The 72,089-nt window shown below is 38.5% G+C and overlaps 1 protein-coding gene across 1 annotated transcript; it reads right to left on the reverse strand.

The window, feature by feature from the left end:
- Positions 1-7,856: 7,856 nt before the first annotated feature.
- TRPC6 (transient receptor potential cation channel subfamily C member 6) lies at positions 7,857-43,597 on the reverse strand. The gene is made up of 11 exons (XM_031049590.2): positions 42,896-43,597; positions 35,396-35,581; positions 34,832-34,996; positions 30,077-30,290; positions 27,998-28,225; positions 25,806-26,070; positions 22,814-23,009; positions 21,005-21,208; positions 14,581-14,664; positions 11,087-11,162; positions 7,857-9,684 (listed from the first exon to the last, which is right to left on the reverse strand). Exons 1-11 carry the CDS (start codon positions 43,580-43,582, stop codon positions 9,533-9,535), a joined length of 2,457 nt encoding a protein of 818 aa, XP_030905450.1. The 5' UTR covers positions 43,583-43,597; the 3' UTR covers positions 7,857-9,532.
- Between the last annotated feature and the right edge of the window lie 28,492 nt (positions 43,598-72,089).

Consider the following 72,089-nt stretch of genomic DNA (forward strand, 5'->3'; position numbering starts at 1 on the left):
CTGTAGCTTTTGGGTGGTTTCACTGCAGTCATACTTTCATTTGATGGTCTGCTTTACAGGAAAAGTTGTATGCCCTAGGCACCATAAAAATAAAATAAGGCTGATTGTGGTGTGAATGTGTATGTATAATATATACATCTATATAGTATATACATGTGTCTATATGAATCTGTCTGTAACATGTATAAATTTATCTGTACATATGTGTGTCTGTATAAAACAGTGCGTGTGTTTGTGTCCGTGTGAGCATTGTTTCCCCAGCGCTGCTCAGTGAGATGAGGCCCAACAGGGCCGGGTTTGAAAGGGCTAACGCAGTCAGTGCATCACTTGCTTTTAGAGCAAAACCAGGGAACTACTGCCGCAGCGTGGTAGGTTGTGCTCTTGCAGGTGACTTGAAAATGCAGGTCTTGAATTCACTGAACTTTTTCCCAGTTTCATCCTTAAAGCTTTATGCTGTTGATATTAGGTTCATGCAGTATTTTGGTTTACTTTGTAGTTCAGTTTGCCTGAATCTCAAATAATAGGTTTGCTCTTAAGGTAAGTAGCTCCAACAGTGCCATGCTTTTTTTGTTTTTTAAGAAGTCACACACAAGAAAATACACTGTAAATTAATACAAACAGATCAATGCAAGTTGTTTAAAACATTTGTAGGAAGTGATGTCTGTGCTTGTGATTTTCTGTGGTTTTCTTAGTCAGCTTGTGCCAGAGAGACCTCACAGAATCGCTAGCTCTAATCACACTGAGTTTTCCCATAGTTTTTCACTCCATTGTAGAATAAGGGTGCCATAGGTCCATGTTACCCAAAGGATGAGCTGTGTAGCACTGCTGCTCTTAGATGGCTGTCATTTTAGCACCTGCATAACTGATATAAAGCCTTATTGTACACGATTTATAGGATTTTAGGTGGATTTATCTGTCCTGAGTGAGCTATATGGAGCCAAATGACAGCACTGTGGGCATTGCAACAGTGACCTCAAGCCACACAAACATCCTATTCCTATGTCAGGTCTGTATACACTTCAGCTAGGAATACTCTTGAACACACTTTGATGGTTCACATGGGCTGTGACTCCGTCTGTGGCTTTTTTTTTAACAAACACCTTCATTCAAATAAACTAGATGGGGTGCAAGTTTTAACTTGCTTAAGGCTTGTGTTCACACTTGGCAGGCAGGTTACATGCACATTCCCAACAAAATAGAGCTCATGGCTGTAGGAATAGAGAGTGAGCCACCAGACCATCAGGGTTGGATGTATTTTATTTATTCTGATGCCCAACCAGGACATCCATCACATTCACCTGTGCCACAGCCTGAGAGTACAGGTAAAATATGAACCAAGTGATAAGGTTTGAGTTTTATAGAGGTACAACCTGATGAAGGTGATTTATCTATATTAAGTTTTTTAGAGCCACTTGCAGTGCTAAGGATAAACTCTCCTAGCAGAAGCTGGGCTTTTAAGGGCCTGCTTATAATAATAAAAATCTTTTTACACTGTAAACAAGAAGAAATAAGAATGAGGACAGTGGTTCTGATTTACAGAATTGAGTTTGCTCAGACAAGTGGGTTTTTTGTCTTTTTTCTCTTTCTTATAGCAAGATTTCTGGACAGCTGATGTGCTTAATGCAATTAGCCATGACACTGATAAATCTACTGCACAAAGATAAGTAAGTTATATTATAATTGTTACTAAATCAATACGTCTATTTCCTAACAGTACTTGTTAATTCAAACCTCTGGCCACTGTATAATGAGTTTATGTTGGCAGGGACAAGGCACTGCTGTGGGATATTATTTTTTAAGCTCATTGCTACTTAGGAAAAGAGTAGATGAGGAAACATGGAAATACAGTTGAGAAATAAAATTGTTAAAATATTTGATTTATTGAAAAGAGAATGATTCCTCCTGTGTTTACATGCCCAGTTAAGACATTTAGAGGGATGGACTCAGTGGAAGATGCTGGTTATTGGGACTCACATAAAACAGTGTTAGTGTATCAAGAGGGAATCAAATTCTCATAAACTGGATAAAATAAGATTCTAGGCAATGTCAAATCCTCTCTTTGATCCAGAGAGTAATTGTATGTATTTTGGATAGCACTACAAAAAATATGTTTTTGCATCCCAGCTAAGTTAATGGTGAGTTGTTAATGGTTTCTTTGCCTGTTGTTCATGTGTGGACACCCACTGCCATACGTTTTTTGGCAAAAAAGGAATTATGCATCTAACTCTCCTGAGATGTCTGGTGGACCGTACACCTCAGAAGTTGTCAGAAGCTGTCTTTCAGTCACTACTACTAGAGTTATATTGGAACTGTGCCTTCACTTGAAGGCAGGATACACCTCTGAAGCACCATTCAGGCAACAGAAGCCTGAGCTGAGTGGATGCCCTGAAGAAGAAGGTGCTGGTGACTGGTGCTTGATTTCACTGACATTGATTACAAAGGGTTTATGACAATGGGTGGGACTTGCCTGAGCAGTGGAGAGAAAGAGGCATTTTGCAAGCACATTCTGTTGGCATATTTTAGACATTTAAAATTGTGCCTTAGAATTTTCTATGGGTTTTCATAAGAGAAGCCTAGATGGCTTGCTGAGTTATCTGTGTTGTGGATATCTGACCCAGAAGAGACAAAATCACCAGACATGTGGAACATTCATGGGTGGTTACAGGCAAGCTTCAGGCAGTAAAAGTACTTTAGGCTCTTTGGGAGTGATTTCATCTTTATTTCCTCTTGCTCTGATATTGAGAAATCTTTCTTGGTCATGCCAGGGCTTGGCTTTACCACTGTTGATACTACTGCAGTTAACAGCCTCCCGTAGGGTAGGTACTTCTCTCTGCAGCAGAGAGATGTCTCTGATGAACGGATGTGGCTTTATCAGGCAGCTTAGTTTCCCCAAATAAATTGCAAACCAAAGTGTAAGGTCCACTTCAGAGGGAAGAAACTCTAAGCATTAGTAAATTATGCTGGCAAATTCAGCACAAGGTCACTTCTAGGAGAAATATTTCCTTTTGAAAAACAGAACTACCACCTCAGAAGAGATTACACATGTTCTAGCGTAGCCCAAAGTAGCCTTACATCTTTTGCTACCAACATGGTTTTATAGCAACCTGATATAGTACCTTATTTTCTGTTTGCTAGAAAGGCTTGCTCATGATATACAGGTTTTTAAACAATTTACTGTGTCAGTGACTTTTCTCCATCTAGAAGTATGTCATGAGACATAATATACCAGGGGGAGATGGAACTGAGTAATTGGGCTACAAATAGGACTGGCTCAGTAAGTATTTTAAATTAAATCTTTAGAACTGCAGTTCTCAAGAATAATCCCATAGCAATGCCTTTTGCTATGAAGACACTCAACCCACAAAATCTTGTGTTTTTTTCCGTACTGAAGTGAATGGATTACACCACTGGAGTTCTTATATATCTTATTTAATCCTTTCTGGAAGCAAGGAAATTCTCCCTTTGAGAAAGGATTGAAGTTCTGTCTTTTATAAATTCCTCAAACTACTCACTTGACCGCTTTTACATCAGTATCATTCTCCTGTGGCATAAATGAAGAAGCTAAGGAACAGAGAGTTGAACGGCTTGACAAAGGTCATGGGAAAATAAATTTATTAGCAGAAATCCATTCACTAGCCAAGAGTCAAATCCATTAACTAGCCTGCAGTCAAAAGGTTTTTGGACTACTTGTTGTTTTACTTATGCCCTTTATGACAGAATGTGCAAACCTACCAGAATATACTCGTTGTTTATAAAGCACAATGAAATATCAAAGTGATATAAGTTTTCATACATAAAAATGCATACAAATATTGCTATTGATAATTTATCTGTTTAACTGTACTTTGCAGAATATATGATCTGATCTTTTTCAGTTACTTTGATTGGAGATCCACCACTGTCGTGGTTTGAGCTCAGTCATAACTCATCCACACAGTCCTCACTCACTTCCCACTCTCCACCCCACTTTCCTCCCCCACTCCTGGAGGGATAAGGAGGAGAATTGAAAGAATGATGTAACTCCCATGGGCTGAGACAAGAGGAGTCCAGTAACTAAGGTATAACACAAACCACTACTGCTACCACCAATAATATTAATGATAAGGGAAATAACAAGTGAAGAGAATACAACCACTCACCACCTGCTGACCGATACCCAACCTGACTGAGCAGTGATCTTGCCCTTCCAGGTAACTCCCAGTTACCTCCCTGGGCATGACATGCTGTGGTATGGAATACCTCTTTGGTTAGTTTGGATCAGATGTCCTGTCTCTACCTCCTCCAGGCTTCCCCTCCCCCCTGGCAGAGCACAAGATTCAGAAAGTCCTTGGTCAGACTAAACATTTGAGCAATAACTAAAAACATCGGTGTTATCAGCACTGTTCCCAGGCCGAAAGTCAAAAACTCAGTGCTGCACCAGCTACTAAGAAGGAGAAAAAATGGCTGATACTGCTGAACCCAGGACAATCACTTAAAGGAGCAAAGAGTAAATGTCAAAAAGCGGAACCACAAAATATTGAAAAGATTAAACCAAAACCAGATGCTACTAAAATACAACTGATTGGACACAGAAAACACTGGAAGACTGTGATCCCTACTACACTGTCACATGAAGGATGGTGACAAGACTATAAAGAGGAACAGGATACTTGTGTTTTACAGCAATGGAAAAAGAGAACAAATGAAATATTTTGAGCTACTCAAGGTCATACACACCAGGGAAGAGCAGTGTGTCGTATGGGATTCCCTGGCCTCCTAAGCGCATGGAGTTTAAGGTACTCTCCTCAGCCTCACCTAACTTCTCTTTTGATATGAACTCCTGAAGCACAAGTATTTTTCCAAACACAGACTTTTACATTTGAGTTCTATTTTCCACAGGCCAAATTAAAATTTAAGCAGGAACATAAATGCTTGGAAATATTATACACCAAGCACTTTCTAATGAATTAAAGAAGTGTTAAATACTTACATGAAAAATGAGCAATTTTCAACATAAAGACAATTCTCACTGTTCTGTAAATGAGCACAGTTGCACATTATGTGGCATATTAGTTATAATGTTCAGCTACAAATATCAGGCTTGAGGGAAATCTCTGAGAGGCAAATAAAAGATTTCATTGGTCAAAACTGCATTTTGGGACTCAGCAGTTACGAGAACATGTTCTTAGCAAATTAGATGATACAGCTGCCATAGCTGAAGTACTGCCAAGATCAAACTGTACTTTGTAAATTTTAAAGACATATATATATATATATGCTCACCAAGATATTAAGACATGGGATATGAAATTCATAAAGCTTCTGGTTGAGCAACAAGAATTTTGTTGCCATGTGCACAGTAAGTACAGTTTTTCTCATGTCTGAGGTAGATGCAGTAAATGGGTATTTCCATTTCTATCTACAAATAATTAGACTTAACGAAAAAGGACAAAACGTAATAATGTCCCAGAGTAAAGAAAAATTGTATTCATCCGCAGTTCCTAGGGGATGGGCTGGATTGTTCTTGAGGCAGATTAGATCCTGCCTCTCTCAACAGCTGGCCTCATTGGTTCAAGCACTTCCAAGTAAATGAGCATTTGGGATGGGTCATGGCTCCGAAGTGTACTGCACTGCTCATTTCTGCCAAGCTGGGATTTCTCACACTTCATTATATTTTATATAATTGCAACAGCAACAGTTGCAAAGGCTTTCTTAGAGTAATTGGAATGAAATGTTCCCTTCTACTGTACGCCTCACCTAGCATACTTGCCTACCATAACACGAAACAAAATCATGTCTTTGACCATTTTGATCCACTGAACATAAAGGAAGTCTAGATGATCTCTGATGCAGCAGTCCTTATGGCTAAAACCAGATGAACATGTAAATCCCACCTCTAAAACTAGTAAGATTCATTGGCTTGGCCTGGAAGTGCTGTAACATATGGTGAAATACAGGAGATTTTAATCTGGAATATCCAGATCTATATGTGAAACCCTGTAGCTCTTACTCAGAACCTGTTACTGTAAATCTTGAGTACCTTAAGCTTGCAGTCCTCCATGATGTATGAACTTTTCCCAATAGTTAGGGATACTCAGAAATTATAAAGAAACTGTAAAGGCAATACTTTTGCATAGTCGGTCTGGTTTTGATGTGTAAGCTGCTGCTGCAGAAACTGTGAATTGCTGAGCTCAAAAAATAACTATTTAAAGAAACCACTGACTAGGTAGCAAGACTATCTTGCTAACAGCTCACAAAAAAAAAACCCAAAACCAAAACAAAACCGACCCTGGAAACACTTCCTCATCAAAGTTGTGTCAATCTTGTCTTCCTAGAAACTAGGAGAACTATGCAGGATGCAAAATGTCTGTTACCTATTACAGATGTTCTGAAACATCTAACATCAGTCACCACTAGTCACAGCGGACAAAATATTTGACCTCAAGTCTAATCACATATGAAGAAACGTTCGTTCTTTCTGTGAAACCTTTTTTGTACTAGTGTTGCTAGCAAATTATTTCACCCTATTTGTCTCACTGCTGTCTTCCAAGCAAGAGCAAACAAAGGTTCAAAGTGAAGGACCAACGTGTTCATACAATGCATCACAAAGGTGTTTTTAGTCTGGTACCTTTAATTTTTTTTATCAGAATAATATATTTGATATTGTGCTCATTTTAAATACTACATTGCTTGTCACATTACATTTGGCAATAGACCTTTTCAAATATATTTAACAAATTTTTCCATGAGTAATAACTACATATAAAATATCTTCATTGAATTAAAAAATCCATATGTATTTTCTTCATGAAATACAATATATACATTGTGATCTTATAGTTTTAAGGTAAGTCAAAAATTTGGGCTTAAACAATTTCACAGTGTACATTTTACCTCTGTAGTTAAAGTTTTCACTTTAAAAGTGCTGGATCTTAAACTGTGTTTATGTGTTTCCTTACATTGGGTTTATGAGGGTTTTACCATCATCTAGCACAGGACCACATATCCAAACTGTACATTGCAATGACCAAAAATAAGGATTTTTTGATTACCCAAAGTGAACTTTAGACTGTCTTTGTTACCTGAAGTTCTGACCAACAGATCTTCTGAAGAGCTTGCCAAAAATGGGATATCTGCTTTGAGCAGTGTGATCTCTAACATGCTCATTCAATAGAGCCATAGTAAGTTCTTATGGCTTCAGAAAACCAGGCCCAAAATACTCAACCTGGAGCTCAAAATCAGTGGCCAGTCTTGGCCAAGGGAGATGGGCAGGAACCATGCAGGAGACGAATGGCAGTGAAGGTAGGGTCATGCTGCCTTCCAGCCCAAGATGACCCCAGCTGCCTTAATTTTCCACACAACATCTGGCACAGAACCCAGAGTGCTTCTGGCAAAGACCAGCCAGTTGGGTCATCTCAGAGTCTGCAGTACCCCCCGTAGATTACTGCAGGAAATGCTGCAGGGTATGAGGTAATGCTTTCTCATGATCAAAGGTGCTATGACATTGGCTATTCGGTAGCAGGTCAGCACACTGTGGTTTTTAGTACAAACTGCTCTACTACCTTTGAAAATCTCACTTCCCTTCTCCCTCAGAGGAAGAAGCCTTACAAGTTTCTAAACCCTGAGTTCATAACTCAGCCCACAGGACACGAATTGTTCCACATGCTCCACTTGTGGCTAAACTAATGGGCCAAGCAAAAGGCTGATCAGTTCCTCCATGACAAACCATGACACATCCCCTCAGGGCAGGCTGAACTGATCAGCAGCTTCCACTGCTCTCCAGGCAGGACAACCTCCCCCCCCCCCCCCCCTTCCACTTGTCTCCACATTATTTCAAAACCTGTTCTAATATAATCTTTTTTTTTTTTTAACCCGAAAATGCACAGTGATTTCACCAACATTTTTTTAAAAACAGACTATCAGTAAATTCATCTAGAAATCCATTAAAAAATAACCTCCAGCCTCAAAGAGAGAAGTGGAAGCATTCTGTTACATTCCACAATAAGCAAGTTTCACAAAGCTGATTTAAAAGCAATTACTGACAAGCCATTTTCAGCCTTGCTTCCTAAACATACAAGGCTTTTACAGGAGCATTATAAATCTTGAAGTTCTTGTTACAATTTCTCACAGCCCTTTCACTAATTTTAACCAAGCTTGAAGAGGAACAGAGATCCCCAATGTAATATATGCTTCTAACAGCAACAGAACTGCTGACTGTCAGAAGAGAGAAAACAAATTGCTCTATTAACTGAGGAGGAAAAATAGACGAAATTTAGCCAGATCTATCTGGAGAGACAGAAACTAGCTGACTGTCCTGCATGGACATATTAGCTGGCTAGTCATGCATCTACCAGCCAGGCATGGCATGGGCTACCTCTTCATCAGTTTAACAGAGATGGAAGTAGTATTGCAGTGGGTAGGGTGGAAGCATTGGAGGCTTCTGTTGATGACATGGAGGGAAGATTCTTCATAGAATGATTCTTAGGGAACACAGCACAAGAGCTGAGCTTTCTTCAAAGGAAAAAAGGACAAGGGATGCAAACCCAAAGATGATATTTCATAAACCTTTGCAATAACATGGTTTTGTTTGCTAACGATAGATCTGAACAAACTTCAAGTATTTAAACAATTTTAACTGTGGGAAAACATGGTCTCCAATGTAAGATGTTCCCATAATTCAGAGAGAGGGCCTGCATCTAATATTTTAGTATCTTCTACCTTAAATAAACCTCTTACTGGCTTTACATCCAAACCCTACCCTGCAGTTTGGGATTTTTAGTTCAACACATAAAAGCTGAAGAACCTGGAAATTCTGGAACAGATTAGAACTTCAAGGATTAATTATTTTTGATTAAATAATTTTTCTTTAGGCCTCAGCAATAGCTTTTCATAAACTTGGTGAAAAATATTTCTTTCCTGATGTCCTAACTCCCATTGGAACCTAGGTATCTTTCAGGATACTCCAGTGGTGACAAGGAAAAAGTGTTAACACAGTGTGTGAGTATTCTGCTACCTATCTCTTCAATGAAAAGTTCAAATAAATTCCTTTAATATCCTCTACATTTGTGAGAAAAGCAGATAGCTTTTTTTTTTTGCTAGTTGGGAATACTTGAAAAATTAAATAGCTTATTCTGATATAAACACGTAAAAGCCTGGAATTTTCCTTTTTTGCTTCACTAAAATATATGTAAGAACATCTATAAAAGGAAATTTGCAAAAATAATCAGTTAATGTAGGAAAAGTTAAGATTTTTGCTTGTAATCTTTCATGACTGGGCTTATCAAGATTCCACTGGAATTCTAAAAGATGTAAATGGAATATTAAAATTATCTCAAATTGACTATTCTTCAGCAGGTAAAGAATAAATATCTTCACTCAAGTGGTATCTCCTCCCTGCTGTACACCCAGGGGATTTGTCACTCTTTTTTCAATAAAGAACTGGAATGATTTAATTTCTGAATCTGTTGTAGAAATGTGAGCTAGACTTGAGTGAAACAGAAATATGGCTTGGAGTGAATTGTTAATGTTCTGTTGCATTTCTTCAACATTTAGGTTATCTCTTGCTTTCTTCTTCCTTAGAGTCAATTGACAGTTTTTCCCCAAGTTTCCTTATAAGTTCTGCCAGATCTTCAGAATTTTGAGATTTTTCCTCAAGGAGTTCATACCGAAGACTTGAGATGTCCTGTTTAATTTCCTTCAGTTCACCTGTAACAGACATTAGAAGACCACACAATTAAGAAACAAAGAAAAAAATTAGCATATTCAAATATCTTACAGATATCACAGAATCCCAAGGGTTGGAAGGGACCTCAAAAGATCATCTAGTCCAACCCCCCTGCAAGAGCAGGGTAACCTAGAGTACATCACATAGGGACTTGTCCAGGCGGGCCTTCAATATCTCCAGTGTAGGAGACTCCACAACCCCCCTGGGCAACCTGTTCCAGTGTTCTGTCACTCTTACAGAGCCTTCACTGGATTTCTTTGCTGAAACACAAAAAGCAGATTTCTGCTGCTCATTGGTGAACAGTGACTTAGGGATAGGAATATGAAAATGCAGTTCAGGAACCAAACCTGAAGGCAGAACTGTGGGAGATCACATGAGTTCACAAAACTCAAATGATAAGTTAAATGGAATCTGCAGTTCTGCTGCAAAAGAGATCATAGAATCACAGAATCATTTAGGTTGGAAAAGACTGAAGATTACCGAGTCCAACTGTTAACTTAGCAGTGCCAAATCCACCACTAAACCATGTCCCTAAGGGCCACATCTACACATCTTTTAATATGTCCAGGGGGTGGTGACTTTACCACATCTCTGAGCAGCCTGTTCCAATGCTTGACAACCCTTTCAGAGAAGAAATTTTTCCTAACCTACAATCTAAACCTCCCCTGGTGCAACTTGGGGCCATTTCCTCTTGTCGTATTGCTTGCTACTTGGGAGAAGAGGTTGACACCCCACCTCACTACAACCTCCTGTGAGGTAGTTGTAGAGAGAGATATAAGAATCAGCAATAAGAACACACAATGGGGAATATGTACAGAAGTGCCACAAACCAACTGCTGCATTAAATGCAGCTTCACCATGGGAAATGCATGGTCATTATTAGAAACAGCAACACTTTCCACAAGAAGTGGTTAGATCAGTAGTAGTCTCTGATGGGAGAGCAGAGACAGAAAGCTGCATCTCTTCCTTAACTTCATGTTAATTTTACATCTTGAACTTGCCAAGCAGACAGGCAAATTAAGTATTTTGGTAACATTTTTTCAAGTGGCATATGTAAACCCTTTAGTTTGTTTTGATTATCTGGCTAAGGATAAACATGCAATTAACCATAGAATCATAGAATAGTTAGGATTGGAAAGGACCTGAAGATCATCTAGTTCCAACCCCCCTGCCATGGGCAGGGACATCTCACACTAAACCATATCACCCAAGGCTTCATCCAACCTGGTCTTGAACACCGCCAGGGATGGAGCATTCACTACCTCCCTGGGCAACCCATTCCAGTGCCTCACCACCCTAACAGTAAAGAATTTCTTCCTTATATCCAGTCTAAACCCATGCTGTTTAAGTTTCAACCCGTTACCCCTTGTCCTATCAACTTACCTTCATTGACTTCATCACTTTCCTTATCTATCTGAGCTTTCAGTACATATCTTTTAATGAGACGCTTCATTATTTTCTGCAGAGAAGAAAGTTAGTTTTCTTAGTTGGACTTTCTAGTGACATTTTAAAATATGAGCTCCGTTACATTGTGTTACATTCAGACATTTCAGCAGAGGACTTGCCAGGTTAAAAGGAATATAATGTAAAAATATCTGCTTTTATCTATGGTACATATTTAAAGTTTATAAATCTGCACATATATTTACATGAAAGTTAGAAAACTAAACACATCTTACAAATATTATCATTCACGAAGCCTAACCTGATACTAAAGTCTATCAGAATGATTAAAAAAGACCGCTGCAGCTTTGATCTCCATGTAGGTGAAACCATCAAGCCTTTATTGCTACCAGAAAATGATTAGCAGTGCTAACTGCTAAACCCTTTTGCTATCAATTTATTTAATTTTTTTTTAGATTATATTTGATATGTTAACTTTTCCTAATGCTAGACTTGGAGAAAATGAGCCCCACAATTCTAAGTGTCATTTAAGCACCTCAGCTAGGACTCATTTAACCAAATACAGTTACTTTCTAATGTAAATATACATATCTGTGGTAGTCACCTTTAATTCCCTCTATCAACAGAAAAGCAAACCTGAGAGCACAGTTCATCTCAGACAACTAAAATCATAGAATCATAGAATCATAGAATAGTTAGAGTTGGAAAGGACCTTAGGATCATCTAGTTCCAACACCCCTGCCATGGGCAGGGACACCTCACACTAAGCCATGTCACCCAAGGCTTCATCCAATCTGACCTTGAACACCACCAGGGATGGAGCATTCACAATCTCCCTGGGCAACACATTCCAGTACCTCACCACCCTAACAGTAAAGAATTTCTTCCTTATATCCAAACTAAACTTCCCCTGTTTAAGTTTCAACACGTTACCCCTTGTCCTGTCACTACCCTCCCTGATCAATAGTCCCTCCCAGCATCCCTGTAGGCCCCCTTCAGATACTGGAAGGCTGCTATGAGGTCTCCACGCAGCCTTCTCTTCTCCAGCCTGAACAGCCCCAACTTTCTCAGCCTGTCTTCATACGGGAGGTGCTCCAGTCCCCTGATCATCCTCGTGGCCTCCTCTGAACTTGTTCCAACAGTTCCATGTCCTTTTTATGTTGAGGACACCAGAAACTGCACACAATACTCCAAGTGAGGTCTGACGAGAGCAGAGTAGAGGGGCAGGATCACCTCCTTTGACCTGCTGGTCATGCTCCTTTTGATGCAGCCCAGGATACAGTTGGCTTTCTGGCTGCAAGCACACACTGAAGCTGGCTCATGTTCATTTACTCATCAACCAACACCCCAAGTCCTTCTCCGCAGGGCTGCTCTGAATTTCCTTTTTGCCCAACCTGTAGCTGTGCCTGGGATTGCTCAGACCCAGGTGTAGGACCTTGCACTTGGCATGGTTAAACTTCATGAGGTTGGCATCAGCCCACCTCACAAGCATGTCAAGGTCCCTCTGGATGGCATTCCTTCCCTCCAGCGTATCAACCAAACCACACAGCTTGGTGTCATCGGCAAACTTGCTGAGGGCACACTCAATCCCTCTGTCTATGTCACCATCAAAGATGTTAATCAAGACCGATCCCAACACCAATCCCTCAGGGACACCACTCATTCCTGGCCTCTAGCCAGACACTGAGCCATTGACCACAACTCTTTGCATGTGGCCAACCAGCCAGTTCTTTATCCACCGAGTGGTCCACCTATCAAATTGATGTCTCTCCAATTTAGAGACAAGGATGTCATGTGGGACAGTGTCGAATGCTTTGCACAAGTCCAGGTAGATGACATCAACTGCTCTACCCCTGTCCATCACTTCAGTAGCCCCATCAGAGAAGGCCACCAAATTGTCCAGGCAGGATTTCCCCTTAGTGAAGCCATGCTGGCTGTCACCAAGCACCTTGCACTTTTTCATGTGACCTAGCATGCCTTCCAAGAGAATCTGCTCCCAGATTTTGCCAGGCACAGAGGTGAGACTGACTGATCTGTAATTCCCTGGGTCATCCATTTTTCCCTTCTTGAAAATGGGGGTTATATTTCCCTTTTTCCAGTCATCAGGAACTTCACCTGACTGCCATGATTTTTCAAATATGATGGCCAGTGGCTTTGCAACTTCATTTGCCAGCTCCTTCAGGACCCACAGATGGATTTCATCATGTCCCATGGACTTGCGTACATTCAGGTTCTTAAGATGGTCTCGAATCAAACAGATCACAATATTACAATGACTACCCTCTCTGCTAATAATAAGTGGAACCTAGGCCAGAAAATTCCAGTGTAAACTTCACTGTTTCAGGAAAAATGGATTCTGCCCATGATTCTCCCATTATTTCAAATTACTTGAGTAAGAACAAGGTATCTAATTACCTCTGAGGATCTGTCTTTCATGCATTTCTGTAGAATACTTTGGGTTTAGTATTTTCATATGATGCAATCCAGGACAACACAATACTTTTTGGTTTTCATTACAAGACACAAATGTACACAGGTTTATATGTCTGGTTTTGTCTCCACAGTAGCAGACCTGACCAGAGGTGGTTGTGGGGTGAATCATCCGTGATTAGTGATTCCAGACCATCACTACAGTCATGCTTGCAGGATCAGCAGCTGTACTGTTTATTCTAATAATTCAAGAATGTTTCCAATACAAAGCCACATATTCTCACATTTCAGGATACATTTGTAATCTTAACATCTGTCACTGCATAATGAAATTGGCTGTGAAAAAATCAGGGAGGTTTTAGAAAAGACTTGTGCAGAAACTGCACAATGTCAGAGTGGAGCCAAGCTACCCTGCCCAAAGGGAAAACTTTTTTGCCTTAAAGAACTTACTCTCTATACCCTTTTGCATTCAAATGATCTTGGCCCATGCAGGTCTTGCTTCTTCCTTTCCACCAGCTTTGCAGTAATACGGGAAGGAAAGGAGAAGCCTCTGGACCAGAACAGCTGAGCTTTATGTGGACTGTGCTGGGTCTCTTCATACTTAAATACACAGAGGTTTGCATTACAGTTATTTGGGAGACAAAGAATAAACAGACTGTACTGACAGCATAAAGGCTGAAAGGTATTTGCAGTGTGTGAAGTATTGGTGTATAAAGGTGTGACACAATAACCTAAGCAACTTCAGCAGATGGAGCAGGAAGATTCTGTGATTCATTTTGTTTTTTTTTAATTCACACTGTGCAGTTGAGGATTCAACCTGTCTCTAAAATTAAAAACATTTAAAAACATAAGCTACAAGTGAAGAAAAATATCCTGATTGTACTGCAAATGCCTAAATAATTGCATTTACTTATTATATATACAAGGTCTGTGGATTTATTCTTGATTTATATTATTAAACATAAATTCAACACTGTCCTCATGCTGTCAGTCTGCCAGTTCTATACTTGATCTCATTTCAAATAAAGTGTTTTTTTTTTTACCTGGTATTGCCTTGGAGGATTGTTTAAACTGTTTAAGTGAATTTCATCTGAGCTTCTTATACTTGATTGCTTCCTTTGACCAAGCTGAAATGGAAACATAATTTACAGTGCAAAATAAATAGAAGCACAATATGGTTAAATTACCTCATGTATATATCGTATGACAGAACACTAACTGTAAACTCAATTTGGGAAGTATTCAATTACTGTGGTAAAGTCCTCATGAAACAAACCCTTTCAGACTTTGATGCAAGAAAGTGAGAACTGGGAAGTTTTCTCCTTCTGCCTCTCACCTACTCCTAAACATGTTCAACAGATCAAAGCAGAGCAGACACCTCCTCACAGCCTTTCCCTCTGTGTAGGATGTGGACCCCCATCAGGAGGAGGGCAATACTGGTGCACCACTGCTTCATAGGCAATGGATGAAGGAGTCAGGGCATGGTGTGGGAGAAGTCAAGAAAGAAGGAGAGGTAGCTGCATTATTCTTTTCCCTTCTTTCATGCACTTGCCCACATCTAATGCCACCTACACAACCACAAAATGCACAAGGCGTTTGCTTTTCCACTCACTTGCACTAATGGCTGAATGTAATCTGTTATTCAGGTCACACCAGAGAGCACAAAATTATCAGCTGACATTTCTGAGCAGCATCTTCTTTACTAAACATACTGAAAGGGTATCACTGCCTGATAAAACACCAAGGATGTAAACTGCAGGCTTCATTACTGATTTACATCTTTGAGGACTAAAGCATCAGCTCTGGCTGAATGATCAGGCTGCAGTAAGAGTGAAAAGCAACCGTCAAAGTGAAATTAATATAACTTTAGATTGATAATGGGGCGAGTTCAATGGGTAGTAGTTTGAAGAATTAAAAAGAAAGTGAAATATAAAACATGATTGATCTGGATGAGGAATAAGCAGGACTTAGTCTGCAGCTGTGATACTATTCATGATCCTGTTACTTACAAGTTTACATTTAATGTACAACTGCATTTAATTTTATTATTTTTATTATTTCTTAATTTTAGGTGTGTTTTTTTTTATTATGTATTTTAAGTGTAATCTGTCATGGTGGTCACTGGTTTCAAATTTATGTTACATTGGTTCACTTCAAAAGTTAATCCAGTGCTTAACTAAAACCTGATTTTCACTAGAAACAGCAAAACCAGTAATACACGTTGAAATTAGTTGTGACAAAGAGCAAGCCTATAAAACCAGACACACGGTAACATTTTTATTTTAAATTATACACTTCAATATTCTGTATTTTTTTGAACAAAATAATTTACTTTTACTTAGCTACAGCACCTTGGAAGCTGGCACATAAATTAGAAGCGTTATCACTCCACTAAACCTGCTTATGTGTAGCAGTAACAGCACAGAACATCTGTTGTACTTTGCTGAATGACCACTTGGTGGCAGAGATTACCAAGATTTCATTATAACTTCCTTTTTGCACAAATCTCTTTAAGCTTCATGCCTGTGACTTTTTCCTCTCAGAATTACTACTAAATTCAGTCTGTCACATTGATGACTGAACTAGAATTCATTTTTTTAAGTTACTATTGAACGTTTTCACATGAATAACAGGAGGGGAAAAAAATGCAATTCAAATAAACCCTGGATTTATTCTGTCTAGAAAAAAACCCGAACAAAAATAACCCTCCTCCAAGAGTGGTGTGAAAGAAGCAATGCAGCACACAGGGATCATTGCTCTTAGAAAACACCTTCTTCTTTCAACTTTTTTTCTCTACCATTATTTAAAAATTAATGCAATCAAAGAGTAATGCAAGTACTGCAGCTGTTTTGTAAGCACTTTGTTAACATCTTAAATCCCAGTTTTCAGAAGCAGCTGGCAACTTGCAATGCAGGAGAAGGGCAGAAGGAAGGGACTCAGAATTTGCGCTCCCATAACCAGAGGTCACTTGTGAAAATTTCAGAAACTGTTTTATTGCCAGGTAAGTAAAAGTTAACATTTTTTATTGTTTGAATGAGGGTTTAAAATTATTTCAATAACCAGTTCTTCCTTATTTCTATTCTGAAGGACCATGTTTTAAGCAAATGTATTAGATACATCATCTATCAGGTTAGGAAGATGAACATGTTCTGCAACACTTAAACCATAAACTTTCTAATTCACAAGGCTGCTTTTCAATCTAGAATAAAACTCAAAGTAAGTTTCTTTAAAACTCCTTTTTCTTCATTTATTTCTCCCCTTTCTTGGGTTGAGCTTCTTGTTCACTTGTTTTTTAAAACATTAATTCTAGCCTGAAACAGAAGAAATCTGCAAGTTTTAACCAACAGCCTGAAAGAAAACATCTTCACAGCCTTTGTTATTGTATGTAAAATATGTCTCAAGAAATTGGTTTCTGGTGTGCTACACTTTGAACACAGCTATGTAAATCACCTGCTGTCTAGCACTGATGGCATCTGGCTTTGTTTTCTGCCAAAGGTAGTGAGGGCAGAGCTGGCTCTAGGGGCAGAACTTCTGCCCTTCACATCCTAATTCTTGTCTTTACACTCACCCTGGTGCTGCTGCTGCTTTTGCACTGAGAAGATGCAGGCTCTGCAGGAGAAAGGCCCACAGGCTGGGGGTGAATCAGTAAACTCAAGTGTCTGTTAACATTTCTGGGTATTGCAATCCAAAGTCTTCTATCAGTAAACTTTTAGTGTCCTCCCAAGTAGAATATGCACCAGAGCAGCTGTCTCCCTCCTTATGCACAGTTTGGCAAATGAAGTAGTCTGGGACAATAGCTTGCAGCAACCCTATGTTGGGAGGAAAACTACTTGAATAGGGGCAAGCCATTCCAGAGTTTGCCTTTGTGCCCAGATAAGCTGTCTCATTTAATTTACTAGCACAGACACAGCCAACAAATCTTGAGTCAGGTATTTCCAGATCTCTTCTTATCTTTGCACAGCTCATTGAGTTTATAGCAGCTCCTTGCAGAAGTAGCTCCTTACTCAGCACTCACAGCAGCACCAACCTGCTCAGCTCACCACAGGATGAGTCCAAAGTCAAAACCCCAAAAGCCTGAGAATGCCTTTGAAAAGATGACATAAAACAGACTCAACAATAGCGAATCATCAACAGTGAGTCAAAATGTGGCACAAAAACACTTCAGTTACTTTTCAGAAGTGCAAAGGATGGCAGCATCTGATAGATTCAGATAAAGTCAGTGCCACAGTATGTGGTGGTCCAAAAGGCAAGTAAAAGTGTAATCCTCTGGTAGCATCAAGTCACCCTGCTGGAAAAGCTGAGGAATGAATAGGTGTGGTTCAGCTGCTTTACTTATGGTTTTCAATGTAAAAGCGTTTTTTCTATTTTGTTTTCTTTTTGATTTACACTTTTATAGCTTCCTTAGCTAGAGAGTAAGCACATTTCACTTAGCATTAGCTATACCGCAATCTGCAGTGAGCAGAAAGCATTAATATATGAATTGTTAGGTTTGGATATCATTCTGGAAGGTAATGAAAAAATACAGCTTCTTCTTAGGGTGTAAGAACAGGATTTTAAGAGAATCTGTTTTACAGCCACATAAATTTCATATTAAAAAGTCATTAAAAAACAGCTTCTATCTTACTCAGTGCTTTCAAAGTCACAAACTAAGTGAATTAGGAAAAATTACCTTTGATTTTTGTTTCTTGCCAACACTCAATTTGAAGTTTATATGCAGCTCCTTAAAGTCATAATTTTTCAGTGATGTCTTTATCACTCATGGCAGTTGTGAAACTGATGTTCATCAAGTAGCTTGATGAAAAGTTTTGCAAATGTCAGTCATCAAAAACTTCAGCAAATGCAGTCTCACATCCATTGAGTGTTTAAATACATGAGGATTAAACTTCCCCCAAAAATTAAGTGAGATCTGTGAAATGCTAGAAAAATAACTGGTAGCACAAGAGACATCTGAGGTTAATAAGAATCTTGACTTTGGTGACAGTGTTTGTAGTACCTGTGTTTGTTTTTGTAGACTATTATGAACTTAACCAGAGGCAAAGGCTTGTTATAGGCACAGTATTTTTCCCCAGAATTGCAACCAATTTCTTTTCTTTATTCCTCAACTGATAACTGTGATGGTAAAAGTGCTCATCACATTGGTGACAGAGTGCTGACAGATGCATGTAAATTCTTTACTGGTCCCAGTCTAATAATGAATGATTATTGACTACAGACTCAAGGGCTTCCTTACCTTGAGAAGGACCTCTGCTTAGATTACTGCACATTTTAACAAAGATTCTTTCCATATTAAAATTCCCATAAATGACACATTTGTTCTGCCACCATGACAAATCTGTAATTTCTTTTTTTGTGTGTTATTATATGTTCAACTTCCTATTCACTACCTTTGATCAGTTGTCTTGCAAAGCTCTTCTTCCTTACCCTGTTACAACAGTGCTAGTCTACACTTCAAATACCACCTAACTACCATGTGTTATGTCCCATGTTCTCCTAAAGAAATTAATTTGATTCATACCAAGACACTGCAGGAAAAACCAGACTGACTACAAACTCTTTAAAAAAGCCCATGAGATACAGCAATGAATCAATTCAAGTGCTTTTACTGCACTTGTGTAAATAAAACATAACAGAATGCTTCACAATAAAAAGCAGCTGCATTCTCAGAGGAAGCAGCAAACGGGCTTGTATTGGGTTTGCATGGCTAGGTGTCAGTAGTGGGGGCAGCTATAGGGGCAGATTCTTCGAGAAGCTGCTAGAAGATTCCCCATATCCCACAGAGCCAACAGGAGCTGGCCCCAAGGCAGATGCACCACTGTCCAAAGTAACATACTTTAGAAGGGGAAAAAGTTACTGTGCAACAGCAGCCAGAGACATGAGGGAAGGACTCATAGTGGAGAAGTTCATGGAGGGCTGTCTCCTGTGGGAGGGACCACACCTTGGAGCAGGGAAAGAGAGTGAGGACATCTCCTGTAGAGGAAGGAGTGGCAGAGATAACGTGTGATGAGCTGACCACAGCTCCCACTACCCTGTCCCGCTGCACTGGCCGGGGAGGGAGGAGTTAGAGAATTCATCAGTGAAGTTGAGCCCAGGAAGAAGGGAGGGCTGAGGGAAAGTGTTTATAAGATTTGGTTTTATTTCTCATTACCCAACTCTAATTTGATGAGTCATACATTAAAACTGATTTCCCCAAGTTGATTCTGTTTTTCCCATGACGGTAATTGGTGAGTGATCTCTCCCTGTCCTCATCCTGTATGAGTCTTTTGTTACATTTGCCTCTCCCCTGTCCAGCTGAGGATGGCAGTCACAGATCAGCTTTGGTGAATTTCCTCCATTAAAGGAGGAATTTATAAACCCTGCCCAGGCATGTGAGGGTAGTGTGGGGAACAACAAAACTCCTCTTAAGCTGACATTTGCAAGGACAGCACAAAGAGCTTACACTGCTAGAATAGCAGCACAAGGCTGAGCAAGGAAAAAGTGGGCCCATTGCTCAGTGGGGCAGCGGATTTACTGACAGTGGATTCAGCCAGTGCTCAGGACTTGACCCATTCTTTGCCTCAGGCTTCACCAACAGTCTATCAGGTCTCTGCACTTGGTGGAGGTATTCAAGGAGAAGGAGAACAAGCAGCTGTGGAGGAGGGTCAAGTCAGGGGTTACTTGAGAGAACTTGACCCAGGCAAGTCCATTAGACTCAATGGGCTGCATCAATGGATGCTGAGACAGCAGATGAAGAGAATGGAGAGCAGCTTGACAGAAAATGAACTGAGAAGAGGAGCTGAGGGACAGATTGATAGGTGTTAAAAAACAGCAGCAAGTTCAGCAGAGGATCACAAAGCTGTTTGGGGCTGGAACACTTTTCCTGTGAAGAGACACAGAAATCTGGGCTTGTTCAGAAGTGGAGATGGATTCAGACACACCTAACATCATATAGCAGTGTGTATGGGAAGGTCACTGAGGAGATGGAATTGGGGTCTTCAAGTGCTGCAGGACAGAAGAGCGAAGACAGTGGACATATTCAACTGAGAGGTAAAAGCAGCAACTTACTCCCCATAAGGGACAGTCACAGGCTGCTCAGAGAGACTGAGCAGTCTCCATCCTTGGAGGTTTTCAAGATCTACCTGGATGAGACCCTAAGAAACCTGGCCTGACCTCAGAGTTGACCCTGCTGTGAGCAAGAAGTTGGACCAGAGACCTCCTCAAGTCCCTCCCGGCCTGAATTATTCTCTGATTCCATGACAAGAAGCAGGAAGAACTGTAAATTTACAATGGCATTTCTAAACTTTAGAACTAATTGGAGATGTAGACAAGTACTTATATAAAAACAAAGTAAGAATTTAAGCCTGTACATAGTGACTGACTTCAGTATGGACTGTGTGGGGAAAATCATGAGAACAGGTCAACAGCAAAAATGAACTTAAAACTTGTTTTATCTTTTAAAATTAGCAGCTAGTATACACATTATAAGATTACCTTGTTCATCTCTGCATCTTCCTGAAAGCTCTTCTTTTGGCACAGAAATGGTTTAGAAATACATTTTTTGATTCTGAGTAGGAGATAAAGCAAAGATTTGGGGCTTGGCACTAAGTTGAAGGGTACTGGAAGAGTTCTCCCTTCTTCAAAGTAAGAAAACCAAAGTTTAGCCCTTGCAAATTTCCATTCTACATCAGCATCATCCTGTAAAACAGAAACATGGCTGTTAATAAACTGTTAATGCCACCTTGACTATTGAAGATGCTCTAGCTAAACCTTATCTTGTGTTTTGAATGTAATTGGCTGAAATAAATTTCAAACAGATCAAGAACTTGTTTATAATCTGTGAAAAGTGAATTTCAGTGAATGGAACTGTTCTTATTAACCCATTAAAATTAAGCAATTACAGAAGAACAAAGTGGATTTGATTTAATCACTGATTACTCCAGAGTGAGTGCTAACAGTCTGCAATACAGGATTTACAGAGACAGACCTCTTTGTAAATACACTGATAAGAACAAAAGCTCTGACTTAAAAGCACACAGTACAATGCCCAAGTAAAAGCTTCATGGCAACACTCAAACTGCATGAAACAATGGGACCTCTGTAAATGGAAAAATCCTGTTAACATAACAAAAATGTACACCTCTCAATAAGACTGATATTTTACTGGTCTCTTCTGTAGCAATTAGTCTATAATCTGGTTTGTGAAGAAGACATAGTATTGGAACTTTAAATTAAAAATTTACTCTGTTAATTAAAACATGACAAAAAAGAGGTGATTCTCATCTAATTCCTTCTACTTGCTGGAATATATAATTAAATCAAATAGGCTATAACCACTGTGGTTTATGTTTAACGTTAATGACAGCCAAAACACTCACTTTATTCCTTCCTGTAAAGTTCAAGATGGCTTCCTGCAGAAAGGACTGACATCATGTTCAAGGACATGACACAATATTGCTGTAGCTTTTTTTAGAAGCTGTTTGTATCCAGTCACCACACTTTTGGAATAACAGCCTAATTTTTATTGCTCTGAACCTGATAGCTTGTTCTGTGGCCTCCTGAGTCAGAAGAATCTGAGCCTCCCTCAAGAATGTACGCTGTTCTTGCTCAAGTTGGACAACACCACTGCCACAAACTAGAGATCAGAACCTGGGATCAAAGTGGTGTCAAATCTGAGTGCTGCTTGTGTCACCGGGGACGGTTGGGATGGCCTAACTTTCTGGGTATCTTCTTCCTTTTTTTCTAAACAATGATAACAATTTAGCCCTTTGTTTTCCATGCATGCAAAGTTCATACTGATTTTCAGTAGCCCTGCTGATTACTCTGTAAAGTTTTGTTCACAGCAGAGGACTAGAGCAACAGTTGTTTAAATAAAAGAATAATACAATGTATTATAGACCTGCTTGCAAGGTCAACACATAGGAAGAACATTCCTGCAGCATAGGGGCATTACTCCCTCTCATTGTTATTACTTAGAAATCGTATTTATGTAATAACCACAAGTGAGGCAAATGAAAGATTCACAGTCACACAATGCAACCCTTCCTCTTCAGGAACATAACACAGTACAACAACACTTTCTTAGTCCAGTCTAGTTCTTAGTATTGCAAGCACATGCAGCTGGGTATTTCCAGGTATTTTATAATACAAATGTACTGAGGAATGGGTATTTTTCCCTATTATATAGGAGAAATAATATGTATTATTTTTCTTAAATAAAATGTCAACAAGAAAATTTTCAGATCTAGACAATTAGCTGTAACAGTAGATGTGGTGATATTTCATAATCAATGGAATTTTTACCTCAATTTCCTGGAATGAACTGTTGATCATTGCAATAAGCATGTTGAGTAAGACAATGACCATGGTAACATTATAGACTCCATAAAGGACATAACCAGTATTTTCAATAAATTTGTGTTTATAATTGATGACAACTGATTTAACTTCTGAGAGTCCAAATATAGCCCAGAACAATGTCTTGAAACTTTCTTCAACACTGAAAGGAGAAATTGAACACATGCATATGTTACTGAAGAAAAGCTGTATATTCTTACTGTTCAAATTGCCAGTTACCATTTTTACACAGTGTACAAACTGTTCCATTATAATGTAGACCTCTACCACAGTGATATTATACAGAAAAAGCAGACTATCTAATTTCATAGGTACAGGCTGTTTCATAATATAAGATTTCTAGTATTTAGGACTGACAATAAAACCATCTGATTCCATTTAGGAATTACATACACATTCTTAAAAGAATATTACAATGATTCACTTGTTAACTACTTTAATCTATATGCTATGCTCTTGATGGTAATGTGAATCTAAATAAAGATAATCAACCTGTAAATATGTTATTTTAATTGCACCATTAGTTCACTTAGAATTAATTATTTTCACCATTAATAGGACTGACATTCTGAAACTGTGAAGAAGACAGGATCTGACTGAAAATCAGCATTTTCCAAAAAATGGGTCTCACAGAGCTTAAACTTCCAGTTGAGTTTTCACTATATCACCAATCCAGGGCAAAGGCAATAAGCCATGGTGTAGGGGATACTGATATATATATATACTATATATATATATACACACATAAAGATAAATCCAAATCTCTGAGGTACTTTTTCCTATCTATCTCCACCTGTTTGAAGACATACTTCCTCTTGCTTTGATGAAGAGATCTCATATCCCCACCTCTAAAAATGCAGATGTAGCATTGCAAAGCAGATTTTGGATTTTATCATGTTATTGTTAAGAAAAAAAGTTACTCCCCCCCCCCCCCCCTAATTCTTAGTTGTGACTTTACTGTTTTGTAGTTTTAGGTACTTTATCTACTGTGTGAAGTAATAATACTGGAAAAAGAAACACTATTTTCCCTCTTAGCCAAGTTTGCTTCCTGGCTGAGTATACTTCGTAACAGCAATAGCTTGAAGATCATGACAGCCAGAAATGAAGCAGGCAAGAGCTGCAGAGCACACAGAAGACTGAGTTTCCATTGAAGTGATTTATCTTAAAATCACAGCTAGAAAGGAGAGGCATGACAAATGTATGCCAAATAACCCCTGAAAGACAGTCAATTCAGAATTTCTATTTTTAGGGTGGAGAGGAAAAAAAAGAGCAGCTAAGGAAATAGTCAAAAAAAAAAAAAAGGAATATATTTTCTCCTCCCAAGATGGACTTGGTTATTGCCATTGGAAACGATAGAGAGGCAGTCCTTAAAAAAGGAATTAGATTTAGGGTTTTTTTTAACCTGTAAGACTATGCAGAATTGTCTGAACTAAATTACAAATGTCTTCTCATGTGTATCACACTGCAGTGATTAGTCTGCTTCAACTATAGATGTCTGCAGCCCATGATGGAGGAACCAGCCTTGCTTCCATGTGCTGCAGGGAGCTGCTACGCTGCACTCTGACTCAAACTCCCTCACAGACAGAATGCTGTCCCACAAGTCCCTAGCCTGTCCTGAAATCCTTGAACAACCCTGGGAGCAAGCCCTGTGCATGGAGTGCTATTACAGATTGCAGTGCCAGATCATCTGACATATGCCCATCTTTGAAGGGGTCTGAGGTACTGTTGTATTTTTAGGAGCATCCTGAGCCTACTGCAGCTCAGGAGGCTTTGCCACAAGGGCGTGTTTCTGTCTCACTGTCCATCGGGATCCCCAGCTCCTTTTCTGCCAAACTGCTTTTCAGCTGGTCAGCCCCAGCTGATACATAGGTTTCTTCTTTCCAAGGGGCAGGATGTGGCATTTCCCCATGTTGAACTTCCCAACGTTCCTGCAGCTCACTTCTCAAGCCTTCAAGGTCCTTTCTGATTGGCATCACAACCAGCTGGTCTATCCACAACTAGCCTATAACTCTTGTTCATCCACACAGGCCTCCTGACACCTCTGCTTGATTTTCTGCCATTGAGATGGACCAATCTTAAGCACTGAAAAGACATTCTTGAAAATCAGTCATCTTCCCTGGTCTGCCCTTCTCTTCAGGGCCATATGCTATGAGATTCTTCCCTGAAAAATGCCGAAGTCTGCTCTCCTCAAGGCTGGGGTTGTGGTCCTGCTATTTGCCTTGTTCAATCTTCTCAAGGAACCTGAACTCTGCAATCTCAGGTTCGACCATCGGCTGCTCCCAACCTGCACATACCCAACCCATTCCTTCCTTCTTTGTAAAAGTCAGGTGTCTCAAAGCTCCTCTCCACATTAGCTTCTTGATTATGTGTCAGGAAGTTATTGTCAATGCCCTCCAGAGACCTCCTGAAATGCTTGTGCCCTGCTGTACTTTCCTTCCAGCAGGTATCAGGGTGGTTAAAAATCCCCAATGAAGACCAGATTCTGCAAGTGTGAGTCTTCTTCCAGTTGTCTGAAGAAGGCCTCATCTGCTTTGTCTTTCTGATCATGCATTCTGTAGCAAACATCCACTACAACATCACCCATGCTGTTCTGCCTTCTTGTCCTGACCTGTAAGCTCACACTGGCTCTTCATCTATCCCTAGGCAAACGTACAGGCATTCTGGCTGCTCTCTCACATAAAGGACAACTATATCACAGCTTCCCAGCCTGTCTTTCCCAATTTACTATGGTATTGTTTGAAATCAGAGCTTGAGTTTCTGATCCTAATATATCCTTTAAACACTAGAACAAGAGAGAAAATGACTATTTAATCCAAGACAAATGTTTAAGAGATGCAAATCTTATAAAACAATTACTAAACTTAATACATACAATGCAAGCAACTGTTTTTTCCATAAAACCAGCCACAATCATCACAGTTTAATCAGTTGTACTTACGTTGTGAATGCTTCATTTTGTTTTGCCCCCAGATAATAGGAATAGAGATTAAACATGCCTATCATGAAAGCCACAAACACCATGATAAATATCACCATGAATTTGAAGATGTCTTTCACAGTTCTGCCAAGTGATATCTGCAGTGGTCCAAAGCTTTCATTAGCTGGTAAGATGTAGGCTATTCTGGAGAAACTTAACACTACTGCAATTGCATACAGGCCTTCAGATATGATCTGAGGATCAGATGGATCCCAGTTTATTCTGGCTAGAAACAAAAGATGAGAATTTCTGTTAGCATTTGAAGATATCTGTACAGATCTATGGAAGCTCTTTTTGGAATCAGCAACTGACAAAACTGGAAGAAACCCTGGGTAATTCAAACAGTGCTAATCACTTATATTTAACCAACTGAATTGAGCCAGGTAGCACTAGAAACATTTCACAGCTCCACTGACTATTGATTAGATCTCCATTGCTTATAAATGTGGGCTGTAAGATCACCGAGGTAAATTTTTGGGAGTTGAATCCAAGCCTGCTAGAGAATTTAAGTAAAATTCACCTTACAGTGTCAATTGAATAAATTAAATTAGAAATATGATTTGGTTTAGCTACCCAAAACAAATTGCTTTGATGTGGGGATCTGGAGTCATTAAATGCTTTCCATAACTCTAAACCTGTGGGAACAATAATTTTTCTCTACTTTTTCTATTTATTTCATCCTTTCTACTCATAGTGAAACAGCTATGGCCCTTTCCTGGCACACACTGGACTCTCATTCCATCACCTGTTCTATCGTCATCTCTATCAATCTCTTCTGTTGAAGCTAATCCACTTGTGTGAATTACTTGAACACCCTTTAGATCGATCAGTGAATGTGACACTGGTCTTTGACAGGGAACACACTCAGCTGCAGAGGACAGAATTCAGGTTCAAACCTGTACTTAAAGAAATATTTATAGAAAAGTGTCAGAGGAAGAATTCTAAAGCAATATCCTCCAGAATACTTCCTTGCTGGAGATTAAGGCACTACCTGATGATGTGGGACACTTCAATTCACTACTGTGCTTCAGGCAAAGAGAAGAGGTTAAGCTGGGATGGGTTCTCTACTCCCAGAATGTTGCTATCCATGTTTACTCTACTGTAAAGCCAGGAAAATAAATGAATACTTTATACTACAATGGCTGCCGTTTGGAAAAATAGTAATTTGAGCTGCTAATTAACACATAACCATTTAATAAAAAGTCAGTTATTTTTACAGCTTTATAATACATTCATACCCAGTGATGCTGAGCATTAGTCAAAACGACCTTACATACATCAGAAAATTATATTCTTCAAGGAAATTACTGAAATGCCAATATTCATGTATCCTGACAAACTAATAAACTACTCTAGTTTTAGGCACAACAAGGCTCAGTTGGTGCATTTTCATTGCCTTATTAGCTGCTGTGTGTTTCTTGCAGGTATATGTATGTTTTGTTTATTGAGCTCCTCACTGGAAAGCCTATTACACACACTATATTCAAATAAGAAAATGTCTGTATGGCAAAAGACTGCACATTTTCACATAAGCAGGCACACCTGTGCTAGCTTTACCTCAGATTTCATGGGTAACTAAGATCAAAGATGGCAGTAAACAGAACTTAATTTTTCCTCATTTGGGCAAAATAGCTTCTAGACACTTCTCATATATTCTAAGCAAGTTTATTAACATTTTTATTTCTTATTGGTAAAGACAGTGGATTGAGAATTATTCAAATAATATAAAAGTCTCTGAGCAAAGGCAAGTATTGGTTATGTTGGCAAAACAGGTTTAAGAAGTTCTTGCATCTCATTGCTTAGTTCTGCCCTTGCACTATAGTACACCATATTTACAGTTGTACCAACACAAGTATCTGCAGGATAGCATTGTGTAACTGAACAGATCAAATGACCTGGGTTACAATAATATTTATAACAGGGGATGACGGTGGGGTTATTTCAATCTTAGATAACTTCAGCACCTGATGTCTAGAGCAGTCCTCAAAGAAATGTATGAGCTGTGAGAACTGTGATCAAATAATAGGGATGAGAAAGAGAAGAAGGGATGGGAATTATGAAGTAATTTATTGTAGAACTAAATTATTGGCAGAAAATCAATTCATCTTCATCAGTTCATCTAAGCAAATCTTAATCATGTACAATTAACTCACCTAAGGTGTAGTATTTTATGTTGGGCTCCAGTGTTGGACTTGTCAGATCTTTCATATTTGCATCAACGAAGTTCTGGGCTCTGGATGCATGCCAAAATGCCATAAACCTTGCTATGAATGATGCTGCAAAAATTGCTAACATACCAAAATCAAGCATATTCCATAACTCAAAAAGATATTCCTTTGGACCCTGAGACCATATTTCTTTACATTCAGACCATATCATGCCTGTATAAGACAGAACAGAGAAAACAGTGTGGTTTTTTATCTTCACATTTATTTGATATTTTATTTCTATAAGGTACGCTCCAAGTTGCAGTTAAATGCAAAACAACTTTAGTCAGTGGGAGTCTGAACACAGACTAAAATCCTTAAACCTGCCAATTCATATACATCCCAATGCTTCTTTCTCATGTGAGTAATAAAAACAATCTTTCATATTACTTTTTTCTTGTACAACTACAAAAGCTCTCAAAAAGAATAATGGGATATGAGTATTACCATCTGTTACAGAGACAAGAGGAGGGGGAAGAGCAGAAATGCTCTGATATGATCATATAGCAGTTCTAGAACTAATAGCAGAACTCACATTTCCTTATTTCCAGAATACCTTGAGTGCAATCTCTTTTACTGCAATTGCAAATACCTGTGAAAAACCATCATGAAAGTATGAATCAGACCTAATGCTTCTTCAACAATGAACAGGTATCTGATTCCTAATAATTTTCCTTTAATAGAATAGAATTTCCTTTAACAGAATACAGAGTACAGTATTAGTTTATGGCATCTTTTTTATTGAGCAAATCCTTGTCCTTTTCAAGATAAAATTTATTTAGTCATGAAACTACATTTATATGATTCTAAAGAGAGACAATAAAAAATGAATTGGAACAATGTCTCTATTTTTTGCACTTATCAAATTGTATGAAGGAACTTCTCATCATTTTCAGATAAGAACAGCAATAATGTTAATTACAGTAACTAAATTCAATGCTACATCTGTATGCATTGAACCATTTTTTTCATAAACCAACTTATGCACAACAGAGAAATAAATAAAAAGATTAAATTAGAAAACTAGAACTTCAAACTGGGAAATTATTATTTACTCTGTTATTATCAGATGAAAACATTGATATTTATAGACTATTTGGAAACCTAAGTGCCATGTTATTCCTATAAAACACAATGATATTATTTTATAGATAGCTTTATGATGAAATAAAGATTGCCAGTTTTCAAAGCTCTAAGAATCAGTTGGCGTAAAAATGGCTCCTATTTCAATTACAGAGAGCTCATAAAAGCAACATATTTTAATTCATAAGCTTTTGAATAGAAACAGATTTCATTTAGCTTGAATTTAACTCTTCCATGTTACTTTCTTAACTAAGAAGCAGATCCCAGATCCTTAAGACATGTGGTCCATTGATATAAATGATATTGGACTTGTAAATAAGAATGAGACAGGTAAAATATTTTTGAGGGTACATGCTTAGGGTCAAGTTCTGATGCTGAATAGTACTATATTACCAAATTGAACAGGTCAGCTCAGAGTACTATTCATAATATTAATTTCATCCCTATTTTGGGAAAAAAATCTACCACTGAATGTTCAGATGCTATATTCTTCTTCCCTTTTGTCAATAACACATCCAGCTACACACTATCAATTTTGCTGGCATACTTGCAAAATAAGAGAAAAAGAAAGAGACAAATGGACACAAAAAACTTGGCTCATGATGTGGAAATCCTTCCCCTTGGGGGCTGACACAGCCTGGCTAAAAACAAAACAGAAAACTCGTAGACACTTTCCTTTGATAGTCATAAAACTGAATATATTCATATTGAAACAATGTAGATTTCACCTAAGTCTCTAACCTGAATGGTTGTGATTAACTAGGCACATGTGAATCCCACTGACATCCAGTAAAAAAAATGAGGCCTGTGTAGGAATGCAGCCAGGTGAATAAACTCCCTTTGTTGCAATTTTTACACATAAAATTAATAGCAAAGGACTAAATTGGATCCAGCTTCATTGAAAACACAGCAAGACAAGTTTAAGTGAAAATTACTTTTTACCTATTACCCAAGAAATAATGAGCATCTCCATCCATGAGAAACACGATGTTTTCATCCTAAATAGCTGTTTTACATTGCCTGTTGTTTCATTCGGTCGAAGTTTGGTGCCATCAAATCTGTCAGCTGCATTCATGACAAGCAGACCAAGAAAAATGGTGAAAGAGGCTGCATGGGCTACAAACTTCATAAATGGTCCACGCATTATCCTCCCCAGCTGCAACAGAGGTTACGAAACACAAGGATATTGTGTTGCCTTCTTCAAAAATGTATAGAAAAGAACAGTAACACAGATAAATATGTATTTCAATAATATACAGGAATGAATATTTGAAAAAAGTTGTTTACAATGATGCCATACTGACAGTCACCTTTAAAAGTTTCTACTCATTTACTGTTTTCAGAGGGAAAATCTACCAGTTTCACCATACATGTTTTTTTAACTCAGTGTTTTGAAATAAATCCGTAATTATTTGGGGGCATCTATGTCTGTTATAGGTAATCAAGAGAAAAATGTATTATAGCTGTTGAATTTCTTACATGCCAGTCATCTTTATATGGCAACAAAGACAATGGAATTTTTATACTAAAAACATTAAATCATCGTGAGAAGTGAATTATGACTAAAGAATTCTGTTTCCTGACTGATGTGATACTCAGCACAATTATTGTGCAGTTTTCCCAACTTATTTTCCCTTTAAAATAAAATTCATGAGGCCTCAAAAGGTAATGTCTATAGTTCTGTATAGGGTCTTCATTTCCTTCCTGACTTTTAATGGATACATCCTCAAATTTGTCATGATGTCATGGATGAGAACAACTTTAAAATGGTTTAGAGTGATACTTAAAAAACTGAAGTTCTATAAAGCTCACACAAGGCTGAACTTCTAGCAATTATTTCTTTTGAGAGTGCCTGTATTACTAATAAAAGTCTCAGCTTGCTCACGTGGTTAGCAGCTGCAGAAAAATACTTTTCAATATTAGATTGAGACAGTATCTCTGCCAAAATTCCCTGGAAAGAATTGAAAGCAAGTGTCATGGATCTCAGCTGAAATATATAACAATCTGTGGTCTGGAAAAGGGAGGGGAAAGCAGAAAGATAAGTTATTTGTATTCATATTTTTGCTACACTTGTTTCAATATCATTGTCAGATTTTTTCTGACTTTACAGTCAGCTTTTACAGAAACACAGTATAAGAGGATGCAGCCAAGGATGGGGTTCTAAGGTCTCAAATACAGATAACAGTTAAGAGAACTAGACAAATGTAAAAAGAAGATACTGTTAAAGGAACACTGTCAAGGTTAGCAGGCACAAAATTTTATCTTCTTTCTCTATTTTATTATTTTGCAAACCTGTGCCATTCATTAGTTTTCTCACTCAATAAGAACTAATTTCTCTTTTGTTAGATAAAACATTCCATCAGCCTCATAAGATTAACTTCGACAACCAATTATTTTGCTTGAACCACAAAAAGAACACGTAACCATCATGGGGAAAGATTTTATTTCAAGCTAGGAAAGAACAGTCATAAACAACACACAATAAAGCAGAGCTGAAAAATTATAAAGTACCTTGACAGTGTCCTTTTAAATGCATTATTCTTGTGTTCACAAATGAAGATGGGTTAGGAGACAAGATGCCAGAAAGAGACATACCCAGAAAAGAAGAAAGATACTGAAGAAGGTAATGTTAATACATGCCTTGATCAAAAAATAGAAGATTTAAAAGACTGAACTACTAGTGCCCTCCCACCCCTCAGAAGAGACAAAAATAATTTTTTTACATACATGTACTAAAATCTCCCTGGAAGTAGGATTGACTATGGTTGAACTGATAACACAAATGCTGGAAGCTGTTATGACGTTGCCATGTAACAGTGATCCAATAAAATCTTTAATGACATTTAAAATTCCCAGTCTCCTTACAGAGAAGGATACATCAGAAAGTACGAATCAGGGAAATTAAAAACAACATGTAAAGACAAGGCCATAACCTTGCAAGTTTGGAATCTTCTATAAGCTAGAGTCCCTCCTTAATACACTTTCACTGTGCATTTTGACATAATAAATTTCCTCCCATTTCACAGACCAAGGCATGCAGATCAAGACATGGTCTTCTAAATGCTCAGAATCTCATTCAATAATTTAAGTGGGTTTTGGTTTTGTTTTGTTTGTTTTTTTCTGGTTTCTGATCCTTTGCGCTATAGTCTTTGGTTTGCTACAGAGTTTTGGAGAGTATTTTGTAGGCTGGTTTGGTTTAGGGCAAGATATACACTAGTTATATTGTGGATACTTCAACATGTATCTGCCTGTATGTAGGGTCACCTGAAATCACTGAGGACTGTTTATGTAACACACTTGTCACAAAGGAGAAAAGGCCTGATAACAAAAAAGAGAAAATACTTTTACTTTCTTAGGAAAAGCATTTCCTAGCTCCTCATATACTGGACATAACATTCAATTTCTTTTCCTCTACCACAATGTGAAAGAGAAATACGCATAACCCTCAGAACATGCTTCTAGAAAGCATGTAGGAATGTACCAAGTTATTTATTTAGAAACGCCAACCCAGGTGGCTGGGAACAGTGACTCAGTTTTAAATCAGATCCTTCATCTTCACCAGGGACTGAGTTATTTATGAATTCATAAAACTAAAATTCCAAACTCTATTATTAATTACAGCTGAACATCATAGATATTACAGATTCTTGGAGATAACTGAAAAGTGTTTTTACTCTTTCAAAATGTCATGTAACAAAATAGTATTCTAGAGGTTTGGGGTTAATTATGTCAGTTGTTACACTGAATTACCATTAGAAATGCAGAGCAAACAGGTCACAAAACTTTGAAGTGCCTCCATGTGGATTGCTGGCTGAAACCCAAAGAAGAAGCAATTTTAATTCCTTTCAGCATCCGACTCTAGTGAATTCCTGTCAAAGCAACAGGATTTTGTTCACATAGTTCTATGAATTTTATTTCAGATATGAAATTCTCAATTCAGTATCTGTGGTCCAAGCTCAAGTTACCATTTTCCTAAACATAAAACTGGTCACCTATATAGGTAACTGACAGAGATGCTGCAAATATCGTAAAGATATTTTTGCCTTTCTCAGAGCCATGGCATCAGAATATAAAGAAATGGGTCACAATAACTCCACTGCAAGCTGTAATTTTCCCCACAGATACTGTATTTTCACTCTTCTGTCACTGTGCCCTACAGTGCCGAACCTGGAAAAACAATGGGTACTTTATCTCAGTAGGAGAGGAGATTTATAAAATTCTATCTATTCACACACAGAATAGACTCTGCTGATACAGACCGTGTTCCATATTGGAGCCATCCTACCCTGAAATCAAAGAGTGAACATTTTTGTCTTCAAAAAAAGCAAAATTTGAGGTATGAGTGAAGCACAAGGTAAGAACTGGGAACTAGTGGAAAAAGGTGGCTTAGGTTTTGTATTTGCAAAACGTAATGAAACAAAAAGCATTCAACATATATATCACAATGAGACAATTAAATAGCGACAAAGGAAGTGGAACCTTAAAGGATGTCCTTTGAACCTTGACTTTAAAAAGGTACTCTGGAATAGCTTTCTTCAGAACGCACAATGGTTCAAAACTACTTTAAGATACTATAAATCATTGGGAAAAGGAAAATGACAAATAGAAAGTCACTGCTAGAACTGAAAAGCAATTACTGAAGCACGTTCAATCTCGAGGTATGTTGTAAGACAAAAGCATTCATAAAAATCCTAGTCACTATACACAGAAGTGAAAACTATATAACCAATTTTTATTGTCCAGACTGAAATAAATGAAAAGCATGTCAAAACAAAAAAGGCCCACCTTTCCCCTCTCAGAGAACAATAAAAAACAAACAAAACCAAAACAACACAAAGGCCTCAGTCCTCCCTTTCAACCTTCCTCTTCCCTCGGAATCACCGCATGTGTACAGGATTCAGCCTACTAAAACCATGGATGCTATACTGTAACCCATTGAATAAACCCTACATGATCCCTTTTGTTCTCTCTAGTATTTTCTCAAGGGAATTTTCCATCAGTGTCCATCTGAAATGGATTGTGACCAAATAAAACAGAGAATCAACATAAAGTTCAGAGAGGTCAGAGACTGTAATACATCTTCAGTGGAAAGGTTTTCCATACTTCATATACCATTCGAAACAGACACAGTGGTAGCATCCAAATACAGGCTGTGCATTCATTAGAAATGGAGGCAAGGGAGGCTGTTACTGCTTTAAAAACCTCCTGATTATAAGTATTAGCACTGTCTTGACAAGTCAGCAGTTAAATTGATGATGATTGTTCCAACTTCTGGCATTCACATTTCAGTGACTTTTATCTATTAATTTTTAACAATAAAAAATAAAATTGCCTTTGAGGTAACTGGAATCAACCCACAGCCTGAACTTAGCCTATCTCTGAATCAATGGGAAATGATCCTTTGCATCTGCCTGCTACAGCAACAATGAAATAAAGAATGGTTTCACTCTGTTTCTGAAGTACAATTTCTACAATGCAACTCTTGCTCAGCCATTGTAATTTAATTTAATATACACATCCTTTATCTGTCTTAATTACAATTGTCCTAACATGCACTCTTGAAGCCACTCCATTAAAATAACATGTTTCTACAGTATTAAGTAATTTATAACCATGCTTTAACTTTGCCAGACTGGAATCTACATACAGATGATACAGGGGTTAATAAAAGGCCATTACAAGATTTCACAGACTGACCTTACTGCAAGGAGCAATCCAGTAAGCCATGGAAAGGAAGGGCAGTCCTATCGCAACAGCAAGAACAACCAGGAACTTCACTGCCATGGTCTGCTGCCGTAGACCTGACAAATTCTCGTACCAGATTGAAAGAAGCTGTTGCTGGCAGTTTGGATGTGCTACAAACTGTAACAAAGAAAAGGAGCACAGAAAAAGTATTGATTTCCAAAAATCTTTTATTAAAATAACACCTATATGAAGTACATTAAGAATGCTGGAATAGCAACAACTCAGGCTCATAGTTAGAGGAGCACTAACAAGGTATAAGAAAAAGTTTTTTGATGAGCATAATCTCAGCATGCAGGCATGTGCTATCAGGAACAGTAAATCCTTTAATTAAATATCTATTATTTTAATGACCTTGTGTTCCATCACAAACTGTTACTTTCCATCTAAGGTTAATTAAACATAAACTTTATCTGGGCAAAATCTAGTGTTATAGGCTACCAAAACACAAACATTTAATAATAGCATAATTTAATATCACTATCATGATATGTATGTTTGGTCAACAAAATTGCTTACTTTTTTAACTTCGTACTTAATGGCGAGTTTTAAGCGGCTAAGGCTGGGGCGACCGTGTTCTCCATTATTATGGCTCATCTCTACATCACCATTCAAAATAGCTTCCACTTCTTCTGTATTTCTGCACAAATCAAGGAGTCCAACTACAAAATCCTTGCATTGCATAGACAATTTCTTGTAATCATTCTAGAAAAGAAAAGAAGAAAGAAAATAACTTCTTGTTTTGACCTAACATGAGAGAAATAGTTCTACATCCCAGCTACACATCTGTAAGCATCAGTAGTTTGTTTGCATCTGGTTATGTTTTGGGTTTTTTTGTCTGGTAGATTAACAGCACTTTGGTATCAGACATCTGCTCCCTTTGAACATTCAAAGAGTAGGATTTGCCTCACCTTGGTTACCTTAGACATCTACATTATCAACTTTTACAGACAATTTACTTCTCGAGACTTGCTTTAGAGCCAATTGCAAGTTAAAAAAAAACCCAAACAAACACTTTCAGAAATATAGTAGGACATCCTTTAATGACTATTTCAAGTTTTGAGTCACTGTTTTCCAAAAGGCATAAATCAACCAGAAGATAATTTTGATCACTGCAATCCACAGATCACCAACCACCCCTTACTTGCAGCTGTGTTTGGGTCATAAAAGATTAACATAGCTAGACAGACAGAAGTCAGGTGGCTATAGATATAGATGGATATCTAAAGCTAAAAACTCTGTACAAGCATACTGCCCCTGGCCTAGACCTTGCAGGAGACTTACTTATATGTGTCAACAACATCTTAAAAAGGTGAAACTGCTGTAGAATTTTTCCTAAAGAATAAAAATAAAACCCTCCAAATCACCCCACACCATACAGGACTGCTTATGTAGTGTCTGTTTTATGTTCAAAGTATCTTTCTGGGAATCCTTTTATTATAGTGACACATTTTCCCCTCTTACGATCTGTTCTTCATAGCATTCCCTCTTCTCCCACTCTTAGTCTCTATTTAGTCCCTTCTTTTTAATTACTTTCTTCATGCAGGAATGGAAGATGCACACCCTGGAAGATAAACCATTATTTTGAGTATATAGAATATCCTAATTTATTTGCTGAGGCTATGCTTCATGCATGTTTCTGCTTTATTACCCACAAGACCACAATACAAGTTTATTACTTTAATATATTAAAGGATTGCATCCAAGTTTTACATTTCACTTTACTTAGATGCAAACATTCACACAGACAAATAGTTATAGACACTATTGTATATCTACATAAAAGTGCTGGAGATTTATTTTTTTAATACTGTAATGTAAGCAAGATAGCTTGGATCTGTTATACAAGAGAAAGGAACTTTAATTTCTCTACAAAGACAAGTTAAATAGTAAAACTAACTATTTCATGACATGCTACATATTTTCAATGTGTTATTTATTTTCCCTCTCTTCAGAAGAGTAATAAGAAAGATTAACCAAAATACAGACTTCCTGGCACTACAGAAAGACATTTTTGAGAGTAATATATCATCTTCTGTTTGGCTTTCATCCTTATAGCAGCAGCTAAGGTAAGATTCAGTATTCAGTCATCTTAATACATAAATGTCCTCTTTAAAATGAAATGAAAAGTAGCTATTTAAGGTTCACAGACAAAAGGAAAAACTGTGCATAAGAGTCAACTTATGCACCCTTGTACAATTAGGTATCATGAACTGTTCCAAACTGATATCTGACAGACCCTTGAACCTCGAATGAAAAAAGGAGTATTTTTCAATAAATTTAGGAACAAAATAATTTGGCCTTCAGAAATAACTCTTAAAAAACAGTGTAATATATTTGTAATATACTGATGTGTGCATATTTTCTGGTAGGACATATTTGTATATGCACACTCACACACACTCTTCATCAGTATTTCCCATTTCAGGTGACTCTCAGTGAAGTCCAAAACTACTTTGGGTAGTCGCAAAAGAAAAATCATATACAATTCGTTCTAATGAGGAATATGGTTTTTTTCTGAGTGTAATCCTGTTTACCAGAACGACATGAACAGGTAATTTTAGAAATGCCGGATACCCCCACTCACAGCAGAATTACCCCTTCTGAATTTAGGTTTGTACATAGTATCATATATATATTAGCAGCCAGTAAATTAATTCATAAACTCCACTCACTTATTTTCTCATTTGCAAATGCACTAAAACAGCCTCCCCTCCTGCGAAATACTGCCATAGCTGGGTTGAGTGGTGGTAGCTGAGCTGAAATGTCCTCACTGGGCAGGTTACAGCAAATGAGCTTTGGGGAGCTGAGGGCTGCCCAGCACCACATCTCCACCACAGCCACAGCACAGCATCTCTGTCACCTAGCAGAGTCACCTGAAGGCAGCTCACGGCCCTGCTCCAGTTCACAGGTCACTGTCTTCAGACATACTCCTTATGAAGAATTTACCCTTCCAGGGAAGGTTATAGATGACAGATGGGATGATAATATCTTAAACCGCTACAGGAAGATTTGTCAGGGTCTGAACATTAGTCAGGGAGCTCTATCTGGGCAACTTTGGTTCTAAGAAATCAAGTGTGTTAACTTGCAGAGACTGCTGCACTGGCTGCCTTTTGCCCTTTGTCTCCTTGGTCCACTTCAGTATGTAGTGACAGCAAAAATTACTAATACACTCTGTCACACATGCACAGAAAGTTCCACTTCTCCCACAGTCTCCCATGTCTCTCACCATTAATGTGGGTCAAGGGAAAATGGGAATTTCTCTGGCTTAACTTAGTTTTGAAAATGGCCAAATACACACAATTAATTCCACAAGTTTTCCTTCACTGCAAATTGAAACTTAATGAATTAAAAAAGCAGTCCTGGGAGACTTGGAAAGGAAGTTTACAACTGAAGTATAGTTGGAGGCTCTAAAAAGAATCAGGCTTTAATTCTGCAATACAGCACGTGTGTGACAACATGCATGTGGCAACATTGGTTCAGGGCTCTTCAGCAGTTTAGGAAAAAAACAGTTTTGCCAAATTTTGCTGCACCAAAGATGAAGGGAGAGCACAGGCTGCTCCCACCCTGCAAAAGGAAGGTGATGTTTTGGGGTTAGCACTGTGGGGGATGAGGAACCAGGGGAGCTAGGTGCTGGTGGCAGAGGAATGACAGGAGGGGTGGGGGTGATAGTGGCTGCTACCGAGTAGGGTCACCTGCCCTTTGTGGTAGGAGCAGGCACAGACTGTCTTGGTGTCCCAGGTAAGGGAACAAGCAGGCCATGGTCGCTCAGCTGACCATGATTTGTCTCACCTCTGACCATATGTGAGCAGGAGAGCATGGCCAGGAGAGCAGGAGAGCATCAGCATGGCTGTTTCTCCCAGAAGAAAGGGGCCTTCTCTATGTAGTCTCCTGTGACCCATCACAACCTCCTGCTGTCCCCAGACTGCCTGGGATGAAAAGGCTCTCAGGACAGAAGCTGATACTGAACGTCACAGATGAGATGGAGCATGCTCCAGACCATGCCCTGGCCCTGCTTAATGAATTGCAGGGGGCCAAGACCAGAAACACAGATACTGCTATTCAAGGATTTAGGATTTCAAACTGCATTTTAAGTGGGACCTGAATGTTGGATTTAGGCATCTTAGTAGGTAGATAAACATATTATTTCCCTTATACAGGTGGCCCTTACTCCTGCAGTGCCTCAGTTCTTCTCCAAAAGATGATGTTACATTTTCTTTAAGAGAGCTGTCAATACCTTTAGGGAAGGGATCTGATTTCTGTAATGGGAGTTGTACAAATGAAAACAAATAGGAAGTCAGCTTTGAGCTGATAAATTGGCATTTTGCTTCTCATCAGAAAAGCAAACTCAGAGGACCTTATTAGAGGCATTAACTTGCAGCAAACAGTGACATATCTACACTTAATTTGAAAACACATTTTCCATTCCACCCCATTAAACAATAAAACTGCTGCCATTATAGCTGCAGAGGACTTTGTACTAAACACGAATCTTTTATCCATTTTGAATAGTGCTGGGCCACAGCTGTTCCTCTCAAAACTCTAGGCCACATCTCTGCAGGACAACATTTGTCAGATATCATCTGCATCCTTATGGACATAGTAGAGATATTAACCCTAGGGCAGGCAAACAATTTAGATGACAAAAAATATGAGAACAATCCCCCAAAATAAAAATATTCTGTATAATATCAAACCTGTAAAGCTGCACATTTAGTCATGTCAAAGAGATAAAATACTGAAGATCTCAGAATTACTCAGAAAGCCTGAATTAGCTGTTTGTTTGGTACAGTATTCTTACACTCCGCTTGACACATCTGTCCAGTTAGTTTTCCTGCAGAAGTCATCTTCTAGTTTTTTGTTCTTACTTCTAATAAAAAATGATCTTCCACCATACTTGTAAAAACTGTATCTGAAATCAAGTGCAGCAGGTGTGTAACACTAAATGACACCATTACAGAGGGCTGAGGCAAAGAAAGGAGTTTATTCCAGAGAACAGTGGTTTCTACTGATTATAGCATCTCCTATTTTACGTGAATCATAGTTTCACGGTCAGTGTTATCTCTAACATTAAGTGATGGTGTAATACAGGAGAGAGGAGTAATTTATAAGATAGTCAGGAAACAACCAACATCACAGTTGAACATTAACCCTTTCCATTCCCTCTGAGGAAGACCTGTGATTTACATGTTCCACTGGCTGCAGGCACCCATTAGGAAGCTCCCCTGCAGACAAATACCCCATCAACACTATATAATAGGTGACTTAAATGGTGTGTTATCACAAAGCTCAATTTTCATTTAAGTAAGGTTTGAAATACTTTAAATGCTGAGGCCAACCCTAGGTGGAGCTAAATTTTGCGTGTCCAGCTAACTTATGCACTAAAAATATACTTGATTACACTAACACTTGTAACACATTTTTATGAAAACCACAGTTTCATGCATGACCACATTATCCAGATAACTGCAGGAAACTCAGGAAATAAAGTAAGAGTAATAATTTTCAGATAAATTGCTGCAAGCAGGGATCTGAGCCTGCAGGAGCACAAACAAGCCCAGACTCAGTAAACACGATAGTATTTGTATTCTGCAACTTGCTTGCACAGCCTTTATAATGTCTACACTGAACCTAAGACAGGTATTTCCCACTCAAGCCCCCAGACTGTATAGATATTGTCAAAGTTATCACTTATCAATAGCGTAAATGTCAGCTCTCATCAATGCACATAGAAACATGCTCCATGGTCATTAATATTTTTCCAGAACCACCACATGATTTTAGTACCTACAAAAACGTTCCCTAAAGACCTTATGTTGCCAGTCAGCTGCTCCTGGTGAAACCTCAAATTAACGGAGAGTTAAATTTTCATGTTGCCTTGTGTTCCTTCTCCCGATTGCTCCTATTCACCTTCACTCCATTTATTTCTACAATGCTGAGTATGTACATCCTCAGCACAGCTTGGCTGATTAACATCCAGCAATATGGAGCTGCTCTGTCTCTTGTGTAGCCTCCTCTTTCTGTTGAGGGACAGTACCTCAAAATCTCTGTTGTAATTCATTATACAATGCTAAGAAGTACAGCTCTAATTTGAAAGAAGGCAACTGAGACAAGAGAGGAACTAAAAACCCAAAAGTCGTTCAGGAAGGGCCTCCTCATGACTCTGAAAGGCAGGCTATGTAAGTTTGCTCTCGGAATGAGCCCACCTCTTCTCACCTGCATGCTCTATTCCTGCGCTGGAGGGACCAGGGACAAATACTGCACTCCCAGCTCATCTCACCAATTGTATGCTGCAGCACACATTTGAAGGACACTTCTTGCTGACTGTTCCAGATGATGATTTTAGCTTGTGTTGCTTCGACTGTGGTAAACGGAGCTACAGAGTCCCTACAAATCAGACATGCTATTTATCTCACCATAGCTGTGAACTTAAAAGGCTGCATTTATGGTATATGAAAAATGTTTTTCTCTTTTGTTCTAAATTTACTCTCTTTAAAGTTAATCAAGTCCTTTTGTTCACATCTTCAGCAGCTGCTAAAGAGAAAAAACCAAGAATATGTGGTTTAAATAGTCTTCTCTGAACTGTACATGCAAGCAGTGGATGGAATCTCAGTCCACTTAAGTCCTAAGGGTTTCTGCTGGGAACTTCATGGGCAGACATTAATCTGCTGTACTAATGAAATGCTCTTCCCAGCATTTTATCTTACTGACAAAAATTGTCCTCTGCTCCTATTCTGGCTGTTCAGCTGCTGGCTTTAAGGTCGCCTTACACATTCCACCTCCTTCTTTTCCCTCTCCAAGAAATATTTCAGCCTTGTATAACAGATTGGTGCCACAACAAAGGTGCACCTCTGAGCATGAGACAGGAATAATTAATCCTGAAATGCAGCATCTCAGCTTAGGTTTGTCTGTCAGAGTGGTTCATGGCCTTGTGAACTGTACGTCTGCTAAGAATACTAACATTAAATATCGATCACAATGACTTCAAACTCTTCCTAACTCAATTTGGAAATTATTCTGTCACTGCTTTGGAGGTGGTCTGATCTCCTCCTGGTGAAGTCAACGTATCTCGCTTTGTTACAGGAGTACCATATACTAGCATCAGCTTCCAACAGTGTGCCATAAGGAAAACCCAGCCCAATGGATTTTAGCTAACTTAAGTCAGTTTAAGCACTGTCAATGTTAGCACAAGGCCTGGCTTTGCATTTTATGAGAGCAAAAAGCTTACATTCTTACTGTCTTAACAGAAATAAACTGTGGTAAACACTTTTGTAGGCTGTGCACCATTGTATCTACATAATAATAATGCAGCCCCAAAGAACACTCATCCCAAAGAACGCTCATGTTTCAAGGATCTAAGGGGCCTTGAATCTCTGAGTCTCAACTATTTTTTTTTCTTCAAATTATGCACATGTGAAACATCAACCATTCCATATAATCCTGAAGAAGTCGTTAACTTCACCAAATTCACAAACAACTAAGTACAAATAGGTAAAAGGCAGATGGAGTAGAAATAACAGAGAAAATCAGCACATTAAAGAAGGAACAGAAGGACACTATTTACAGTCATTTTTGTGAATAAATAAAAAACATTGCAAAGAGAAAACTTTCAGTCTAACTATGAGAAAATAACAAGAATGCACAATAGTTGAACAGAACTGTGCAATTTGTCTTGCACCAGTAACCACACTGTACCACTTCAGTCTCCTCTTTCTCCTGTCCTAAGCCGTCTTCACCCATGGGTTTGAAGGGCTTCCTTTACTATTCTGCCTGATGAGAAGTGGAAAATGAGTTCACTCATACATTCTACATAAGCAGCATGAATTACAATAAGCACAGAGGAATAAGACATTCCCAAAGGTTGAAATTTTCCATTCATTGAACAATTATATATTTTACAATGTTATACTCTGATTTATGAAGATGATGCTGATCTCTTTCTGCTCAAGGAATGGGAGAAAGAGCTTTGATTGAATTTTCCAATTCTGTTTATGTCAGAATCAGCATCCTTCTACGTACCTTAAACTCTTTCTCAATGTTGGCAAGCACGGCCAGCTCATTGCTGAGCTCTAAGGCAGTCATTACAGGGTCTTCACTGGACAAAGACAGATAAGCAGGGCTGGCCAGACCTTTGTAGGCATTGATTCTGGATCTTGAATGGCTGAAAGAGTCATGTTTTTGTTTCTGATTGCATTCACTGCACTTGCAGAAATAGTCATGTGGCCTATCGATCCGAGCTCCTTTTCTCAGCAGAGTGTGGACAATCTCATACTCATGGCAATGAGCGGCCAGAATGATCGGTGTAACATCGTGGGAAAACCGTGTCCCATCTTCATCATATGCATAAAAGTCATCGTGTTGGAGCTCTGACTGGCTAGGACTCAACGTAAGCCTCTTGCCTTCAGCAAATGCGGGATGGTTTAGGATGGCTTCCACTATTCGGACATAACCTTTGCTAATAGCCAAAAGCAAGGCATCCCCAACGCGAGACAGGTTCTCCTTCTTCAGCAGAAGCTCTGTGATCTCCAGGTGCTCATTGGCAACTGCCAGCTGCAAGGCATTCTGCCCCATGTAGTCCACACAATTCACATTGAGTGAGGGACATTCTTCCAGCATTTTACGAATCACTGGGATATTCCCATATTCTGCTGCGTCCAAAAAGCGCTCTTCCTCCAGAGAAAGACTTGTTGAGTGGTCATTAAACATATAGGCTGGCCCTCGACTGGCCTGCCTTCTCCCCTTCTCCCGGAGAATGGTCTGTCTTCGCAGTGCTAGTCTGTTCTCGTTGCCTCGCCTATGTAGAAATAGGGAAATGATTAGTTCTGTTTTATGCAAGGGTATATTTGTTTAAAGTAATAATTAAGACAAATATTTTAATCATTTATCTGCTCTAAATTTTTAATGCTGCCAAAAGACCAGAAACTCTGACTTTGATTCATTTTGTAACCACCGTCAGTGCACAGCCCTGGAATGAGCAGCCAGCTACATTTTATTTCAACAAGAAGAAAAAGCCTTAGTCAACCGTCATTTAATATTGCACTTAAATCTCCCTGTTTTGTCCTCCACAGCTTTTGCATATTTTTTATTGCTTATTCTACACAGGTAGAACAACATTTTTAAAAGTAAGGTTCTTAGGTTTACACAGAAGCCCCTCTCTGCTTCTCCAGCATTCCTCTATTCAAAATTGTCATCACCATCTGGTATCCCACACATCCCTCTGATATGTATGGTCACTTTACAGAAAAATGGCTTCCTATTTTAATCTAGAAAAGAAGTAAGAAAAACATTACAGTGTTTTTAAGTGCCAATATTTCACTTTCTGGTTACAAGAATATTTCCAGGGGAAAACATTAAGCTAAGTTTGAGAATTGCTTCAAGAGTTAAATTATGTTTTCTCTGGATGAACATACTACTTCCTGACACCTTTGGGAGACCTGGCTGATATTTTGCAGTACTTCACTGGAACAAGTGGGTATTTTAAAAAAATATACTATCAAATCTCAAGTTCATTGCTTAAATACATAATTTAAATACAAAGATGACCCAGAGAGTAGTAATGATGTGCAATGACTGACTCAGTCCTGAGACAGCCAGTATCAACAGCACAATGCAGTGAGAACAGCCCACACCTGCTCAGCTGGCAGGAGAAGTCCCAGGGATCCAGCATGAGCCCACTGGCCCCCAGGAGGCCCTTCTGAAAGCAATCATCCCCTCAGAATACCATTCATGCAATGCTCTTTGCTTGGTCTGTGCTGGCACTAAGTCACAGCTCAGAGTGAAGAGAAGTCACAGTGTGACAGGAGTCAGCAGTGGTGGGATGAGGGATCAGGTATTGCACAGAGCACACAAATATGGAAGCTCTCTAAACTACCTTTTGCCTCAGGAAAGCAGGCAGCCTGACTTCACTTGCTTTTAGTATTCCTATCCCCATCACTAATATAGCATCTATCTAACTTACATTTTTGATCTGGTTTCTCCTCTTAGCCCTGCTGATGATTTTATGATGTCTGTGATTGAATTGTCAATCATAAACTGAATCTGTACAAGATAAAAGCATGTTGAATACATTATATGGCAGCTGCTAGTCCTTATCTCCATCATCCTTTTCATTTTTACAGTTCATAGCCTTGATAGCCTATTTATTTCTCCACTCAGCTGCTTGCCAACAAATCCTGCCAATTCTTGCTTCAGGATAGCTCTGAAATGTTGTCCATTACTCTGCTTCTACTATTTAAACCCTTGGCCATTCCTCATCTCTTTTATTAATTAATTATTTAAAAATTATTTATTAAAACGTGAAGTGAACCATATTGAAGCTGTTTTCTGAGCAATGCTACATTCTCTTTAAACAAGAAGAAAACCTAATTCATGACTTTCTTAATTCAGTCAACTAAGATCCCAATCCTCAACAGAAATTCAACTGCAATTTTATCTCATAGAATTACTCTAATAAACTACATAATGTTCATTACAACTTCATCTTTTTTCTTATTTTGAATGGTAGCTTAATGATTCTTTACGTACATACGCTTGAATACATTTCAGTATTTTTAGCATTTGCCACAAAATAATAGCCACAAGCAATAGTTTATTCATTTACTTACTAATGAATATGAATTTGAGTATTTAAATGACAGTAAAAAAACCCAGTCTTTTGTGACTCAAAATGTCTTCACAAAAAGTAACAGTACAAGATATTTCTGCTAGATTATTTCTATTTAACTTCAGTATAAATTTCCTTTTTGCCTTCTCAGTTCCAGAGACATAGTCTTCTGCAGCATTGGAAATGCTTCAAATTTCTAATGTCTTCAACATAAAGGGAAAAATTTTGTTGCAGGATGATCACAGGTATGGAATGTGGAATATGTCAAAATGGACAACTGTCACACAGTTCAGTGTGCAGACAGCACTAATACTGTGCTACAATGGCAACTTCACAGCATTCGTTTAGACTATGCCTATCATTCCACAATATGGAATAAAGTTACATCCCACTCTCTTTTACTCCTCAAGATCTTCACAAAGGCTGTCTCAGCTGCTGTGGGTTCAAAACAGAGGGCGCAGACATATGCTAACGTCTCATAGGTGAACACACTATATGGCTGGTCAAAATTTTTCAGTGCATTATTTCCAGATATTTTATATTTGACAAAAAGACATCCTTTGGAGACATCTCACAGAAAACATAAAAACTGGAAGAATTAAAATGACACTTTGGTGACAACACTGGTATCAAAACCTAAAATTCACTAAATTGAGGCCAGTCTTTTGATATACATCTACAAATATTTTACTGGAAATGAATGTGCGAGATTGGAACAGGAATGAAATGGTAAAAAGAAGACAGGGCAGCAGGGAATCCAGGTGCCACTCCTCAGTTTTGAAAGTTACAACTCAAAGGACAGTAACGTGCTTCTGAAAGTCTTTTTCAAACATGGAATATGAGATTGCACTGGTTAGGTGGATATCAACTGGGAGAGAGGGAAGAGAAGGAAGCTAAAGACAGAAAGCGCAGGACAGGGAAGGAGGGGGAATGAGGAAGAAAAAATTGTAAGGGGAACTTTTAAAACCTGATGGGTTTTAAGATTCATGCACTGAATAACTCTTAAGAGATGATGTCCTGGTTTTGGCTGGAATAGGGTTAATTTTTTTCCTAGTAGCTGATGCAGGGCTGTGTTTTGGCTTTAGTCTGAGGTCAATGCTTTAGTTGTTGCACAGTATCATTTACCCTGACCAAGGAATTTCAGTCTTTCCTGCTCTGCCACTGAGGAGGGGCACAAGAAGCCAGGAGGAAGCAGAGATAGGACACCTGACGCAAACTAGACAAAGGGGTCTTCCATACCACAACAAATCATGCCCAGTATATAAACTGGGGGGACTTATCTGCAAGGGACCAACCACAGCTTGGGTCAGGCTGTGTATTGGTCAGCAGGTGGTGAGCAATTTTATCATGCATCACTATGTGACGATTTCCAGCAAAAGTCACTGCAGTATCTCTCACCTTAGAAATCTTCAGAGCATCCATGTTCCCTCTACCTTATTTCACCCCAATTCATTCTGAAGATCCAAACCATCATGTTTTAAGAGATATATTTTGCTTTTCTTGAACTGGTATCATGGGTCTTCATCTCTCAATCCTTATTCCATCAATTTCTCTCCCATTACTTCTGTATGTGTTGTGATTGTGCACATGAAAGCTACTCCTGCAAATATCTGCTATCCAAAAGGTCATGCTGCATCCCTTATATATCATGGGGAGTGCTTATGAAGACTAAGGTTGTTTTAATGAGGATAATCTCTCCAACTTCTACAGACAGTAAAAGAAAACAGGCACCGTGACACCAAGATTCAGAGCAAGAACTCCATCTTCTTGTAGATTATGTACCACATATAAAATGGTTAGCATCATTAACCTAACATTAGCTAAGATATGTTTATATTAGCCTAAGATAAATAGCCTAAATTCCCCACATCTGCTCAATTCATAATAACACATATCTACTGCTTGCCCTGCTGGTTCTCACTTTTGGCAGAAACATTGAGGCAATACGAGAGCATGCAGAGAGTTAGGAAAGCTTAAAGTTCAGCTGGAGTTAAAGCGGCAAAGGATGTGAAGACCAGCAAAAAGTGTCTTCTGAAAGGAAGCATGTAAAAGTAAGACTAAGGAAATTCATGTGGACCCATTGTTCAATAGACTGGTGGACTCAGAGGCCAAGGACACAGGTGAGACTCAGGTACTCAATGCTTTCTTTGCCTCAGATTTCACCAGTGAGGTCCCCAGGCCTCAAAGATCCCCAGCAGAGTGAAGCAGTACCCACAATGAAGCAAGACTGACCTGGACTACAGCTAAGCCAGACAGACATACAGTCGTAAAACTCTGCATCCAATGGTAAAGGGAGCTGGTATATATCATTGCAAAGCTGCTTCTATCACCTTTTAAAGTGCATAGTGACTGGGGGAATTGGAAGCAGGTTTTCCAACTTTCTTAGCTCCTCATTGGCTTCTCAGTTTTGAATAAACTAATCATTCAAACACAGTAGCACAATTATCTAAACTGCAGAAACTATCCTATTGAGCACCATGCTGGCAAATTCGGTATCTAGCTTCAACTGCTTCTTTCTTCCTGATGTGTGCATTAGTCATTTAATGTTAAACATCATTTAAATAATTTATACTGAAACCACTTGAACAGACAATAAATTCAGTCCATTAAAAAAATCATAATAATTTTTAAAACACCTTCAAAAAAATAAAGATGCATTCAGTGTAGATTCAGATCTTATTTAAACTGACAATAACAGCATCAACTTAAAATACATATCTTTATGCACCCTGCAAAACTAATCAAGTATAAAAGTATTCTGCTAGTATTTGATCCTCACACAAGGAAATAAGCCCTTCAACATGATCTTGGTCATTATTTTTTCCTGAGATGTTAACAACCAGTCAACCAGCCAAAACCTTCAGTTCATTAACACTTTCTTTTTCATTTTTCAAATAATAGAAACCAATTATATTCCTATTGCAGGAATATATTCAGTATGATTAATCACAACAAAGAGTAATCATTGCTAGTGAAGAATATTAGAATTGGCTTTTTGGTGCAGTAGCATTTCCTCTTTTCTTGCCTGTATTTAGAAGAAGGACATTGCTTAAATGGGAGATTAAGTACATACATTCCCTAGACAGTAGCTCATCTTCTGGAATAGAATTTATTACAGAATGAAACAGAAGATTCCTGCATTGTTTGTTGGACTGTAGCACGTCTGATGCAGTGCTCCGGAATCTCAGTGTAATTCATTTTCCCTTCACCAATATATTTTATATGTATGGAATAAATTTCCTGTTTAGTCCATCTGCAATTACAGTAAAAGTTATGAGTCTGTAATTAAACTGGTTCTTGAAGCACAAGACTATAAATACGTTTAGCTGTAACAGAGAATGCAAATCATTCTGCTTCATTACTTCTACTTAATTAGGTATACACAATAAATATTAATCCAGAAGTTTGTTAAGAAGAATATTTGCCTCCAAGAGCAAGAAAAGGAATTTGATGATCTACAAAAGTATGTTCAGTCCGTTTTTGTCCTGATGTTCTTACATTTATTCCACCATCATTAAGGTGTTTTTGGTCCACCTTTTAATAAAAAAAAATACCCATATTAGTGTGTGTTGTCACAGATTCTGGCCACATAAACCTTAAAGCCACTTGAAACCTCAACCTTTCCAGTCTACAGAATAACTGTTGATTACAAGAGATTATTAATGCACCTGGGGGAAACACAGTCTAAATGTCCATACTTATTAGTGGTTATTACTCAAAAGCCAACATGGCCAAGCTTGGAATCCTATTCATCATTTTGGATACCATATTAAAGGACAGAGTTCTAAAAATAAGAAATTAAAAACCAGGGGTCACACAGTCTCTACTGTATTTTCTGCTTCATCGTAAGGTTGATTTTGTGAACTATATAGGTTGTTACTGCACTCATCTCACTTCCCCTACAGGAACAGTAGGAGTCTAGTATAAATTAGTCATCTTGATCTACTCTGTAGATAAAGGAGAGACAATTCTCCCAGCTACCTTTAATATTTATTTTAGAATAGCATAAATTTTCATGTGGAGTATCTACATTTTTCTATTGTTTAGAAAAGAATCCTAGTTGATTAGGTAAGTTTAAGGCATGATTTAATGTATATAATTTAGTAGGAACATAGACCACAAAAGGATAAGAAGTCAAGTCCAATACAAGAACAGATACCATCTCAAATAATTCCCATTAAAATATCAGACTGCCTTCTAGGAAATTGCTGTCTTGCTGTAATTCAATTTTCTCTCATAATCCCACTAAAAGACTAATCCAGAATTTGATTTTTCTAGAAACATTCATCAAATTTTCAGCCTAAATTTAATAACAGCCAATTTATATCTATTTGTTTTTGTTTAGGAACCAGAATTGCATTTCAAATTAAGTAGCACCTTCTGACAACGGTTACCTGCAACACACAAACACATAGCAATCACATCCTCTCTCAGCCTTCATTTTGCTGAACTAAATAAAGCTCCTTTCATTTCCTGCTATGTCCATGCAGTTAAATCTGCCACAGAACAAAAGAAGTGCTCAAGTACACATTTCTAAACTATACAGTAATCCCATGTGTCAGTATTTGCAGTAAAATCATCAGTAACCATTCTGTGTTAAAACGTACACCTTTGGCTATCTCTGTGGTGCATTTACATCAAAGAAATTATTTAAGCATTATGGATTCCTCTGTGAGCCAGAGATAGTATCTACTGCTTGTTGAAACTCAAGCAACTAGATGTAACAATGCTGAAACCATTAGTAATCACCTCTGAATCACTTCTGTGGTTCTCACATGCTGTTGGTAAACTTCAATAAGGATCAGTTAGCTAGATCAGATAAGCAGTAACACCAAATAAGACCACCAACACCAAACACCCAAGAATAAATTTTCTTGAAATAATTTCTTGAAACAATCTAACAGTCTTCTGGGACAGAATAAGAAGCTATGTGAACCAGGCAGGAGCCATGTATACATTAGAGGTCTTCAGCAAGGCTTTTGCTGCTGTCACACATTATATTATAAAAGCAAACTGGAGAAAGAGGCTGAATCAAATCATGAAAAGGTAGCACAGCTGGTTGGAAAACTAAGCTAAGGTTATAAAACCTATTTGGTCAGAAAATCTTACTTAGAGCTGGTATTATTTAATATATTCATTAAATGAGATGGATGATGGAATCTAGGCTCTGTGGTTTACATCTGCATAGGAACTTAGTCTGAGAGGAACTAAAAACAGGTGGAAAGCAAGGCTGGCATTTTGATTGGACCTGACAAGAAGCGATGTGAAATGAATGTTATGCTATTTGAAAACAAGAAATAAAGGGGCTTGCACCTAAGTAAGAATAAGTAAACACACATTAAAAGCTGGAAATGGCCTAGATTTGTTTGGAGGGGTAGGTGTGAAATAATACTGGTGTTATGCAACCTTTTGGCAACACAGGCCCCATACTTCAAGAACAATACAGAACAACTGCAATTAGTCCAGAGAATGACTACAGAGCTGATCAAAAGCCTAGAAGACATGAAATAAAGTACAAGTAGGTTTTGTTTCATCTATACAAGTCTGAAGGAAGATCAACACTGGTGTAACACAGCAATGGTGTAGAAGGAAGGGAATAATTTGTCTCTATCTGTCTGTAGTATTAGTAGGCATCCTGTAGCTCTGAAGTTCCTAAAACCTGATTGTAAGAAAGAATTTCAAAGAGGAATATTTGGACATTCTATTCTTCTACTCTTCTTTATCACATATCTGTATAAAACATAACAATATATGTAGTATACAATATAAGATAACTTAGAAAGACATTTTATAAAAATATATAGTTATATTTAAAATATATAGTAACATATATATAAAAACTATATATATATTTAGTCCAATCAGAGATTAGACAGACAACTGGTCTGAACCTCTATGCCATGCTAAGGGACAGAAAGTGATAGGCTGTAGAAAAAAACTACCTTAAAATTCTAAATCTGATGACAGTGAACATCTGGAAACAAGCATCTGAAAAACAACTTGGGTTTTCCATCACAAGAGAGCTTGAAGAGCAGCTGAGATAAACAAGTGGTAGGAATGGTTTGGGGACAGCTGGCTTTGCCTGGTGGAGAGGAACTGGCCAAGATGTCCACATCTAGTCCTATTGCCTATAATTTGATGCTGCAAATTATTAACAGTGATATTTCTGTCTCATGAGAGACAACAAACCCCTCAGACCATGTTATTCAGTACTCATGCTTCTGCAGTTCTCCATTACCAGTCAGTCACTAAAGCATATGATAGTCCCATGCCCTTTTACTACTACAAAGTACACACAGCAGTCACAAGATATGCCTCCCTCAGCAAACTAGTAACAACCTACAGACTATGACTACTCCCTGGCTTGAGTCTGATGGTTTAAGTTAGAGCCTGTACAAACTGACAGTATGCAGAGTGTGGAGGGTTGATAATGACCCATTGGACAGGCCTGGACACTGAATCAAGGTGCTGGTTACTACTACCTTCATGTCAGAAGTTAGTGCAGCTGATGGGGAGCTTGCAGGTTCACCACCCATACAGCATCAGAGAGATGTTTGTCTTTTACAGATAGCAATATGGTTTCTTTTGCTGGGGTTTTATAACTGAGGTGATTTTTGACCATTCCTTCATCTACTTAGTGACAATAGCAAAGGCCTCTTAATAACATCCACTTTGGTATGGGATCTATGGTTCCCCCATAACCCTTAGAAGCTGATGCTAAAATGAAAAGAGGGTTAGAGCTGAAGTTTGGAGCTCTGTAACAAGAAAAAAACAGCTGTACACATTACATTTCCAGATAATCAATGACACTTACTGCATTAGAAGTGAGAAAAGCCCATAAAGAACATCCCTTAAGTATTTCATTTTGCAGTACTTGAAAGGTACAAATAAGAGTATTTCTTCTCATGTGGGGTTTTTTATCAGAACATGCACATCTAACACCAAGTATGAAATAAGTCATCTTTAAGACTGTTAACTGACATTATGGTTGAAGCTGATGTGTCTTCTGGGACTGCACTGGAGACACTTCTGAGACCTGGACTGTCATAGCTTTTTATTTACATACCACTGAGAAGTATTTTCTCCAAGATCATTGACTATACTGTGCAAATGCTTTCATACAGAAGCAGTTAAAACCAATTTCATTTCAGAGAGTATTTCCTTGCCCACAGCCTGGTGAAAAGTTCATGTGTGTTGATGTGAACCTGGAAGGGTAATGATCTGACAAACATTTTCTTCAGGAAATAGTAAAAGATTTTACTCTCTCCCACTGAAAGTAGTTCAGTGGCTATTTAGCGGTTGATAGAGAGAAATCACACAAGACAGGGCAAACAGCCATTTTCAGCTGAAGTAAATCATTCTGCAATTCCAGAGTTACCTATATATCTTTGGAGTTGGGGATTAAACAATTTTTGTAGGTCTATCTGAGCTTGCACACTTTGCAAATTTGAACGTCATGTGCCTTTTTCACTCGTCACCAGACAGTACCTAACTTGGTCACTGCAGTTAATGAGGTTTCTTTTTGAGGTTCCTTCTGTTGGAAAGTTATTTTCCCCTTTCAGAAAATGAGTCTTCTGGTCAAGTGTTACCTGTCCAGTTTAAGCAATGTCTTTTCCACAGCCTATTAATGCCATACAGTATAAGTGCTAAGCAAGCAGCCTGCTGTTACTGTCTCCTGTTACTCACCTCGTTATGAAATGACTATCAGTTGTTGCTGCTATCATGAAGACTACTACAGATAACAATTGCTAGGTAAGTGGCTGCCTCAAGCAAGCTTCTCTTTTCCATTAGTTATCACTGGGGTTTCTGTGTTACTAAGCTACTGCAGGTAGCAATCTGAAGACTCAAGGTCTGACTTCATCCATGATGGCAATTTAGAAATCCATTTGTTTGCCTACATATGAGTGCAATGAAAAGGTCTATCTAGTTCATATTAGATCCACCACTGAAATTTCCATAACTCTCTCAATGTCACTTCTTTCTATTACTATTCTTTCATTATTACTCTCATAAAACTATTCTCAATGAGTTGTAGACTGAATCACTAAAGCTAACAGGTCATGGTTTTTAAAATGAAGCTAAAACATTGTCCAGTTAGAAGGATCACAATCAATGTAACCGCTGCAACACAAACACAGCTGTCTGTCTGTAACAAACATGCTACTATAAACAGAACATTACTACGTTAGTAATGAAGTAGCAGACATCAACAAGATAACACTTGTTATTTTCTCAGACTTCCTTAGGAACAGAGTGATGAGAAGTTCAAATAAAAGCAAACCCCACTCCTCATAGAGATCTCTGGAATGTTATGCTACTGTGTAGTATGTGCTTTAGTGCTGTGTCCCAGTGGTTATAAATAAAAACACTTAAAATAGAGCCTGGATACTTGTACCAATGCTAAAACTGGATACAAACAAAGCAAACTTCTATTATGTACAAGCAACCTGAACTTGGTACTCCCCTGTTGAAAACACTTCTTAAGAAGAAACTGTCTTTCAAAGTATAAATTACAGACAAGGTTCAGTGTTTCATCTCTCCAAATCAAAACTGGTGGCACAAAATGTTGATCCTGTAGAGGTGGAGGGACATTTTTTTCCTAGCCTCAAAAGGATTAAAATTAGTTTCTATTCAACTAAACAGGTTAATTCCTATACTTTTGTAATTTATCTGGTGCAGCAGTTTTGCTGACTACTTAGGTCAGGATGTTGTTTCATGTGCATTCTTACAGTAGCAATTCCAACCTTTTGCTCACTGCTACTCTCACACCATGCTGTTTGTTATCCTGACATAAGTACAGGGGCATCTCCAGGTTGACCCCAATCAAGGAGCTCATCTAAATGAAAAATAACATTTCAGAAGAAAAAGGAAAGAAAACCCCAAGCTTACTCTAAGCCCAGCTCTCTTACTGTTCATCATAGAGGTGCAAACACTTGTGCTAGCCCATGGTAGGAGGTGGTGAATATGAATCAGTGGCAGGGAGTGAGGAGAGAGGGAGACTTGATTCTTGTGGTGACAGGGATTGTTACAATCACCCAGAATAGAGTGTATGGAAATCTAACATTACTTAACAAGCTTCTGCAGTAATACCAGTCTGCACAAAGACTACTTGCCGCCTACCAAGCTGCTTAGTATGACTATTGTTTCTTGTTCTCCCTCAGCCCATTGCACAACCCCCTTTTGCTTCATCCCATATTTATACTGTGAGCTCTGTTAGTCAGAACAGGCTACAATGTAAAAAAAAAGCGTTATTTTTTCAATCAACGTTTTGTATTGACTCATCAAGTGATGATAGATGATGATGATCAAGAGGACAGACTGATGACCTAGAAGACAGGCAAAAAGCAGGACAGACGATGTAATTTCATGTGGATTTTCTCTATCAAACTCTATGTTGTGGTTGCCCATGTCACAACCTCATCAACAGAACCTGTCTGTATTATTCATATTTAAATCATTAATAGTAGTCCTTCAGATGATCTGCATTAAACCCTGAAAGCAACTATATCTTCAGTTTTAGTCAATACTAAACAAACAAGTTGAAACCTATGGGTCCAGAAAAGCCAGGTTATTTTCTCAGCATTTAATGCTTTACTGTCTGCTCACTGTCTACAGTTCACAAATGGGATTCCTGCAGTTGGTCCCCTTATCTGCTTCCTGCCTCCAGGACTGCTCAGGCACAGCTCTCTTGCTCAAATCTCCAGGTCACTTTAAGGCAGCTACTGAACTTCTGCTACTGAGAATCCAAGAGAACAGTCAGGAGCCTAGAAAGAGTAAAGCCGCACTTACACACATACATACACAAGCACACATGCTCCCTCTAGAGAGCATATGTCAATGAATGGACAGAACAACATATTTAAAACTATCTGGCAACACATCGTTGTGCTTCCACAATGTGCATTTTCCTTCTGTCATGTCTTCTTTGATTTTGACCACGCATAGGCATGGTTCAAATAGCACTTGGAGGAAGAGCTGATGACTTACATTGCCTGTTCTTGGGGGTTTTTTTCCAAGAACAAGCAGAGCCTATAACAATTCCCTACAAAGGAAATTGAAGAAAATAGAGCAGCAAGTTAATTTACAGCAGGTACCTGTTTGGGGGAAAAAAAAATCAAAAAGAGATGCTCCATTATACTATGCAGTTAATATGTGGAAATATACCATGCAAGACTAAAAATGCTAAATATTAACAACAGATTCAAGGGGTACCTGGACAAATTCAGCCAACAGAAATAACCTGCTAGAAGTAAATGCCAAGTTTCTGAAGTTTACTTTCCTAGAAAAGTATGGCTTCTTCTCTTCACTAGCCTCGTAGACTCTTTTAGACATTGTTTTTAGCCCCTGTTGGAGACAGGATACCCTGAGGTCTGTAATTCAGCCCTTTTATATATTTTTTTAATATGTAAGACCACATACATACCTAACATGAGATGAACAAACCACAGCCCCCATTCCCTGCTGCCTCTGCCACAGGGGGAAGGGTGTTTTAAGATTTAGTTTTTATTTCTCATTATTCTGTTGAAATTTGATTGATAATAAACTGATTTTCCCATGTCAAGCTTGTTCTCCTCATGATGGCAATTGATGAATGATCTCTTCCTGTCCTTATCTCGACCCAGGGGCCTTTTGTTACATTTTCTCTCTGTTGTCCAGCTGAGGAGGGCAGTAACAGGGTGTCTTTGGTACGCACCTGTGTCCAGCCAGGGTCAACCCACCATGAGCACATCACAGTGGCATGTTCTCTAGGGTTTGGAGGCTGTTCAGCCTACCATGAGAGGTGAACAGCTTTCTTTTAGGTGCCTTATAAACAAGAAAAGCACAGTAACCTCTTCAAAGGACTGTTTCTTTTCTCATTCTCTGACCAGGATTTAGAATAGGTTTGGACTTAGGCCAATAATTTTAATACTTGGAAGTATCACATAGCTGTGTGCATGCTGTAACAAGGGAGCTTAATAAAAATTGTTTTCTGTATGAGCATTTATTACATAAACTTGAGTAGGGATAAAGATTATCAAATTAGGCAACAGGAAAGTATGTCTATATACTAGAGACAAGATTACATTTGCATTGCTCCTCTGAGTAAAGCCACAATATATCAGAGACATGGAATCTGATTTAGTACAGTGGTAATTTACAGTTAATGGATTCATGTTTATAAAATCACTTCACACCTAAGAGAAAAATATACTAAAGAGATTAGTGCAAACAAGTGTAAGGATTAGCAACTAACCTGAATTATGTATTTTCTTTAGAATGTGAAGAAGTCAAGTGTTCAGACAGCTGATCTTGATTTAGGTTCCTTTCTAATAAATATCAACATCCGATATAAAAACCAGCTTTAAAAAACAATAACATCTGAGTACAATGTATCAGAAAGATGCGGAGATCAACCATTGCAATGTAGCAGTCCATTCTTCATCAGCAAATTCCAGAGCTGAAATGTCAAAGTTCAATGGCATGAGCTCTTGATGATGCAGCAACAGCCCATAACTCTGCAGCAACTCTGATTTACTGTACCGTCATCTATCATCCTCTACGCTCAACGCTTCTTGACTCTGCAAAACCTTATGCAACTATGGCACACACCTAGAAGATGTAAGCCTCATGATTCTGATGATGAACTTCTACCTACAAGAGCAGTCAACTGTAAAAAGCTGAGAAGAATTTTCCCCTGTGCTCTCCAACCCTAGTTTGAAATTCAAGTCCTTTAAAGTATCTGACAGCTCAGAACCTTTTTCTAAAAGTAGTTACCCTCTTCTGAATAGTACACACAATAATGTACAAAACATACTTTGCATAGCATAGCTTTGACCTTTAGAAGAAAAAAGCCACAAGATGCAAATACAAGGGATTTTCAGTGAGGTACATTTAATCCTATTTAATAGCCCTTTACTACATGTAAGGCTTAACGCTGCTGCAAGCAGGCGACTTTGAAATAAAGGCAGAAAACCTCAGATATATAATTTGGAATAACTGGGCAGTTCACACTTGTGGAGCTACAGTTTAAGGCTGTTTGTGACCAGGGAAGTGACACCATCAGTAGTCACCACAGCTGAACACTGTAGGTAGGTGCAGCATGTAAAAGACTGCCTAAATCTGTGAAATCACAGGTAAACCTAATCTGGCAGCCTTTAGTAACAGCATCTCATGGAGTATTCTGTTTTGCTTGCTGGAATAGTTCAATCTGTGGGATACTGGACTGAGAGACAAGAAAAAGTCCTGGTTGAATATTGTTGACCAAAAAGTAAAAAGGAAAGGAGAAAGAAAACTCAAGCAGTTCTGGACAAGAATATATTTAAGTTATGCCTCAGATATGAAGAGATGTCCTATTATGGTCCTGAGGCATTAGCCTTCCGATAACACTGGAATTGCATGTTTAAAGATTAATTTCACTTCAGCTTGTAAAGCTGCCACATTTGGGAAGACATTTTAAAAGCACAGACACTCTTGCTAGTATTGCTCCTCTTTGATTTAATTGTACCTTACTCCCTTTACCACAGCCCTTGTTCATTCTGCTAGGTTTTAGTTTCTTAAACTGAGTCCTGCTTACTCTCATATGTGAAAATTAACTTCAGTTGTGAATTGCTTCTCCCAAAGCATTTTCTTAACTTCTTCATTTATTTTTAAACAAACGCTCATTAGAGACAATGTTGTCACCTTCTTTATCCTCATTCAAAACCTGACAGCAGATAGTAATAAATTGCCTGGAAAGAATAATACACATTAAAACTAAAATGCTATAGCAAAAATTGAAAAACACAGCACCCTTCTTCCCAGACCTGTGTGCTCCCTGGTTTTAGGTGTAAAATGAAAGCTATTCAGGGCAGCAGTAGTCTGCACTTCACACAGTTTATGCCAAGAAGACAACTGTTAATAGTAATCAAATCAACTGAAGCAGAACATGCTGAAAAGGCACCCTACTTTGAAATTCTCTAGGGAATACAGGGGAATTTCCCCATGTGACAGGGGAAAAGCTACACAATCTTTGCATAGAAACACACCAGACTCCAGTAGACAGATAGCTGTCTACCCAGGTAATCAGTGCTCAAAATCTCTCTTTTCCCTTGCAGATGCAACAAATAAGTGTAGATCTCTTACCCTAAAATCCAACAATCCCAACCAAATTATATTCTCAGAAAAAAAAAAAAAGCCTCCTCAACTGCCATTTCCATTTCTGGTTCTCTGAAATACAAAGGGTATGTTTATATTGCCAGAGCACGTGGTCCAATTTTTTCAGGATGTAGGACAGTGTTTGTCTCTCTTCTCTCTGCAATCACCACTCTTCAGCTGTCTTTCACCTCTGAGTCAAGCCCAGCAGTGTAATAAAATTCCCCTTCTGACAGGAATATACTGCTGGATTACTCCACGCTTAGCTCCTTTCCATTATGAAAAGATCCATCTATGGCTGTTCCTTGGTTTCTGGGAATAAGCCAATATCCTATTTCATCTTTCACTCAACACCATTTTACCACAGCTCATAATCTCTACTAAGGAATCTTGTCAAAGGATTTTAGAAAACATAAAGGATTATCACTTATCTGATGCGACATTTTAATGTACTTTAAAAGGACTTCAGAAAATTACAAGGCATGCTCTCTGGTTTTCAAACTCTCCTGACCTTTGATAGGTATATCACCTATTTCCAGGGATTCTCCAATTCCTCAAACCACAGAAACTTCAGTGTTCATATAACAAACATTTACCAAATTAAATACTATAGTTGTATATACCATATATAGCTGGTTTTCCAAGTTCTTTCCCTTTGAACAGTCCAGCAACCAAATGAAAAATGGCCATAGAAACTGGAAATAACACAGGAGAACACAACCTGCATGTCTAGATGGACTTGCCACACAAAGCTTGGATTCACATCCTATTTCTAAAAGTGACAAATTTCCATTCACACATGCCATAGCAAGCAAACCTGTGCAAAGAGCAGGTTAACTTCTAGTGCTGCTGACCATTTTTAAAGTAATAACATGGATATGAAATTGAGGCCAGACAACCACTATTTTCTCTGCAGAGTAAAAGGGGGAGAAAAAAAGGAACAAAAATCTTTATTCTTCTAGCCATTGAAGAAATTATTTCTGAAGATTGTTTAATTAAGCTAATAAAAAATACATTCATTCTCTATGTCTTTTAAAGCATTCGGTTTTCTTTCCTCCTTTTTTTCTTTTTTTTTGACTGAGCTTTCACAAGTACTGGTAATGCAGAGAAATCAGAACATGACAGGTAACAGATGGATCTTCCTGATGCAGATTCCTGATTTCACCTACCACCACCATGAACATACAGAAATGAAGTAGATACAAGGAGACTGAAAAGAATCCATTCAACATCACCTCTGCAAGTAAAAGGTGCTCTGAAGTACTTCAGGCTGTGCAAGCTTAAACTGAATTTGAGAACCAAACCACTGCTACCTGTCTCCAGCTCTGTTCCACTCAGTAGATTTCTCTCTGCATTACACTAAAAATCCGTCTCACAACACAAGTACAACAAAATCTACCTAAAATCCATGTGAGTGTTGATCTTCCAAAAAACCCACAAAAAGTCAACTTCTGCTTTGGCCAGATTGGGTGAAATAAAAATCCACAACTTACTTAAAAAAAAAAAATAGACTGGGATAAAGTAAGGTAATTATGTTCACACAAGGTGTCATCAAACTGGGTTTCAAATACTTGGAAACCCTCTGTTAAGGAGCAGAGCAACACAGGTCAAGGCCACTCCACTCAGAGGCCTGCTGGAGCAGAAGCCAGTGGCTTGAGTTCTCCTTGCTGAGTGCTGAGCTCTGACTTTCACTGGTTCGTTGTACATCAGTTTCTGTACACAGAAAAAAAAACAGTTGATGCAAGATGGTCTCATATGCAAATAATAAAATGGAACATCAACTAGGAGAGAATGAGAAAAAAAAAGAAGTCCTATCATTTAATCTAGTAATTTGTGCAATACGACACTGATAAAAGAATATTAAGCAAACATATTGGACAATTTTAGAAAGTATCTAATCAACCCATTTAACTGCTTGTTCAACATGAGTCCAACTGTTCAAGACTCCAGAGGTCACCCTGAATAGTTTTTTTCTGCAGTAAGCAGAGGAAATGAACCATCCCAAAGTCTAAACTTTAGTTTATTATGCCAAAAAACAAAATCTCCTCACTCTGCCCAAAGAAAAACTTTTATAGAGATGCCACATACAAGAAAAGTAACAGAAAATGATCTCCACTCAGAAAACCCAAGTGAAAGCATTCCACATGCCAGTATTTAATACAAAAAGGAAAAAAGTATGAGATGAATTCATTTGTGGAAGCAGAAAAAGCTATTCAGAGCACCTAGAGCTTTGCTGAATTTAGCTGAAAGAAGCCAGTGGTTGGTATAACCGTTACTCTCTCCTCACCTTGCTACAAATCTCATTGCCGCTTCAGTCTAGAGCTGTATCTTTAGAAACACAGCAAGAACTACATTTCCTTATTCATATTTCATGAATATTGCATAAAATTTCCCACTCCTTTCTTTTTACGTGACCTAAATAAAAAACTCTTGTAAGCAAAGAATGGTTGTTTTTTTTTTCTAAAAATACATTCAATTTTACCTATAAATAAGTAATAATGATGGGAAGCATCTGAGCCAAGTTCACTGGACAAAAACTAGTTCAGCTATCATTTAAAAAAAAAAAGTGAATTGATTCATTTAAGTCTACCTTTAATTTCAGAATGGATGAATTTCTTACTGAAGCACCTTTTGTGTCCCCTTAAAGCGGTGTGATCCATGGCACTACAAGAAGTTTGTTAAAAAATGTAGTCGAAGAACTCACTCTTTTTGAGTTCGGCATGCTTTTGGTTATTGTGTTTTCTATTTCTCAAATCATAAGACAATAATGGAAAGGGTTGTGGAGAAAAAAGACAAGCATTACAAGAGAGTCTGAGAAGAAACATGCAGAAGAGAACATAACAATCATAGAATAGTTAGGGTTGGAAAGCACCTTAAGATCATCCAGTTCCAATCCCCCTGCCATGGGCAGGGACACTTCACACTAAACCATGTTACACAAGGCTCTGTACAACCTAGTCTTGAACACTGCCAGGGATGGAGCATTCACAGCTTCCCTGGACAACCCATTCCAGTGCCTCACCACCCTAACAGTATTTTTCCTTATAACTAATCTATACTTCCCCTGTTTAAGTTTTAACCCATTACCCCTTGTCCTATCACTGCAGTCCCTAATGAAGAACCCTCCCCATCATCCCTGTAGGCCCCCTTCAGATACTGGAAGGCTGCTATGAGGTCTCCACACAGCTTTCTCTTCTCCAGGCTGAACAGCCCCAACTTTCTCAGCCTGTCTTCATACAGGAGGTGCTCCAGTCCCCTGATCATCCTCGTGGCCTCCTCTGGACTTGTTCCAACAGTTCCATGTTCTTTTTATATTGAGGACACCAGAACTGCACACAATACTCCAGGTGAGGTCTCACAAGAGCAGAGTAGAGGGGCAGGATCACCTCCTTTGACCTGCTGGTCACGCTCCTTTTAATGCAGCCCAGAATATGGTTGGCTTTCTGGGCGGCTGCAAGCACACACTGCAGCTGGCTCATGTTCATTTTCTCATTCTGTATGGAATTGGCTAGAATTATGTACAGGCACAAAATGTAGGGACTCTGTTCTCAGGTCTTCATATATAAATTATAATATTTCTTCCTGCTCTCTATTCATTTGTTTATACAGTGGTCATTAACTACCCATCTTACAAACCTTTCCAAAATCAGGCTAGAGATTTTAAATGAATTTACTGTATTTCCTCATAGTTTATGTCATTTTTATAGATAGGTCAGTAATAGCAAAAGTATGCTTATAAGCTGTGTCAGCCTCATCTTTTCTGAGAAAATCAATGTCATTCATTGCCATAACAGGGAGAAAGCAAGTCTCATACATTACATTCCATTTGTCTGCATGATCAAACATAACAGTCTATTTATCATGGTCTAACCTTTCAGCATTCCTTTGCATGACTTTTCATGTACACTGTGCCTCTGTTGAAATTGTTGCTTACTGCAATTGCTGGAACAATCATGACAGCTTTAGAGTAGCAATAATGAACTTGCTGAAAGGATGCTAAACTTACTGAAAATTGATTAGAGAAAAAAGCTATCCCAAGGCAGAGACCACATTATTTTCTTTCATTTCTGCTGCCTCCAAGGTATGATTTTTCAAGTTTTTAACTCATTTCCACTAACAAAAAATGAGAAAAACTAAAACAAAGCAGGAAAGGAAAAAATATTTTTAAATTAATTAAAATAGGAAATTAGTAATCAAAATAAATAATACCAAATATCAAACAATATAATTGAAACATCATCAACACTATCAGTCCTCACTGGAGATTTTTTTCTTAGAGAAAACTGAATGAACTCTTAGCATCCTGGGGAGGACTTGCTGGACAGGCCCATGAAAAAATGGTTGAATGACCTAAAAGGGCTGTGTTATCATTCCACAGCTGTATCAGGAAGCCATGCTGACAAGAAGGAAAATAATGTAAGAAATCTGACTCATAAACATACTTCTCGTGCTGGCACCTGGATTATTTAAGGCACTTAAAAAATGACAAGATGGCAGCCAGATGATCCAAAGGGGAAAAATGTTCTTTAAATAGGGGAGAGCATGAGAAAAATCAAGAAAAAGTTAACAACCAGGACCTCAGGTCAGGAAATTACTCAAGTATACAGATTCAGTTTCCTGAAGCAGTGTATGATCTTGGATGTTTCTCTGCAAAATGAAAATCCATGGGTGTCAGAGATGGCCTGAACTTGGATCGTACACACTCCAAGGTTGTGCACTATCAATGAGGCCTTTTCTGGCTCTATGTCCCCCATCTTCTTTTGTGTCATTAAATCAAGTTTTCCACAGTGAAAGAGAAAAAAAACTTTATGTTCTTTATGAGCTCTGTGTTCCTTGTTTTACTTGAAGAATTCTTGTGCCCTACAAAATATTTAATTGTATTTCAATGTCAGTGAAAGTACCCAGTCCAAACTCATCACCTCTGCATATTCAGAGAGCAGGGAGTCCTTATGCTGTACCACCAAACAGCTACAGAGATATAGAGAAAAATAAAATCATCTCTTGTATTCTCCATTCCCATAAGTACAGTAACTAGTGAGGTAGTCTAAATGTGCTTCTCCAGAACAGTGAAAGTTTTATGGATCTGATGATACACATCTCTGAAATGCCAGTCCCCAACAGACATGCTGCACAAGCTTGTGTATAGGAACCACTGTGGATAAATGGACTGCGAGAAATGGAACAAATATACAGCTCCATGTTGAAGCTTCAGTGCCTCTCTGGCATAACAGGATTACACCAGTTCTACTCACAGCCGTACTACAACCAACCTGGCTCTCTGTGTGCAGCACAAAAAAAAGTCAACGAAATAGCAGGTGGTGAAGCATTCTCATTATTTTCACATGAAATCACAGGCACCATCAGTAACATGTAAGGAAGCAGTCTGAACACGTTATTTCCTTAGTTTGCCAAAACTCATGCAACTTTGTACCCAGGAAAGGCTTCTTACAGCTATTATCACTTCCACAAAAACACTGTAAACCTACAAGCTGAGATCCCAACTAAGTCTTTCAAGGGAGAAAAGAAGTCAACTGCAGATGTCATGACCTGGAACTTGCAACTAACAGGGATATATAGCATCTATTTGGCTTTATATCTATTAGCCAATTCTGTTTCACTCAAAAAGTAACAATTTAAGCTATATTTCTTCCCTCAAAATAGCAACTCAAATCCAAAACCAGACAACAAAGGAAAAACTTCCCACTGATTTGGGATAGGACCAAAGGAACTTAATGGATGAAGCAGCTAGCTTTCTAGGGGAACTTCTTTTTCTGTCCTGAAGCTCACTAGCAACGAAATGAAAGGTTTCAGTGACTGCAGGCATGGAGCAAAACCTGAATATTAATGTGGGATTCTCTGCAGGCCCACTCATACAAAGCTGACGGTGTCTAAGTACTTTGCTCAGCATCAAAAGGACGCATTTTAACCCTAATCTTCAGGGTCACAAGCTAGTTGCCAAATTGCCATTTTTGTGCCTCAAAAGGAAAAATAAGCCTTGACTTAGCATCTCAGACTTGGTGTTAGCAGCCCTGAAATGTAACAATCAATTTCTGTCTGCTTCTGCTTCTGGAAACAATATCATTGTGTTACCAGATCCCTAAGCAATAGTATGATCTTCCTCAGGGTTTAAAAAAGCAAAAATATAGAAATTGAATAATAAATATAATAAAATAAATCTGTAGTAAAATGCAGCCTCTTACATTTATGTGGCAGTAGGCATTGATATGTCTAGGGTGGTTTTATGTTGAACACTATCAGAAGCTGAATAAGGTTCCCAAATCACCTGTTTTGCTAGGATTAAAGTATGCCCTAAATGTTTGGAGAACTAATAAATGTCCTGTGCTTTGTGAAATATCACTGTTTATATTCTATTTCCTTAGCTTCTGAAATTGCTTTTGTGATGGGCAGGCACAGCGCTTTGCATATCCCATATCTGGTCATGATTGCGTACACAGAAACCCCTTTTGACACCGAATAAAAACACGCATCCATTTCAGATGCACTAAATTCAATGACATGACAGAAGTTCTTTGAAGTTACTATGTATAAGTAAATAAATTTCACTCATTCTATGACACAGGTTATGCTGCTATTTCCTGATGCAACATCTAAAACCTAATTCTTATTTTGCTGGCTGACTCATCAGGAAGGCTCAGAAGAACTTAGAAGGATCTTGATCTATACCTCTAGGAGCACCATCTGTCACAAAAACATTCTTTGAAAGATGACAAACTGGCAATCAAAACCAGTCATCAACTATCACAGCTGTCACTGGGTTCTCTATATATGCCCCATTACTTTGATCCATTTTAAGGCAAGCATGTATAAAAATATAGGTCTCCTATGACTGTGACCATAGGCTTCATTTTGAGAGGTTTCGTAGAATGTTCTCTCATGGTATTTTATCATCTCAGTTTCCAAAGCAAGCAGTTCAGTTTGTGGCTCAGCTCATAAAGGGACAAAATTCATACCACCTGCCCTACACATGACATTTTCTGCTGGAACGACTTGCCTGGCCAGGACCTCCTGCAGTGGCCTTTTACTCAGGGCCTGCGATGCGGCAGGATGAGTCAGAGCAGGGGAGACATAATCCCCTTTCCAGGCCTGAAATTCCTTTAATTACATACTCCTTTTTTTATTATTTTGCAGGTGTCCTTAGTATTGTCTAACTTCAGAGAGTAAAAACTGGTTGTGCAGGTGCATTCATGTGTGAGCACCTGCCAACACAATACAAGGGCAACCCCACAAGTATGTCTCTGCTTCAACTTCTCTGATGTTCTCTTGTCAAGCTATTCATTAGAGCGCATTACAGGATCCTTGCTAAAACTACCATACACACATTTTTTAGGCCACAGGAAATCTCTGTTCAACACATTTGAGCACACTGTCCCAGACACTTCCAAATACTCCCTAAAAGAACTCAGGAGTATGACTCATTCACATTTCTACCACTAATGAGATCTGGAGGGAGCTCTTCTGTTAAGCATGCTCTCTCCTCTTGTGCATAGTCTACATTACTACACTAGATCTTTCTGACTTAAGCTCCAGAAGAAACCCACAAGTAGGAAACATAATGTATGTCAGTATGGTGTATTTTTCTTCAAAAAATTTAAACATTAGTCATTCAGCACTGTAGAAAACAATCTGATGGCTTGTAATGGAGTACACTCATGTTGACACCAGAACTGACTTGGAAAATGAGATAATGGTTAATCATATCCATTATGTGTGACACAATAAGATGGGATTGATTTGACTAAATATAGATGCACACAATGCAGACATCTGCAACTGAGCTTGGTACCCCAAACCTCCAGCACTGCTGATGGACAGAAATAAGCCCTTTCACAGCATGATTCACCACCCCAAGTAAATGTCTAAATCAAACTGCACATTAGAAATGCCTATGTATCACCACTGATTATAAAATGAGTTAAGCATGCCTGGTTGAAACACAGATACCTATATATACTTCACTGCTTATCGGAGAAGAATAAGAGTTTTTCATAATCTCATAATCTGACTCAGGTATGCACTATTTGGTCCAAGAAAGGTATCACAAAATTTACCTTGCCAACATCCTTAAATCATTCTGACTCAGGTTGCCTCTGGAACCTGAAACATTCTATCTTTTCCAACTGAGCCCTTCAGTCTATAAAGCAGAATGCAGAGAATGATGCTTGAAGTCATATCAAAAATTAGATTTCAAGCATGGATCCCAGAGGTTTACACAAGAACCAATGCCCTCTCAAAAACATAGTTCTCCGATATTCACTCTAAAAGCTCTTGCAAAAGGTCAAATAATGCTGTGAAAATTCCCCAGGCATTTGTACTATGTCAGCATAAGCTAGACAAAGCCAAACATCTCTTTGGATCTGATCCAAGTATTACTGACTTGTGTGGGAACTAGTCTGGACCTTTAATGGTCAAAAAGGGTCTGAAAAGTCCTGTGATGAGATGAAGTAATACTATCTGTTTGGAAGAGATGAATCACTGCTAAAATAAGCAGCCATCTTTAGTTACCACACTGTATGGGAACATCAATGTTAACACAAACCCAAAATACTCCCCCAGAAAAACCCAAAAATCCAACAGGAATAAAACTCTTACTCCATCAAAGACAACAGAAGCTTTGCTGCCTACTTTAATGAGGCTGGGATTTCACTGTTTGACTTGGCAATGTCAAGAGTTACAACTCTTCAAAGACAAATGTATTGTGCTTTGCTGCTCTATGCAAAACATAAGTCAATCTGTGTAAACTTGGAAAAATTGTGCATATCACATTTTTGGTAGAGGTGTGCAGGTGACTTTAGCCCTGCAATTAAGATATAAATGTTCACAGACGGGATCCCAGATAGACAGGATGAAGCTCATTCATTTCTCTTGCATTCAGCTTGCCACAGTTTGGTTCATTCACACTTCCTGCCCTCATATGCCAGGTGCAGTGAGTTGTTGGATCACAGGGAAGGCTAATGGGCTGCTTCTGGTACATTGGGTCCTGAAAAGAATGACAGGCTTCCTGCAATACAAGTGATTTCCCAATAGGATATAGACTCCTCCATTTTAATACAGGAAACAAGAACTGAAATAATTGTTCTATGCTCAGAATGGGACATGTTATGTAAGGTTACAGAGTTACGGAATGTCAGGTGCTTTCTGCTGTGCGCTCCTTCATCTAAGCCCTGGTCCTGCCCAGACCATGGACCTGTCTGGTGCTTGCTATGGTCACTTTCCAGCCAGCAGACTCATTTTCTTTCTTTGGAAGCCTCAAGACGTGGGAGGAAAATCTGAAGAAAATACTGAGTTCTTGGGTCTTGCTCTGACGTAAAGCTAGAGTATCAGTGGGACACACATCTGGGAATTGGGAAAAGCTCTTAGACTGTATCTGCACTAAAAAGTGAAGTGTGCTGGGGCCACTGAAGTGAATTGGCACTGAACAGCCCATGACCCTTTATTAAGCTCAGTTAGTTACCAAAACAGGGTGGCAGCATTCAGACTATCTAACGGGAATGTGCAATGACCTGGGTTAACTCCTGAGCAGTGCGTGGGAATATTTGGGAGCAGTAGCTGACTTAGCCCAAAAACATATTAGGGACCATGCTAACAATTTAGCTGTACAGACAACTGGGTTCTGCTGCCTAGGAACATTCCCTGGCATTTATTCATTTATTAGTACAGACATAGCCTAAGGACTCTAGTCATTGAGCAGAAACTCACTGTGTGAGATGCTGTTCAGAGACATATGAAAAAGCAGTACCTTTGTGACCAACAAGTTCATGAGGAAGACAAAAACATATATTTCATTTCAGTTCCTAGTACCTACTGATTCTGATTGCAGGTGCTCTGTGAAACTCCTGGGTACTCATAGAAAGTTGGAAAAGGCACATTTGGTCCTGAAAGAAAAATGTGGAGAGAGCATGGTGCCCAAGAATAACCCTAATAAAGCTCCTGTGTTTCCAAAACAAATAAATAAACCTTGCATATCCCAGGAAACATGGGTAGCTGAATGACAAGATTCCCGCTCCCTCGTGTATTTCCAAGGACAAGCAATGAAACAAAACAAAGAGAAGGAAAGAATGCCATGCAGCTATTGGTGGATTTGAGAAGAATGGATTATTTTCCTAAAACAAAAAAAAAATTCCTTTCTACAAGAAAATACACCAACTTTTTTTCCCGTCTTCTTTAATTCCTTTCTAATCAATTCAGATTTACGCCTACTAAGAAAAAAAAAGTCATCTGGGTTTTCTTCTGGACATATTATTTGCAATGTAAAAATGTAAATATTATTTTAAAATTAAAAGTTAGCTGCAACCTAATAAAAGAAGGGAGGGATCTGCTCTAATGACTGTGTGAAACTTGGAGATTCTCTAAATGGACGGTTTGAATAATTAAACATTAAAACAATCTATAGAATCTTAACAATGATCACTCTAAGGCTACAATTGTTAAATGATATGCAAAAATATGTTCTAGAAAATGAAACAAAGTGACGAAAATCCACCCTAAAATGGTAGCACAATTTTATCCTAACTGTTGGGATCCTCCAGGTCTTTTAAATCTTCCTATGTAGGTAATTTGTAATCTTTTACCTGTTCATGAAGGTAAGCACTGAACTGAGTGGAAAATAGAGCAGTAAGAAGAAACAAAGGCTTTGAAAATGTTATTAAATGTAAAATCAAAACAAAATTGTTAGGAAATTAATGTTTTGGTGGGAGAGAAAAATTGTAGTCAATGTTATTGATATGTGACATTTCAGTGGCTTAATTAGAGTTAAGTTAATGCAGAAAAATAGATCATATGCTAGTAGTCACTGAAGATTCCCTTTCAATCTCACTTAGTAGAAACAGCTGCATTGAAGTTCCTGGACACAAACATTAATGGACATCAAAAATGACACTCTGGCATCTGTATAATCTTCGCCTGCAGGCAAGCATTCATTCTCCTGACTTTCTAAGCTGACCTGATGTGAATCTCCACTCAGTGCAAGGCTAAGTAACCACAGCTAACCCCAAAGTTCAGCCTCAGCCACTCGCCTTCAGGCAGAGCTCGTAACCAAGAAGCTGCACCATGCCAATGGCATTTACAAGCTAATAGCAAGTTCAGGCCAAGCTGGCACCCACGTTCCATATGTATCCATGCAGAGGATCTCTGTGGGAACTGTAAGCCACCTATACCATGCATATGAAATATTTTCTGGACAGCCAAAAGCATTATGTGCATATATGCTCACAGTACCTGTGAAACTAAAATGAGAATGGCAAGTAATTCCTAATGCATACAGAGCAAGAAGCTACTAATAATTTAGAAGTTAGATGCCTGAAGTTCCATGAAGTATCATATTTTTAGTTAGGCAAGGATCTTTCCCACATTGTTGATAGCAGAGTGGATTTGAATTGATTATACAGAAGTGTAAGTCCTTGTATCCTATCACCACAAAATCTCAGTGGTGTTATGTAATCCTCAGGGAACAGTTTGGAGACAGGTTCAAGAAACCTGCCTTCACTTTTCAGATGTGAATCTATTTAAGGAGGAAAAGATTCTTAACTTTATCATTACAGCATTCTCACACTTTGTTGCAGTGCTGCTTGTTGTTAGCTTACCATGAAACATTGCACATACTCATATAAAAGAAGTTGTTTATTTGAAAACACGAATCTTGAACAACTTTCTGACTGAAATTCTTTATATATATATGCTTTCACAGGACAAAGACGTGTGTTCTTTTTTCATTGGCACTAGCTGGTATAGCAGATTTCACAATTTTAGTCAACTGCTTGCATGGCAGGCTGTGGAGACTAACCCTCAGCTATGTCTGCACTAGTAAAAACTGAGTGTTTCAGGTCACTAATACCATCTGGTAGCCCACAGCTACGACCACTGTGCTCAGTTACAATAAACTATCTCATTGTTGAAAACAGAGCAATTGCATGAAAACCAACAATTGGGAACAGTTTCAACACTCTTAATTCCTAAACTGTGAAGGAAATTGTTTGGAAGACCAGGCAGTTTAGGCAAAAAGCACACTAGGGAACTTTTTTACTTGTCTCTCACAAATAAAGAACTGGTTAAAGATACAAAAGCCAACAACAGCCTTGTCTGCAGGGACTGTGAGGTTGTACAGTTCAAACCCTGAAAGAAGGCAGCAAGACAAAGTGTAGAACCAGAGCCTTGGACTTCAGGAGAGCAAATATGAGCTCATTCAGGGACATGCTTGGCAGCATCCTGTAGGAAGGCAAGTAAGTCAAGAACTTACTGATCTCCAGGTCACTCTCCTCAAAGTATGAGGACAGTCCTTGATGCTGTAGCAAACAAATGTCAAACAAGCATGGTAGAAGGCCAGCATGAATGAACAAAGTCCTGGCTGACCACAGGTGCAGAAAGGAAGCATAGGGATAGTGGAAGAAGGAGCATGCTATTTGAGTGCAATACAAAGATATTGCCTAACCACACAGGGATGAAGTAAACCTAAATTCAGGTAAAAAATTAGGAAAGGATGTGAAAAACAACTAGAAATCTTTTACAGATACAATGGTGAAAAAAGAAAGGCTAAAGAGAACATAGGTCCATTCATCAGTGGGACAGTGAACCTAGTGGCGTAAGTTTGAGGTACTTAGTGTTTTCTTTATCTCAGTCACTAGCCCTCAATCCAACTATCCCAATCCAAGATCCCCAAGCCAACTATCAGAGTCCAGGGACTGAAGCATTATCTACCTTAAAAGAAGATGAAGTTGGGCCATTTGGATTCACATAACTGCATTAGATCTCATCAGACACATTTAAAGTTATTGAGGAAGCTTGTCAATATCATTGCAAGGTTGCCCTCTACTATGTTTGAAAGGTTTTTTCTATCAGGAAAGGCTTCTGATTCTTGATGAGTAGAAAAAGGGAACAGCCATCATCAATCTACTTAAGGCTAAATCATACCTGACCAACTTGATTGCCTTCTGTGACTGCACTAAACTGCCATAGACTAAGGGCTGCCACTTAGCTTGATTTTAGCAAGGCCTTCAATATGATCCCATGGTGGGATATACAAATTGGCAGGATATGGTTTGGAGAGAGAAGTGATAATGTGAGCAGAAAATTGCCAGGATGTTTGGGCTCAAAAGGTAGTGATAAACACTAAAAAAGTCCAGCTGCAGCTGGTTAACACTGCATTGTCCAGGAATGATTCTAGTGCAAACAGTGTTTAATGTATGACACGGATGATGAGACAGTGCTCATCTTTAGCAAGATGATGGAAGTCTGCTATTCAGAGGTTAACCTAGAAAAATGGGCCAGATGGAACACCATAGCCTTCAACATCATAGCCTTCATTTTTTCAACACTGTATCTGTAAAAGCAACAAAGGCAGTTGTAAATTTTATGCCTGGGATGGATTAACCCAATGCAACAAGCTGGAGGACAACTGGAGAGAAAGCAGTTTTCCAGGAGAGATCTGAATCTGAGAGATTTGCAAATGATGTAATAAGAACCCAATCATCACCAGCAAACACACGG

This window comes from Melopsittacus undulatus, chromosome 2 (assembly GCF_012275295.1).
Source record: "Melopsittacus undulatus isolate bMelUnd1 chromosome 2, bMelUnd1.mat.Z, whole genome shotgun sequence".
NCBI classification, from domain to species: Eukaryota; Metazoa; Chordata; class Aves; order Psittaciformes; family Psittaculidae; genus Melopsittacus; species Melopsittacus undulatus.

Excerpts from the sequence above, each read along its gene's own strand:
- TRPC6 (XM_031049590.2), bottom strand. The coding sequence starts at position 43,582 with ATGTTTAATGACCACTCAACAAGTCTTTCTCTGGAGGAAGAGCGCTTT. Across the intron at positions 35,582-42,895 it reads ACATTGAGAAAGAGTTTAAG|AATGATTACAAGAAATTGTC; the intron begins GTACGTAGAAGG and ends TTTCTTTTCTAG. Across the intron at positions 30,291-34,831 it reads GGATTGCTCCTTGCAGTAAG|CTGGGGAGGATAATGCGTGG; the intron begins GTCAGTCTGTGA and ends CCTCTGTTGCAG.